General features: G+C 42.6%; 1 protein-coding gene across 1 annotated transcript; it reads left to right on the top strand.

Moving 5' to 3' along the window:
• Positions 1-39,393: 39,393 nt before the first annotated feature.
• On the top strand, positions 39,394-44,075 carry LOC112200505 (urea-proton symporter DUR3). The gene is made up of 9 exons (XM_024341543.2): positions 39,394-39,739; positions 40,987-41,094; positions 41,200-41,295; positions 41,410-41,492; positions 41,607-41,827; positions 41,926-42,188; positions 42,293-42,531; positions 42,742-43,391; positions 43,585-44,075. The coding sequence occupies exons 1-9, from the start codon at positions 39,554-39,556 to the stop codon at positions 43,866-43,868; spliced, it is 2,130 nt and encodes a 709-aa protein (XP_024197311.1). The 5' UTR covers positions 39,394-39,553; the 3' UTR covers positions 43,869-44,075.
• Positions 44,076-72,089: the final 28,014 nt, after the last annotated feature.

Genomic DNA, 72,089 nt, shown 5'->3' on the forward strand with positions numbered 1-72,089 from the left:
ATCGTTTGATGCCAGAGATTGAGGGTAACTATATTAATCACACAAAATAAAACAAAACAAAACAAAACTAACTCTAAAAAAAACGTCACACACAAAAAGAAAAGAGAGAAAGATGGAGGGACAGATAGGGGATAGAAGAAGGCACTACAATCCTCAAAATGAAACTGATTTGGGGTTTTGGGTTTTTAACGAAAATAAACAGAAAATAAAGAAAAGAACACAATTTTGAATTTAGGGTTTTGAAAGATAATGATGAAGATGTTAGGAACTCGGAAATCCACCACCAAATTATGCTTGAGACAAATTTATCATCCTAGTTTCAATTACTAAGTCGTGAAAAAGGTTTCAATCAAGAACCAACCATGAACGCATGCATAAGTTCTTATTACTTCCCTAGATTACTTAAGCAAGATGAACGCACCATTACTAAGCCTTTAGAATAAACAATCAAGGTATAGAACGCTATCCTATCAACAATTTATTCTAAGCATTAATCACATATGGAAGTTTGATTGAACAAGTATGCAAAACTAGTGTGGAACGCCTACCTAGCATGCAATCCTTTTTATTTGGTTTCACCTATTGTCCTATAGGTTTTACTACCATTGAAACAAGCATTATTAACCGTTTAGGAGATTAAAATACCTATTTCTAGCCCCACTCACATGATCATAATATTTTATGTGCGCATTCATAAAACATAAACATGCAAGAGTTATCTGTAAACCAAAACCAAATAAACAATTTCACCACAAAGCAATCACGAAACTAGGAATCAAAATATTGTCAAAAACATATCTTAGGGGCTTCAAACCTCGCCCTTAACAAAAGTAGATTAGCCACACATTGTCTCAAAATTCACAACTAGAAACATATAAGTTTGAATTACAAGAAAATAAAAACCGTAAAGGGCAGAAGATGAGAGCCACAAATTCACTTTTAGGCAGCCTTGAATGCAAGAAACCCCCTCAAGATGGTACACGGCAAGGCTTGATGAGATGGATGGTGATGTGCACGGTTTTTCCTTCTTGAAGAACTTGGGAATTTCTGAGACTTTGTGTGCTAGGGTTTGGGAGCAGAAGATGGCGCTGTAGGGTTCTGGTTTTCAACGTGCTCAGAGCCTTTATATATGTAGAATACACAGCCCAAGTTTCCTTTTCCAATTCTGCTTTGAAAGCCTCCCCTAGTTACTTGAGGATTACTCAAATTGGTGCACAATTAAATGATTTTCAAGCCTTAATAATCTTCCCAAAATCTTGAGGAATCATTCTAGGACTCTCCTTCATATTTGCAGCAGCAATAACCTTCCAAAAATGCCCTGGAAATCCGTCCAAAGAAGAATTCTGCAAAACAGTCCTGTTTTGACTAGGATTCAATTTCTGACTCTGAAGCTTCCTTCTTGGACAAGGAACGACTTCTTCTTGACAATTTTCTGGATGGTTCTTGACTCCCATGTGCTCTATGACATCATATCTTCTAGATTGATCAACAAACTTCTGGAAAACTCCAAGAAAATCGCCGGAAGAGATCTCCCAAAAAGCTTCGTGAAAAGCTGACAGTTTCTGCCTTATCGGGAAGCATACTTCGACTTTGATTTCCTACTGCCTCGTTGACATTTTTGACCAGTTATTTGGCTATAGTTGAAGTATAACATCATCTCCTCAAGTATCGCTGGCTCTTTCTGCAAAGGTGCATCTAGAAGAATGGAAGAATGTCTCCTCAAAATCGTTCCCAGAAAGCTGATTCTGAAACTGCAGTTTTCTCCTTTGCAGCAACTATTTTGCACAATGAATTCCGTGGACTTCCCTTGTAATTTATGGCCAAAAGGTTGATTAAACTTGGTCCTCTGCATCAGTACTTCATTATCCATGGCTCCATTGCTCCCTTTAAGCTTCTATTTCTCTTGAATCACTTCACGAACTACCTAAAAAGAAAACAAAGTTAAAACTGACTTTTTAAAGGAAATAGCTAAGAAAAGTGTAAAGGTTTCACATTATATTTATCGCATTTTATGCTCCTATCACATGGTGGTGCTGGCCCTAGTGGTCATGGAAATAAGGTGCAAAAGGCAACTAAGAACCTTAAGTCAAAAAGTAAATAGTTGGCAATGAACCATGCTATAGGTGTGGAGTTATTGGGCATTGATACAAGAACTGTCAGGCAAGCAACAGAGTAGCAGCCACAAGAGGTATAGGGAGTCTAAAGAACAAGAGGATCAGTATATGGAAGAAGGAGGCCATGACCAAGACGCCAACCTTACAATTACAGACTTCAATGGCAATAAGGAACTTGCTCAGTCAATGGATGCTCCTGATTTTGACTGATTTGCTTTATTTATTAATTTTATTTTCCAAAGATAGTTGTGAAGGCATAATGCCTTAGTTTTTTAAATTAGACTATTGGTTGGTCTTAAAGTTTATTTAAATAATAGTTTGATGAATTAGATTTGTGAACAAGACCTCGATTTGATTATCGTTGGCTTATTAATAAATTTCAGATTTTATTCTGAATCATTGAATTTATTCAATTTTATTTATTACACATATATACATGGTTCAAAATAGCACTATAAAGATGTAAATCAATACATCTAGAAAAATCAAGAAAAATTATTAGAATGAAAAGATTTTCATTCTACCTAAATTGAAATACTCTAAAGAATATGAGATATATTTTTTTTCGAATTATTTAATAATACCTCCCATTTACTTGTAGGGAAACTTGAGTGCTTAGTTGATAGTGGGACTACCCACACCATATTAAGGAATATGCAATTATTCATTGAATTAATAGCCTATAATTCCTCTATGACTACGATGATTGGATCATCACAAGTAATAAAAGGGCGAGGAACTGCCAAATTTTTTCTGCCTAACGGCACAATGTTTAAAGTCACAGACGCTCTGTATGCACCAAGAGCTAATCGAATGTCACGCCCCAAATTTTGAATAATTAAATTCAAATCCGAAACGCGAAAACTTAACAACTACAAGAAAACACTTAGAAGATTTTTCATTTAAACTAAATAACAAATAAACCAAGCTCACCGATGTCAATACCGACTCATTCTTTAGAGTCACATATAACATTACAAAGATTTTACAAATTAAACTGAACAACAATTCAATAAGTAAACACACCCACCACTCTCACTACATAGCGGAAGACTAAAACCAAAGTACCCTTCAACGTCCAAGCTACAGAAAGTACGCCACAACTTCGACGACGATTAATTGATATTCTAACCTGCACAAAAACCCTACATCATGGAATGGTGCACCGGGTTGAAACAACAAACCCGGTAAGTTTTTGCAAGCTCGCATGAGTAAACCTAAATAACCCCAAAACAAATGCTTAAACCTTCTCAGCCTAGCAAAATCAAAATGCAACTATCACAATAAAAACATCAAGTTCATATCCTTCAATATCATGCTCACTTAAGTTAACCCAAACTAAAACCCACATGCTTAGACTCTCGACTCATGCATCTAATTTCCCACAACTTCAATTTTATAATTAAACTCCGGTAACATTTTAAACATTTTAAAATACAACAATCTACCAGATCATCCTTCATTTGTCTCAATGACACAACTACGAGATCACACTCATTTTTCACTCACTACATATCACAAACCACAACTGTACTCACAATAAGAATTAAGCAAAATCAATAATTTCTGCATAGAAACTTAGTTTAGGAGACATTAAAACAATCAATAAAAATCATAGTAATCCCTGCACAGAAAATTAGTTCAGGAGATCACCTAAAATCACACAATTCAAACCATAGTAATCCCTACATATAGTTTAGTTCAGGAGATTACATTTAAATGAAACAATAGAAATGAAAAAGGAACATAAATAGGGAAGTCAACCAACTCATGTGGATAATGACGAAAACCTTTCAACTCAAACTCACACCAAAATCACGAGGAATCCACCAATTCAATTTAAGGAAGCAGCACACACCAATCCCGAGGAAAACCTTTCAACTCAAGGAAAAGAAACACACACCATGATTCCTTAAAAACCAACATTCTTTTCCCAAAAGAAACAACACAAGTCACCCAGTGACAAAATCATAGGAAATGTTAACCTAACAAATCAATATGAAATCTGGTCCAACCTAGACACATTGGCAAACAGACTAGAGCTCTAACTGATCGTAACCACTCACCTGGCCAAAGGCGTAATTCCTTATATATTGCCTGAGGTCACGACCTGGGACGCCGGATCCTTAGGCCAACCTGACCCTTAGATCAAAACATTTAAATGAGTCACACTGGACCCAAAATGTGTCAAATCACCAAAAAGGAGAAATCACAACCTGTGACTCTCAAATCTTCAAACACTTTTCAAAACAATAGAAAATATCATTTCTCATGACATATTGTTTCCCGAAAAGTCATACCCCAAATTGAACTCACTCACAAATATTGCTTGCATCACAACAATTCCACCAATACATATATATGTATTTCTGCAGACAATAAATGCTCAAAATAATAATCCAAATAAAGTCACCATTATTTCTTCATCCAATGCCACACCATCCAGATATATATTTCACGTAAATATATATATATATATATATATATATATATATATATATACATGGTCATCCACAGAAGAATTCCATTAATTCCAACTATAGTTCACAATCACAAAACATCAAGAAACTCATTTTATACTTAAAACTCATTTTCCATACATGTGAACCATAGTCCTATGAACCATAGTCAATCGAGTTCATATCATCTAAAACAAATATTCATTTCCGAAAATGATTTACAATTTATCAAACAATTCCGAATAATAAGGTAAATTTCGTTCATAAATGAACAACGTGAGATTTACTCACCTCTAAATCCCTCTGCTTCTTCTCTTACAGTAGAGATAATGTATCGAATATGCTTCGTCAATCACCTAAGTAATATACGTCATAAATTTGTACATGAATCGAAAAACGATTAAAGTTCGAACCCCAGTTGAGCTAAAATCCCGAAAGTAATGCCAATCAAGGCGAAACTTCATCCAAGACCACCCGAGGTCTCTGAAATACTTCTACGATCAAATGTCAAAGTTACAAGTCAATTGGACATTCAGATCCTCACGGATCGAGAACTGAGAGAACCGAAAACACTAATACCCTAACATGCTCATACAATCTCCAAAAATTATAAACCATATATCGAAATGCTCGTATCGACAAGTAGATTGAAATTAGAAACAAAAACTGTCCCTGAGGTGGCCGGAAGCCACCGAAAAATGCCACCACAGAAAGTGGTAGAGCCGCCTCCGACCTTCAAATTGGGAGGCGAGACCTATGCCAAACTCTTCCTCTGAACATTTACATCAACATTCATAACTAGCACAAAGTTTGAATGAAAGCCATTTGGCCGGAATTTACCTTGAAAGATCGGAAAATCGATGAACCCCATAATCCCAATCTTCAAAATTCGACCATTGTTGAGATCAAAAATTTCACAAACCCAAAATGCAAATATGGGTCTAATGCAACAATGAAAGAGTCCAACAGCTTTCAAATTTGGTTAGCTTGATTATCTCCAGAATATGATAATTGTACAGGTTGGTTGTGGCCAAAGAGGGTAGAGTCCTAGTTGCTTTCAAATAGTGCATAACAGAAACTCTATCTTTAAATTAAAAAAAGAAAAGAAAGGAAGCAACATAACAAATCATGCATGCATCACGTGGAGGGGTACTCAAGGCATCAAATTTCAAATTCAGAATCTAGGATGATCTTCATTCAAGACCAAGTCAAGATTTATCCAAGATTTGAATGAACAAAAGACACCAGAAACTTTCAGCATGCATGGAAGATAGAAGTTGCTACTGCTATAATCGTTTCAATTCAAATTGACAAAAATATTTAAATAATTAATCATGTGGTACAAAAAAATATAGAAAAAAATAAACATTAAAAAACAAGTGATTTTTTTTTTTTGAGAATAAAAACAAATGATATTTTTTTGCACAGCTAAAATAGAAGAAAAAGAAAAACAAAAAACAGAATAGTTCATGGCATTTTCGTATTGATTAGACATTAAATTTTAAAACTCAAGTTTGATTAAGAAATGTATATTTAGTTAAGATTTATAGAGTGATTAAATCATTGAAATGACTAAATTTTTTATTTTAAAGATAATAATACAAATTATATGAATGACGTTATTTGAGGAAGTTTAGTGAGATTTAGTGAGTAAATTTAGTATTTAAAAATTTGATAAGAGGTGTGTTGGTATACACATACCTCCTAAGCACAAGTATCGGAAGCACAAGACTCGTATCGCTTATACACCAGCAAGATAAACTCCTAGCTGGGGGTTCCGATACCCCTCCGGGCGATATCAGAATCCCAAGCGTCCCACAAACCTGCTACATTAAGGTCATCTCCAACAACCTAAAGAGGTAACTGTTTACTATCGCTTTCCATTATCATTATCTTACTCGATACTGACTTAGGCATCGGAGCATCGAAGGCTAGCACACCCGGTCTTCCCTCTGACCTTTGTCTGTTTTGTAGATAATAGAGACCGATAACAATAGTAGCAGATCGATATAACCTGTGTTCAGTTGGACCAGACAGCTCTCGAGACCACTGAAACATTTGGCGCTAGAAGGACTCCCCTCGCTGCTTACTGGCAGGACAACACATTGATGGCTACCAGCAATCCCGACACCGACAGCGACGATCCACCTCTCGAGAAAACGACCCGCGAGGTCCAGCGTACTCTCGAGTTTCAGAGCCCTAACACCGAGGCGGGATTAGTCATGACCACCGATCCAACCACAGCGCTACAGATAGCAATGCGCGACCTCATGGAGACACGCGCACAGGTCGAGGCCGAACATACGGCTGCCATGGCTGCCCGCCGAGAGGTCGAAAACATGAACAACCAGAATCACACCCTACGAGAAGCACTCCAGCGGCGAGTCACTCCTGACGACGTCTTAGACAAGGCCCATCAGCAGGAGACCTCGATACCGACCATTGGCGGTTTCCCTACACCGGGACAGGCTCTCACTGCAGACCCCGCCACCGGCCTCGCTGGCACCTTCATGCCCCCAAACCTCACGTTGGGGAGCCTCAGCAGTCCCACGCACAACAACACCGGCGCAGATCCTCAGGTGGTATACCTGAATTCACCTCTTTTTCCAGGCCACCTTGGTGCCGCACCAATTCCCCAGCCAACTGCTAATATGGCGGGAACCTCGGGTGCAAACACTGCTACGACCGCCACCATACCTCCACCCGATCCCAACACCTGGCTATTGCTCTAAATGAACGAAGCCATCGCCTCCTTACAGGTGCAAGTGGAGAGTGCCGAAAGCAGAGTCGGGTGGCAACCGATCACAACTGGTTTCCAGGGAAAGACAGGACTCTTCACCCCCCGCATACAAGCTGAGAAGCGTGCACTAGAAGCCAAGCCCCTCAAGATTGAAAAATATAATGGGACCCGAGATCCATACCACCATCTAAAGGTCTTCCAATCCATACTCCATGGAACCCGATACACCAACGCCATGGCCTGCCACACGTTCGAGGAAACTTTGACGGACGAGGCCCTGGGTTGGTTCCTCAACCTACCCACCAACTCCGTTGATAGTTTCCAGGAACTAGGAGACAAGTTCCTGCGATGATTCATCCTGTGCGGCAGTGGATATCGCACAACTCTAGACCTATTTCGGCTCAAGCAACAACAGAAAGATCGATTGAGAGACTTTGTGTGCCGATGGCAGAAATAGGCCACTCAATGCCGCTCACTCGACCCTGTCCTAGCAGCATCGACATTTAAGCAAGCACTCCAGCCTGGATACTTCTTGTTGCAGATCAACACCAATCCTCCTGTAACATACGATGACCGCCTCGATGCCGCTACCGCCTTCGCTCAAGCCGAGTATGACACCTTTGGCTGCGATACCAACTCTAATGCATACCCAATCACTGCACCTCAAGTGAACAATCCCGATACCAGAAACAAAGACCCCAACCGAGACAAAGCTACCCAGCCAAATGACAGGGCCCTATGAGAGCGACAAGGCTATAGCGATAAGAGAGACAAGCAATGCGGCAACAGGCCCGATAAGCCAAAATACAACTCATCGAGCAGTCGACATCGTAATGCACCATACAGCGGCACCCGACACAGGGATGACCAGTGATTCGCGGCACCCTGATACGAGATTTATACCACACTCACTGCCTCTTATGAGGACATCTGGAACAATCACAAGGACATCATTCCGCGCCCACCAAAGTGCAAGTCAGGCCAATACAAACCGCGAGATAATAGTAAGTACTGCACATATCACGAGGAATCCGGCCACCCCACCAATATCTGTTGGGCACTGAAAAATGCCATCGAGCACCTCATTCAGAGCAACCAACTCTCACAATATCGCACTCCTACTACTGGCGCTAACTTCATCAAAGTCTGCGGCCAGATCTTAATGATACATAGCGGCGCCCCGCAAACACCTGAGACCCACCATGCCCAGAAGCGCCAATGCCCTCGGGGCCAAGAGATATTAGGACTCAGCCATGGCTGCCACACCCCGAGGTCGAATGGAACTCGATAGCTTTTTACCGAAGCGAGGACACCATCCAAAAGCACCACAACTGTTACACCCCATATCTGATATACCCTTGTTATTCAGTTGCATGGAATTCCTTATGGTTACCGTTCGCGGTTATAATTTTAACGTTTAGGGGGTGGTTTAAAATTGACTTTTTGTGAGTTATTAATTTGAGAAAATTTCCTTCATGAAAGTTGTAGAGGGCGTTAAACCGAGCGCGTGCATATGTGGTACGTAAAAATCGGAGTTCGTATGCAAAAGTTATGAGTGAATTAAGAAAATTACTGTTCATGGTAACTTTTGGATAAAAATAGAAACTTACCGGGGTAGGTTTCCAAAACCGGAAACCCACCCCCCCCATTCTCTTTCTCTCTCCCCGACTCTCCCTTCCTCTCTCGGCCGATTCGCTCCCCCTCCGAGTTCTTCCTCTTCCGGCCGCCTCCGGACGTAATCCAGCCAACCCCAAGCTCGGTTTCCTCCCCCGGTCACGTCTGTAGAAGCATCTTTGGACGATTTGGCCGGAAAAGCTCGGATCGAACGAATTTCCTCCCCGGTTGCAGTTTTGGATTTTGGCCGATTCCCGGCCATTCCGGCCACCTCCGACCCCCATCTCACCGTCGAAGGTTCGGTTTTCATCACTGATCATTTCCCCTATGGCCTTGTATCACGATTTGTTGTGTAGAGGTCGAATCGACGAATTGAAATTCTTAGGTTCTTGAAGTTTTCTGGTTTTGTTTTCATTGTTTGATTTCGGCCATTTGGAGTTAAAATTGATCAATGTTGTAGTTGAGAAGTTGATTGGGTCTGTTGAGATGATGTTTTTGCCGGAATTTGGTGGTCATCGGAGAAGGTCGCCGCCGGCGCGTGGTCCCCACGTGCCGCCACTGTAGGTAGCGCGTGGAGGCGCGTACAGTAGGGTTTTAGACGTCATTTTAATCCCCTGTACCAGTGAATGATTGTAGAACGTAATGCATGAAGTTTGGTGGAAGTTGGAGGATTTACAAATTGAGTTTAAATGATTAATTATTGATTATCGTGAATTCGATCGCCGAATTCCTTTTGAATTCACTCTAGGTATAGCATCAATGACAGATTATTGTTGGAGCATTAAGGATGGATGTTGTAGAGAGTTGAGGAGTCGGATTTTAGGAAGAGGGATGTTTTGAATTTCCAATTATAAGTATCGTAAAGTTAAAGTTCCGTCCTGTGAATTATATATTTATGATTGTTCTTCGTACAGGACGAGAGGAGTCTCCATACGAGGAGAATCACGAGCGACGTCAGGATTGACCGCTTATTGTGAGTGGACCTTTGATTTTAATTGATGCATGCAAATTAAATTCCGCAAGTTTTAAGTTATTGATTTAACAACTATTTATCGAGCATTTTATTTTGGTTTGGATTATTGAATGTTTTATTGGTTTGAACTTTTGAATTAAGATTCGTTATGCTCGATTTGAGGATTTTGTTTTATGCGGATTCGGAAATTTATACTATTGATTTTATATTTATACTCAGCTCTTGGAGCTTTTTAAGAGATTTACGAAATAAGAATTCGAAGAAGCAAAACTTTATACTTCTTTATACCCTACTTATATTGGAACTTGAGATGATCTTGGCGTGCGGGGTCACGTCTTTATACACTTGGATTCTTATTTCGTGAGATAAGTGGGGAAATTATACAGATTTACTGGCTTTGGACGATCTCCTTCCTCACCATACGCGGGTCATGTGAATAGGTCTCCTCCTCACTTACTTTGTGTTTGTGAGTGGCAGTGAGGTAGCTTTCTCCTCCTCACGTGGGTGGTAGTCGAGGTGATATTCTCCTCCTCACACAATCTATGTGTGAATGGAAGTTGAGGTTATTAGTTCTCCTCCTCGCACAATCTATGTGCGAATGGCAGTCGAGGGTAGGTAGAGCCTGAGGGGCTCCATTCCCGTATGGTGAACCCATTTTCCCCATATTCTTTGTTGTTGTTCTTGACTAGCGGGGCTAGTCGGTCTTTTCTTAATTATTGCATGCATCGGGAGTTTTATTGAGATAATTGTGGAAAAGTATAAAACCCTTTTTCTTTCAATTACTTATTTTTGTCCACTCACGCTAACGTTTTGATATACTTTTCCCTGGGCCCTTCGGTTTCAAATGCCCAGATTGCAGTGTTGTTGCTCGGTGTACGAGTGTGAGCCATAGTGACCGCACCTGCTTCCGCCATCACTTTCTGTAGGTTACCTGGTTAACCTACTGTATTCCTTGTCTATTTATATTCCTAGAATGCTCTGATTACTAAGGGATATGTGACCCAACTTATATGTATTATATTCGAGGTCGATGACCTAACTTTGGTGATTGTAGTAAATTGTATCTTTCGGAGTTTATGTTTGATGTGGATAGTTTTGAGTTGGGTTGTTTAAATTTGGGAGCAGGGTGGCTCCAGGAGTTGTGGTTGGATTTTTTTGAAGTGAATTATTAGCTTTCAACAGGATTTTGGGTTACCCATTTTTAAGGGAGGTTATGCCGAAAATTTTGGTAAATCTCCTTTAGAGGTGGGTCCCGCAGGGCCACTTCGGATTCCAGGGTGGAATTCGGGGCGGGTCTTGTCAGTTGGTATCAGAGCACTAGGTTTCTAGATTCTGTTGACTTCCTTACTTCCTTACTACTTTATATGCCTAATGACGCCTGGTACCTCCCGAGTGATGGCCCGACCGCGGCGGATCCCCATCGTGTGCTCTTCGGTACTAGTGTGTTATTATGCATGTAAAGTAGATATCTTGTTGTACTGATCCTTGAACTTCTTAAATACTTTCTTCAGGTACTATGGCTCGAAATCGCCGAGCACGTGAGAGAACTCCGGTTGGGGAAGATGAGCCGATACCTAGGGGGTTTGCTGATTCTTTTGGACAGTTCTTTCGGCAGATTGCCGCAGCACTCCCCGGGTCACGTACTGACTATACTGTGGAGCGTGCTAAGAGGCACCGGGCTCAGACTTTTGCTTCTGCCGCCTCACCTGTTGAGGCTCAGCGGTGGATTGACAGGATGGAGAGAGTTTTCTCCCAAATGGATCTTCCAGAGGATAGGAAAGTGGATTTGGCAGTACAGTTTCTTGAGGATACCGCCTGGCATTGGTGGATTGATGTTACGAATGACCCTGCAAATGTTGGCCCCATGACATGGGATATGTTCAAGACCCATTTCTATGGACGGTACTTTAGTGATGCCCACCTTAATCGGATGCAAGACCAGTTCTTGAGCTTAGTGAAGAGAGATGATCAGTCAGTGTTGGAGTTTGAGCAGGAGGTTCTCTCCTTAGCCCACCATGTGCCGGATTTGGTTCGCACCGAGCAAAGCAAGATTCGTAGATTTGTTTTGGGACTTGGAGGCAAGTTTAAGGACAAGATGTTAGGCACACCGTATCGGAGCTTTGCTGAGGCAGTATCTTATGCCATGGACATTGTGTCAGACTCACCTGCTGGATTTCACCCTAGGGATCCTGGTGGCCCTAGCCAGGGTCCATCTAAGAGGGCTACTTCCACATCTGGTTCTGGTTCTTCAGTTGGTAGTGGAAAGAGCAGTGGTTCCAGTTCGAGAACCCGTACTAGATTCAGGGCACGTGACAGGAGATTCTCTCGGGGTCAGTCTAGTGGACGACAGTTTGGACAGTTTGAGAGGTCCAGGAGTTATCATGGTGGTTCGAGTGGGGCTTCTGCTAGCCAGCCAGCCCAGTATGGGCAGTATCAGACAGCTGGATGTTTTATTTGTGGTCAGCAGGATCACTTCAGGAGGGACTGTCCCCTTGCGACTCAGGGAGCTAGATCTACCCCCACTCAGACTGTTGGTCAGTCCTCTGCTGGTGGTTCTACTAGCAGCGCCCGCACTAGCTCGGTAGGCCGAGCTAGTTCTCAGCAGGGCAGGGCTCAGCGAGGTCGTCCTGTGACACATGCTAGACTGCACGCCATGACCCAGCAGGAGGGCCGTGATTCACCCAAAGTTATCGTTGGTACGTTATTTATCTTTCATCAACCTGCTTTAACCTTAATTGATCCTGGTGCGACGCACTCTTTTATGTCCAGTAGATTCACATGTTTTGCAAATGTGCCATCATCACTCCTTATTGGTGAGTGGTATGTTTCTTTACCTGCGGGAAGGGCACTTAAGATAGAGTGGGTTTTTAATGGTTGTGGTGTAATGGTTGACAGTTTTTGCCTAGAGGCCAACCTAATTCCTCTAGACCTTGTGGAGTTTGATGTAATTCTGGGGATGGACTTTTTGGAGACACATGGTGCATTGGTTGATTGTTTCCGTAAAGAAGTAGTGTTTCGAAGTCCAGGAAAACCGGAAATCACCTTCCGTGGTGAGAGAAACATTCTCTCCTCTTGCCTGATTTCGGCCATTACGGCTGAAAAGCTTATGAATAAAGGTTGTCAGGCTTATTTAGCACACATTGTGGATACAAAGAGGGCGGTGTTGAACATTGAGGATATTCCTGTGGTCAGGAAGTTTCCGGATGTGTTTCCTGATGAACTACCTGGTTTACCTCCAGAAAGGGAAATAGATTTTACCATTGAGTTGCTCCCTGGTACTGCACCTATATATCAGGCACCTTATAGAATGGCCCCAGCTGAGTTAAAGGAGTTGAAGACCCAGTTACAGGAGTTGTTGGATAAAGGTTTCATTCGGCCAAGTGTGTCCCCTTGGGGTGCGCCGGTGCTTTTTGTTAAGAAGAAGGATGGCACTTTGAGGTTGTGTATTGATTATAGAAAATTGAATAAGGTCACAGTGAAGAACAAGTATCCATTACCACGGATTGATGATTTATTTGACCAATTGCGGGGTGCCAAAGTCTTTTCTAAGATTGATTTGAGGACAGGTTATCACCAGCTACGGATAAGAGAGTCCGATGTACCCAAGACCGCATTCCGATCACGTTATGGTCACTACGAATTTGTGGTGATGCCTTTTGGATTAACCAATGCTCCTGCAGCCTTTATGGATCTCATGAATCGAGTATTCCGCCCATACTTGGACCGTTTTGTAATTGTGTTCATTGATGACATTCTGGTTTACTCCAAGAGTGAGGAGCTTCATATTAAGCAATTGAGGCTTGTACTTCGGACTTTGAGGGAGGCTAGACTGTATGCTAAGTTGAGTAAGTGTGAATTCTGGCTTAACAGCATAGGATTCTTGGGTCATGTGGTATCAGCTGAAGGTATTAGTGTGGATCCTCAAAAGGTGGAAGCGGTTTTGAATTGGGGAAGACCCACCACAGTGACGGAGATTCGTAGTTTCTTGGGTTTAGCCGGTTATTATCGGCGGTTCGTGCAGGATTTCTCTAAGCTTGCAGCCCCCCTCACTAAATTGACCAGGAAAAGTGCTAAATTTGTTTGGTCGGATGAGTGTGAGCAAAGTTTCCAAGAACTCAAAAGACGTTTAACTTGTGCCCCAGTTTTAGTATTGCCTGATGATAGCGGGGAGTATGTGATTTACAGCGATGCCTCAAGACAAGGTTTAGGTTGTGTGTTGATGCAGCATGGAAATGTGATTGCTTACGCATCTAGGCAGTTGAAACCTCACGAAATGAACTACCCGACTCATGACCTTGAGCTTGCTGCTGTAGTTTTGGCACTTAAGCTATGGAGACACTACCTTTATGGAGCCCGATGCCAGATTTTTACGGATCACAAAAGTCTCCAATATCTACTTGACCAAAGGGACTTAAATTTGAGGCAAAGGAGGTGGTTAGAGTTGATTAAGGATTATGATTGCACTATCGAGTACCATCCAGGAAGGGCCAATGTGGTAGCGGATGCACTTAGTCGAAAGCCCTCTAGCTCTTTAGCCCATTTGAAGACAGTTCGAGTCCCTTTACTTTTTGAATTGCGATCTACAGGAGTTAATTTGGCGATTGAAGAAGGGTCTGGAGCATTGTTAGCTAGCTTCCATGTGAGGCCGAATCTCATTGATAGGGTGCGGGAGGCACAAGATGAAGATGAATATTTAAGACAATTAAAAGAAGCAGTGAGTGATGGTACTAGAACGGACTTTATTCTTAGAAGAGATGGAGCCTTGATGTTTGAGAATAGAATGTGTGTACCTAACCTTCATGATCTTAAACGGGAAATTTTGGAGGAGGCTCATAGTTCTGCTTACGCTATGCATCCTGGCGGGACAAAAATGTATCGAACTTTGAAACCATACTATTGGTGGAGAAATATGAAAAGGGAAATTGCAAAGTATGTGAGTAGGTGCTTGATATGCCAACAGGTAAAAGCAGAAAGACAGAAACCTTCAGGATTGCTACAGCCGTTGCCTATTCCGGAGTGGAAGTGGGAGCACATCACCATGGATTTTATTTCAGGTCTTCCACGAACTCGCGATGGTCATGATAGTATTTGGGTGATTGTGGATCGACTCACCAAGTCTGCTCATTTCTTACCTGTTAACAAGACTTATGGGATGAACAAGCTGGCGAAACTTTATGTGAATGAAATCGTGAAACTTCATGGACCACCCGTTTCCATTGTCTCTGATCGAGATCCTCGTTTCACCTCAAAATTTTGGAAGAGTCTGCATGAGGCTTTAGGTACTGGATTAAGTTTTAGCACGGCATTTCATCCACAGACTGATGGGCAATCTGAGAGAACTATCCAAACCTTGGAAGACATGTTGAGATCATGTGTTATGCAATTCAAAGGAAGTTGGGATAGCCATCTGGCATTGATTGAGTTTGCTTACAATAATAGCTATCATTCCAGTATTGACATGGCTCCTTACGAAGCTCTCTATGGAAGACAGTGCCGTACTCCTTTATGTTGGAATGAAGTGGGAGAAAGAAAGCTCATAGGTCCAGAGATTGTACGGATTACCACCGAAAAGGTTAAGTTGATCCAGGAGAAACTCAGGACTGCTCAGAGTCGACAAAAGAGTTATGCGGATAACCGCAGGAAAGACTTGGAATTTCAAGAGGGTGATTGGGTATTCTTGAAATTGTCCCCTTGGAAGGGTGTAGTAAGATTTGGAAAGCGAGGGAAGCTTAGTCCCCGATTTATTGGACCTTTTATGATTAAAGATCGAGTTGGCCCAGTTGCATACAGACTGATTCTACCTCCGAGGTTATCAAAGATTCATGATGTCTTCCACGTGTCCCTGCTCCGCAAGTATATTGCTGATCCCTCCCATGTTTTAGAAGAACAGCCCATTCGTTTGAAGGAGGACCTTACTTATGAGGAGAAACCGATCCAGATACTCGACAGGAGAGAGCAGGTCCTTAGAAACAAGACGATACCTTTAGTTAAAGTATTGTGGAGTAATCATTTGGTGGAAGAAGCCACTTGGGAACCGGAAGATTTAATGAGACGACAGTACCCCCATCTGTTCTGACAGGTACGTAAATTTCGAGGGCGAAATTTTTGTTAGGGGGGGTGAATTGTTACACCCCATATCTGATATACCCTTGTTATTCAGTTGCATGGAATTCCTTATGGTTACCATTCGCGGTTATAATTTTAACGTTTAGGGGGTGGTTTAAAATTGACTTTTTGTGAGTTATTAATTTGAGAAAATTTCCTTCATGAAAGTTGTAGAGGGCGTTAAACCGAGCGCGTGCATATGTGGTACGTAAAAATCGGAGTTCGTATGCAAAAGTTATGAGTGAATTAAGAAAATTACTGTTCATGGTAACTTTTGGATAAAAATAGAAACTTACCAGGGTAGGTTTCCAAAACCGGAAACCCACCCCCCCCCATTCTCTTTCTCTCTCCCCGACTCTCCCTTCCTCTCTCGGCCGATTCGCTCCCCCTCCGAGTTCTTCCTCTTCCGGCCGCCTCCGGACGTAATCCGGCCAACCCCAAGCTCGGTTTCCTCCCCCGGTCACGTCTGTGGAAGCATCTTTGGACGATTTGGCCGGAAAAGCTCGGATCGAACGAATTTCCTCCCCGGTTGCAGTTTTGGATTTTGGCCGATTCCCGGCCATTCCGGCCACCTCCGGCCCCCATCTCACCGTCGAAGGTTCGGTTTTCATCACTGATCATTTCCCCTATGGCCTTGTATCACGATTTGTTGTGTAGAGGTCGAATCGACGAATTGAAATTCTTAGGTTCTTGAAGTTTTCTGGTTTTGTTTTCATTGTTTGATTTCGGCCATTTGGAGTTAAAATTGATCAATGTTGTAGTTGAGAAGTTGATTGGGTCTGTTGAGATGATGTTGTTGCCGGAATTTGGTGGTCATCGGAGAAGGTCGCCGCCGGCGCGTGGTCCCCACGTGCCGCCACTGTAGGTAGCGCGTGGAGGCGCGTACAGTAGGGTTTTAGACGTCATTTTAATCCCCTGTACCAGTGAATGATTGTAGAACGTAATGCATGAAGTTTGGTGGAAGTTGGAGGATTTACAAATTGAGTTTAAATGATTAATTATTGATTATCGTGAATTCGATCGCCGAATTCCTTTTGAATTCACTCTAGGTATAGCATCAATGACAGATTATTGTTGGAGCATTAAGGATGGATGTTGTAGAGAGTTGAGGAGTCGGATTTTAGGAAGAGGGATGTTTTGAATTTCCAATTATAAGTATCGTAAAGTTAAAGTTCCGTCCTGTGAATTATATATTTATGATTGTTCTTCGTACAGGACGAGAGGAGTCTCCATACGAGGAGAATCACGAGCGACGTCAGGATTGACCGCTTATTGTGAGTGGACCTTTGATTTTAATTGATGCATGCAAATTAAATTCCGCAAGTTTTTAGTTATTGATTTAACAACTATTTATCGAGCATTTTATTTTGGTTTGGATTATTGAATGTTTTATTGGTTTGAACTTTTGAATTAAGATTCGTTATGCTCGATTTGAGGATTTTGTTTTATGCGGATTCGGAAATTTATACTATTGATTTTATATTTATACTCAGCTCTTGGAGCTTTTTAAGAGATTTACGAAATAAGAATTCGAAGAAGCAAAACTTTATACTTCTTTATACCCTACTTATATTGGAACTTGAGATGATCTTGGCGTGCGGGGTCACGTCTTTATACACTTGGATTCTTATTTCGTGAGATAAGTGGGGAAATTATACAGATTTACTGGCTTTGGACGATCTCCTTCCTCACCATACGCGGGTCATGTGAATAGGTCTCCTCCTCACTTACTTTGTGTTTGTGAGTGGCAGTGAGGTAGCTTTCTCCTCCTCACGTGGGTGGTAGTCGAGGTGATATTCTCCTCCTCACACAATCTATGTGTGAATGGAAGTTGAGGTTATTAGTTCTCCTCCTCGCACAATCTATGTGCGAATGGCAGTCGAGGGTAGGTAGAGCCTGAGGGGCTCCATTCCCGTATGGTGAACCCATTTTCCCCATATTCTTTGTTGTTGTTCTTGACTAGCGGGGCTAGTCGGTCTTTTCTTAATTATTGCATGCATCGGGAGTTTTATTGAGATAATTGTGGAAAAGTATAAAACCCTTTTTCTTTCAATTACTTATTTTTGTCCACTCACGCTAACGTTTTGATATACTTTTCCCTGGGCCCTTCGGTTTCAAATGCCCAGATTGCAGTGTTGTTGCTCGGTGTACGAGTGTGAGCCATAGTGACCGCACCTGCTTCCGCCATCACTTTCTGTAGGTTACCTGGTTAACCTACTGTATTCCTTGTCTATTTATATTCCTAGAATGCTCTGATTACTAAGGGATATGTGACCCAACTTATATGTATTATATTCGAGGTCGATGACCTAACTTTGGTGATTGTAGTAAATTGTATCTTTCGGAGTTTATGTTTGATGTGGATAGTTTTGAGTTGGGTTGTTTAAATTTGGGAGCAGGGTGGCTCCAGGAGTTGTGGTTGGATTTTTTTGAAGTGAATTATTAGCTTTCAACAGGATTTTGGGTTACCCATTTTTAAGGGAGGTTATGCCGAAAATTTTGGTAAATCTCCTTTAGAGGTGGGTCCCGCAGGGCCACTTCGGATTCCAGGGTGGAATTCGGGGCGGGTCTTGTCAACAACAACCCACTCTTAATCACCATGGTCATCGACCACTATCGCTGCCACAGCGTCTTGGTCAATAGAGGCGCAGCGGTCAGCGTCATGTTCGGTAGCTGCTACGAAGGCCTCAACTGAGATAGGAAGAAACTCACCCCCGATCGTGAACCACTAATCAGCTTCTCAGGAGAAATTACGCAACCCTTGGGATCCAATAATTTGCGGATCACACTGGGTGGCGGCAGCACTATCTCTACCATGACAGCACATTTCATCATCGTTGACTGCCCATCCTCCTACAATGTCATCCTAGGGCGTGACGCCATATGGGGACTCCAGTGCTTTGTGGCAAGACACATGTTAATGATGAAGATACCCACCCCAGGTGGCATCCTCACTGTCAGAGGCGATCAAGAGCTTGCGAGACAATGCAACTCCTTGACTGTCGGAAGGGGGCACGGCCGGCAAGAGATACTCCTAACCTCCGACCTACCCTCCCTATCCGATAAGCCCAATGATCCAAGGGAAGACCCTGACACTATAGATGATCATGATACAAGCAGCAAAAGGAAGGACGATAAGCGATGCTTTGGAAGACCTGCTATCGGTCTCCATTTTCGATGCACACCCATAACGAAAAGTTAAGATCGGGTCCAAGATGGACCCACAGTTCCAGGCAGAGTTCATCGCCTTCCTCAAGTCCTGACATGAGGTGTTTGCATGGTCGTATGCCGATATGCCAAGAATCTCGCCAGAGCTGTTGACCCACAAACTCACCATCTCACCAGACGTTCCCCTAGTCCGCCAAAAACGAGGGGCCTTCACTAAAGAGAAATACAAAGCGATCCAGGCAGAGGTCAAGAAACTCCAGGACATCGGATTTGTCTGAGAAGTCTCCTACCCGACATGGCTTTTGACACGCTAAAAGTAAGCGCGCAATTTAACCCTGTAAAATGTCATCGTTAGTATATGGTAAATAGGGATCGTTCTATCCTAGGATTGAGGGTACACCTGTAATTGTGTAAACAAATAAAGAATTAAAATAATAAAGTATTATTTACAAAAATGAAATAAAGAATAGAAATATATATACAAATTAACGTAAAGAAGGGGGATTTTAGAATTATAGAATCAAAAGTTAAAATAAAGAAAACGTAAAAACATATATACAAGGGTGGAACGTAAGGAACAAAGATCAAAACCACAATCATATACATGAAATCCAATTACAATTCCTATAGTTGATTTTCTACGTCATGAGATAGAAGTTGACCATGTGAAACGTTAATAAGCAAACAATTTCCCATATTTTACTTTCCTTGAATAATTGATCTAAGTGAAAGCACATAAATCAATCCTATTGAACATGCAATCATAGTCTAGAAAGATAGCTAATCAAGAACACATTCAATGCATGAAGAACAAAGAAAGGATGTCAACCAAAGTGCACAACGTAGTATGAAAAAGTTCATTTATTTGCAATCCTCCTTAATTAATTTAGACTTTTGTCCAAAGCCTTCACTACTTAAATCTAGCTCCAATTACATGCATATATCCCAAGTTGGCCACCAAAGAACATATACATATAAAAGTTTTATATAATCCAAAATCAATAAAGCAATCTCACATAAGCAACATACAAATCAACATATAAAAATCACAACTTTATTTCAACACATAAAAAGGGGCTTTAAACTTTGCCCTTAACGTCATGTTAACTAGAATTCATAGTTTTACAAAATCAAACAAAGAAAAAAAGAGAAAGGGTATAATACACCTTGAAAGATGAATGATAAAGCCTTGAGATGAAGAACTTGAAGATCCTTGAAAGCAAGCAATCTTCTAGGGACAACACAAGGGTGGATGGCGGCTAGGAAATTGATGTATTGCATGGCTTCTCTTTCTCCTAGCTTGAAAATATAGAACAAGAAGACTAGAGAATGAAAGGAAATGAAACTAAGAACTAGAGAATGGAGAGGAGATGGAGAGACAAAGAAGATGAAATGGATGAAGGAATGTGTTGTTACTTCTTTATAGCCTCTATATATAGGCTATCAAGCCATAGTGTTTGGCCTTAAACAAATCATGATGGGTTAGGTTTGAGCACTTAAACACTAATGGAATTTGTTAGGTTTAAGCACTTAAACACTAATGGAATTTGTTAGGTTTAAGGCACTTTCTGCTCCTTTCTTCTATCAATTAATTCTCCACCAAGACTTCATAATGGGCCTCCGATTTCTTCATATCAAATGTTCCTATATGAGTGTAGATCATCCTGGTATAATTTCAGAGATTTTGGAATAGTGATTGGGCCGGAAACGCTGCTGGACTCCTAACAGGTCCAGTTTTCCAGTTTTGCTTCTGCAGAAAATTGGACTGACTGTTTGAAGGCTTTCCACTCAAAACTAACTCTGGCACTCTTCATAACAAATGACTCTTGGGATGTCTAGAATGGATCGGAAGAGTTTCAGCTCATTTGGAGTTCATTTGGTCAGGCGGCCGCTCCTTCTTCCTTACTTCGCTTGGTTTCTTCTAGCTGGAGTAGGAAAATGTGTAAAGTAGACCTTTTTAGTGCATTTCCAATTTTCTCCATCATTTCTAGATAATTATGGACCTAACACTCATTTCTTCTTCATCTACTCCAATGTACCTAAAAATAGAAATTCAGTTAAAAAATGATTCGGTTAAGGAATTGACTACTAAAATATCACATTAAAATGCTCCTATCAGCTTTCTAATGTTGTAATGGTAAATAAGCCCAACGGAAAATAGCGCATGTGTGTCGATTACACCAACAAGGCTTGCCCGAAGGACAGTTTTCCCCTCCCACGAATCGACCAGCTAGTTGACTCCACCATAGGCCACAAGCTCCTCTGTTTTATGGATGCCTTCTCTAGCTACAACCAAATCGCCATGGAACCCTCCGATCAGGAGCACACATCCTTCACCACCGATAAGGGTTTATACTGTTACAAGCTAATGCCGTTTGGTCTAAAGAACACCGGGGCCACATACCAGAGATTGGTCAACGCCATGTTTGCAGACCATATCGGTAAGATCATGCAAGTATATGTTGACAATATGCTCTTCAAAAGCGTCACCATTGAAGATCACATTCAAAACCTGGGTATTGTCTTCGACATCTTACTCCAATATGGCATGCAACTCAACCCAGACAAGTACTTGTTTGGCGTACTAGGAGGAAAGTTTCTGGGTTTCGTAGTCAGCGAGAGGGGCATCGAGGCCAACCCCGAGAAGGTACAGGAAATTCTCGATATGGCACCACCAAAAACCAGGAATGAGGTCCAGTCCCTCACCGAGAAGGTTGTCACTCTCGCTTGATTCATATCGCATTTAACAGACAAGTGCGCCCCATTCTTCAAGCTCCTTAAAGCTCACCATACCGAGACGATCAATTGGGGACCTAAGCACGACAAGGCTTTCCAAGGCCTCTGCGATTATCTGGCGTCAGTACCCACTCTCTCAAAACCTATCCCAGGAAAGGTCCTATATATCTACCTCGCTGTATCAATCACTACGGTCAGTGCTGTCCTGGTCAGACAAGAGGACAGCAATGAGTTACCAGTCTACTACACAAACAAAGGTTCAACTATGCCTAGTCCAGGTACTCCAATATTGAGAAGTTCGTCCTCACACTCCTTATGGCCGCCCGGCAATTACGGCAATACTTCCAAGCGCACACGATACATGTCTTGACCAACCAACCCCTGAAACAAGTTCTCCAGAAACTGAAATCTTCAGGGAGATTGGTAAAGTGGTCCATCACTGCGAGTTCGACATTCACTATACGCCATGTACGGCCATCAAAGGGCAAGCCGCTGCCGACTTCATTGCCTAGTTCATACCCTTAGAAGATACCGCGCCCTCAGACGAGACTGTCTCGGAACCCAATACCACTCCCCTATGGACTCTCCACGTGGATGGATCCTCCAACAGTAAGCTCAGTGATGCTGGGGTGGTCTTGACTGACCCGGAAGGGAACACATACAAGTACGCACTACAATTCAAGTTCAAAGCCTCAAACAACGCAGCCGAGTACGAGGCCCTGATCACTGGCATCCAGCTGGCCAAAGAGTTAGGCGTCACAAGACTGGCAATCTTTAGTGATTCCCAACTCGTCGTCAACCAGGTCGGTGGCGATTTCCATGCCAAAGAGCCGCATCTATCCCACTACCAATCTCTTGCCAAGACTTTGCTCCAGCGATGTCTCCCCAACTATACAATCGCCCTGATCCCTAGGGCACAGAACAACAAGGCAGACGCAGTCGTGAGGTTGGCAACATTGCCCCCAAACACCGATACGGGCAACCTCAAATTGGAAACCCTAGACAAACCAAGCATCGATAAACCATTCTCAGAAATATTCTTAACCAAGAGCGAGCATCTGCCTTCATGGATGGACCCATTTATTGACTACCTTTCTAAGGGTATTGAGCCCCAAGACAAGATTATCGCCACAGGCTCCGCAGAAGAGCAACGCTGTACACGGTAGGAGAAGACAAACTATACAGGAAGGGCAAGTCCTTCCCCCTGCTAAAGTGCATCTCCCTCGAAGAAGGACAACGCGTCCTACTCTCACTGCATAGTGGAATCTGCGGCAATCATGCGGATGCAAGGAAACTGGCATTCAAGGCTTTGCGTATAGGGTACTATTGGCCTACCATTGAACAAGACGCGAAACGTATCGCTAGCGCCTGCCTTAAATGCCACCAGTTCGCCAACTCCCCTCTCGCACCATCAGTACCACTCTCGATCATCATCACCCCTTGGGCATACTGCCAGTGGGGCCTCGACTTCATCGGCAAGTTCCCAACAGCACCGGAACAGCTCAAATTTGCCATCGTTGCAGCGGGCTACAACACCAAGTAGGTTGAGGCCGAGGCTTTAGCCACGATCACGGCTACCAAAGTCGTTAACTTCCTGTGGAAGAACATATACTGCCACTTAGGAATCCCCGAGACCATCATCACCGACAACGGTGCCTAGTTCGATAACGATACTCTCAAGGAATTCGTTGGCCAGTATGGCATGCAGATCCGATATGCCTCCCTCGCTCACCCATAGACAAACTGCCAAGTTGAAGCTATCAATAAGATAATCAAGCAGAACTTGAAAAAGAGGCTCGACAATGACAAGGGCTTGTGGGCCGAAAAACTCCCCGAGGTGCTCTAGGCGATAAGAACAACCCCGACAGAGGCAAATGGCGAATCCTCTTTCTACTTATCCTTCGGCACCGAGGCCGTGATCCCTGTCAAACAAGAGGTGCGTAGTGAGAGAGTCGCATTCTTTGACCTACTCACCAACTTGGAGGGGTTGAACCTTGACTCGGACCTCCTGGAAGAGCGACGCGAGCGTGCCCACCTCAGGAATATCAACAACAAATAGCGTATCGCTGCCTACTACAATGCCAGGGTCCTGCCTCGCCTCCTCTCCGTCGGGGACTGGGTGATGAAAGAAAAGATGCCAACCCCAACAGGGCTTAAGGCCACCTGGGAAAGGCCGTACAAAATCGTCAAAGCCGTCGGACCCGCCACCTTCTACTTGAGGGGAGCAGATGGCGTCACACTCCCACACCCGTGGAACGCCCAGCATCACCAATACTACCCCAAGTAGGGCAAGGGTTCCAGGCTCGCTTCCGCAGCACTATCGCAACCCCCTCCATGCCTGTAAGCGTCAATGTTATCTCCTTTACCTTTTCTTGTCATGTATTTTGCAGCTGCCTACACACAGTATTATATTTTATGATATTACATATACCTTGAGAGTACAATGTTCCTCATCACCACACCCACTTATCAACAGAATGTTAACGCTTATCGCCTTGAGAGCACAACGTTCCTCATCACCACACCCACTTATCAACAGAATGTTAACGCTTATCGCCTTTCGACCTCTAATTGGTCATATTTCTCTCGATATTATCGCCATAGGCCTTGCGATGGCCACCATAAAACAACAGGCAAGGGCATGCTGTACAGCAATCCCAATTTATTGCCTACGCGATATGCCAATGAATGAACGAATGAATTTTAATGCGATATCGCCCACGGCCAGTCTCGCTGAAACATTGAAGTGTTGTCCCTCGCGAACCCTTGCATTGCCAGGTGCGATCCAATGAATGAATGAATAAATAAATGTTACACGATACGCCAACGTCTGTGAATGAATGTTAATGTGATATCGCCTACGGCCGGTCTTGCTGAAACAGCAAAGTGCTGTCCCTCGCGTACCCTTACGTTGCCAGGTGTGATCCAATGAATGAATGAATAAATGAATGTTACGCGATACACCAACGTCTGTGAATAAATGTTAATGTGATATTGCTCACGACCGGTCTCGTTGACATAGCGAAATGCTGTCCCTCGCGAACCCTTGCACTGCCAGTCGCGATCCAATGAATGAATGAACAAATGAATGTTATGCGATACGCCAACGTCTGTGAATGAATGTTAATATGATATCGCTCACGGCTGGTCTCGCTGACACAGCGAAATGCTGTCCCTCGCGAACCCTTGCACTACCAGTCGCGATCCAATGAATGAATGAATAAATGAATGTTACGCGATACGCCAACGTTTGTGAATGAATGTTAATGTGATATCGCCCATGGCCGGTCTCGCTGAAACAGCAAAGTGCTGTCCCTCGTGAACCCTTGTGTTGCCAGGTGCGATCCAATCGATGAATGAATAAATGAATGTTACGCAATAAGCCGTCGTCTGTGAATGAATGTTAATGCGATATCGCTAACGACCGTTCTCGCTGACACAGCGAAATGCTGTCCCTCGCGAACCCTTGCGCTGCTAGTCGCTATCCAATGAACGAATGAATGAATGATACACAATACGCCAATGAATGAATGAATAATGCGCGATACGCCAACGAATGAATTTTAATGAGATATCGCCCAAGGCCGGTCTCGCTGACACAGCGAAATGCTGTCCCTCGCGAACCCTTGCGCTCGCTGCCAGTGGTGATCCAATGAATAAATGGATGACTGAATGAATGATACGCGATACGCCAACGAACGAGTTTTAATGCGACATCGCCCACGACCGGTCTCGCTAACACAGCGAAATGCTGCCCCTCACAAACCCTTGTGCTGCCAGTGGCGATCCAAAGAATGAATAAATGTTGCCTGATACGCCAACGAATGAACAAACACTACGCGCTACACCAATGAATGAATGCATCAATGTTACGCGATACGCCAACGAACGAAGGAATGAATGCCACGTTATACTTCGCCATGAATCAACTTATTAAATCATGGGTGATACATCGCCACGAATAGTTACAACTATATGACACATCGCGATTCACGAGCCCCCTTAACACGGCAAAGACACATGATGTAAGGCAACAATGGCAAAGGTCAACGCGATACCGCGTCAAACAATATTATATCGTGTATCGCCACGCCAGTCGCCCTCGCCTCCGGCACCAATATTATACTGCCTCGAAATTTGGCGTCTACACTCACACTCGCACTCAGCGATGGCAATACACAATACCAAGCTCACAAATAAAAGGCGATACATACTCCAAAACAAAATATTCATTAAAAAGGGGCTTTGCGGCCAATAGCGATACATCAATTGCTACTTCGCACAAGTACGATGCACGACAACATATTACATATTCAAACAAATGTGATACAGATGCCACTATCCTCGCTTGCGCTCCCGAATCCATTACAGGATGGCTCCGATGAAGTCTGATTCTCTGGAATTGAAGGAGCCTCAGAAGAAGATCACTGAATTGGAGGATTGATAGGCTGGCCGGATTCCAGTGAAAAAGACTGGGGGCAGTTGCACCGCACCACTCTCCGCCATATCGCCACTCGGTCTCTATCATTGTAGCCCGGCGACCCCTCCAGTGATCTTGGTCCTTGGGTTTTTCATTTGGATAAGTTTTCAGTTACGCAGGGGCACAAATTGCGCAATCCCCAAGCGGGTGATGAAGCCGAGTCCTTGTGAGATTAGGCTATAAAGCCCATAATCCAAAATGAGATTAAGCTATAAAGCCCAGAAATCTAGAAACGCATATGGCCTACAGAGAAGAGAAGATTTCAGAAGCAAGAGTACAATGAAAAACAAAGAAAACGCCATGTTGAAAATATGATCCACCCTTCTCCTTACCTGCCTATTTATAGGGGACGCCATCACCACCAACTGACTCCAGACGACCAATTGTTGCGTCGCCTTAATGACCTGCATTAATGACAAGGTAACCAATCGACAAAGTAATAAATATATTCAACGCATGGGGGACTATCGCCCAACATTATCAATTCCCCATAAATTTCACATGTTCCAATACCAAGCGGACATCCCAAAAGTCGGACCACTAGGTCAATTGTCCCAACACAATCTAACGCATTTACAAGAAAAGGAAAAACCTATCGCTAGCAAAAGCGAAGAAATACAAAGGCTAGGTCTTGCCCTCGACACTATGTGTCTGCTCCCCTACCTGACCTTGCCCCTCCACTCCATCTCGCTCTCCAGCAGTCTCGCCTTGTACCTCGCCCCTGATTTCTGCGAGGGCCTCCTGCTCACCAACAACACCCTCCACCTCGAGATCACCAGCTTGTCCTGATACCCGCTCCTGCACAGCCTGCTCTCGGGATCACAATCCCAGAACTCTGGCCACCACTTGCTGCATTAGCTTGCGATCTCGCCGCTTTCTTTGCCTGCATGTCACGTACCATTTTCTCCTGGTCAATCCACCCAGCACCAATACCATCTTGAATCGAGTGCAAGACCCCATCCGAGAAGGCTTTGTTAATTTTCTCTTGAAAGTGATCCATCCGGAGATAGAGATTCACCGCCTTATCCGCACCATCTCGCCTAGCCTTGGCGAGCTTGTCCCGATGCGTCTCAGCAACAGTGCACAGGCGGATGCATTCTTCGGCGAAGTCACTCTATCGTGCCCGCTACTCATCTAACTCTTTCCTCAGCCGCTCCATCTTTGCGTCCCTCTTGCCTGCTTCCAGCTCCATATCCCATAAACGGTCTACCTCCCTTTACAGATTCCCAACCTACCCCTCCATATCCACCACGCCATCCGGATAGGGAGCCAAACTCTCCAAGGCAGGGGCACGAAGCTCCAACTCGGCATCGCGTTCTCGAACATGCCTTTCCCAATCTTGCATATGCTCTTCGGCCTCGGCCACCCGAGCCCTAACTTGCTCCAGCAACCTCAGGCCATCCTTTGCTCGTTGCAACTTCCCAGTCAAATCGAGGTTCGCCTCCCTCAATGGAGCGATAGCATCCCCAGCCTGTTGACTACGAGCCTTCTCTATAGCGAGTGCTTGTTCCAGCTCCATCCTCCTTACGATCCCTTCATCGATTACCCGCCTCACATCCTCGCACTCCACCTGACCTTGGTCCACCGCGCTCTGAAGCTCACGCGCCCGCTCCTTCTAGTCTTCTACCTCCCCTTGCAACCGAGCTATCTCCCGATCCAACTGAGCCACCAACTCGCCCGAGGCGTGGTAATTTAGGTTCACAGCCTGCATCACACAACATTGTCAACTTGTCTACGTGAAAACAAAAAAGAGAGAAACAAACTCATAACGATACATACCCTCATCAACCTCTCCTGAGCTTCCCGATATCCCAGCCGCGGGTCTTCAACGCTCACACGACCGTGATCGCGATGATAGTTTCGTAAGTCAGCAACCATGTGAAGGATGGCACCATCGGTAATTCCAATCTCGCCCAGGGTACGTGCGAGACCCCCAGCAACCTCATCACAAGAACCCTGCGAACCCCCACTCGTAGACCTCGAGCGCGATACATTCTTGACCTCTTACTACCACGAGTGTTAATGTCGACACCAACCGAGGGACTCCCAAGAAGAAGCTGTGAGGCCGTCCTGTTCCTCGACCCGACCCCATCCTTACGGGCACAAGTGTATGACACTCGGACTCCATCCCTCTTGCCATCTTAGGTCCCCATCTCGGTAACTTGAGCAACCCCGATTATTCCGTCCCCAGACTCAGGTTGGACCTCAGGTACCTCATCTGTCAAACTTGTCTCGCCAACGGCTTGGCTCGTCACCTCTGCCTCTCTGCTATCCACAGTGATGACTTCCTGCGAGACAGGATTGCCAATTTCATCACCAAAAATGGTCTCCAACTGTTCCAGCATAGCATCCTACACCAGGCGAGCAGGAGCACTGGTATCGCTCTGACATCGCTCCACCTCCTCTAGCAAATCCTCGACAGAAATCTCCACCTCTGCTATGAGTTCCGAGACCCGAGCCACGTCACCAAGACCCTCCCCTCCTATTGGGACTCGGGCGGACTGCCCCGTCACTGCCTAAGTCTTGGGGGACTGACGCTCACCACCAAGCACTTGTGGACACACATTCGCCTCACCAGCTTGCGTGGGGGCCCCTGGACATTTAGAGTCAGTTCCCGAGCAATGCCATTTGCATACCCCTTAACACCAACTTCTTCCTCGGCCCGTTGATTGAAATACTCCAGCACATCATCGGGAAACCTCAGATACATCTCATCAGGCAGTGACATGCTAACTCGGTGATCAGTCACACGCACTTTATCTGGCAGGTCAACATCCACCAGCCTCGCCGTCTGCTATTCCCGCAACAATCCCTGAATAATTGTATTGGGATCGACGTCAGCATATGGGGCGTCACTTTTGCTAGGGGCCTCATTCGACATTTCTGCTGCAAAATAAACACAATGTCAGCAAGCATAACACACAACATACCACACCATACCAAACAAACAGAGAATCCCTCACCCGGAAACCTCCCCAATTCAAATCTCTCGTATATCTGGAGCCTACACAAACGATAGAACCCCCTCGCCCTCTTGGGAAACGCACCCATCACCCTCACCACACGCTTCCACTCCAGCATGGTCAACTCCACCTCCTGCCTCACTACGATGCAAAAAAACGCCATTAGTACACACCAAAGACAAGAAAATCCACCAACAAAGGCAATCACGATACTCACAAATGGGTTGGAACCAGCTCGGGGCTTGGTGCACCATATCCGGATTTTGTCACCGGCCACCTACTAAGCACGGCCTCCCCCACCACCACACATAGATATTCGATGGCAAGTCCTCGATAACAGTACGGCCGCGTGCCCTAAAATTCACACAGCCGTTATCGCCGGCTTTAGTCGAGTACTGCATCTTGAACAAGGAGTTGAAATCACCGATACTGGGACACAACAACTTGCTTAGCTTCCATAGCAGCAATACCCCCATTATTTGCCTAAGTGCATTAGGAGACAGTTGCCGCACCGATACGTTCAGGCAAGACAGCAGATACTGCAACTTCTCCGGTATCGGGAAACTCAACCCACATCTGAGCTGATACTCATAAAAGCACGCCCATCCTAACTGAGGATGGATGAACATTTCACCATCCCTCAAGGGACGTGACAAAACGTTGTCCAGAATTGCCCAAGTGGTCCTCATCTCGGCAATTTGCTCCTCCGTCATACTCGGAACAAGTTGATCAATGGGCGTAGAGCCAAGGAGCAACCGCCCCCGTGGCGAACGCATGATCTCCAATACTTCAACACCCTCTGCTTCAGGCACATTAGCCACCACGGGTTGCTCAACCCTACTCAGCTCTACGAGACGAACCCTCTCCACTTCCTTGGGAACTCCCCACGATACTCCCGCGGGGAGCTCTCCCACCACCTCCTCCGGAATCGCCCTCACCAACTCCCGAGAACCACTTCCACAGCGAATGCCAGAGGCACCTTCTCCCCCGCCGCGAGACTCACCAACACCGCCGCGAGCAGTCCCTTCCCCTCCACGAGAGGAGCCTTCTAGCCTACCACGACTACGGTTCTCACACGCTATACTCCGAGCGATATAGATCCCTGATCAGTCGTTCTCCCTTGATCTCGCCTTCCCCAAGACTCCTTCGCAAAATTCAAATCTTCCAGAGTTATCCAAAGCAACCAAATGAGACTTAGAGCGACCCACAATTCAACCCCCCACAATCTCACCGGACCTAAGGCAAAACGCGCTAGTAAATCGCTCTCCCGGAGCACGGCCCTCACAAGGTACACGCACACCAATACCTTCACATAAACCCAGAAAAGGTCAAGAGACGGCGTACCTGTTCACTCCTCCGATTGATATACAGAGGCAACGACGACCACTCCACAACCAGTTATAAGCTCTCCACACAGCTACGACCCAAGCCTAACCCAGTTTTCTCTGAAGCTCCAACACTAACGCAGGAACATGAACCATCTCCACCTCTCTCCCCTGTCCTTATATAAGGACCTCGAGAACACCAGGACCGTTGGATGTGCAAGGATGACAACCCCAGATCTCACCACGTGTCCGACATCCCTAAGTGTTACAGAGGTCGTACGCTGTCACCTCGGCTACTCACCACTATGCCATTATTACACGGTACGGATCCCAGTACACCGGTCTTCCCGCACATGAAAACAAGTAAGCTCACCATGTCACCGGGGCATAGCCTATGAGCAAAAACGCATGCAACCCCACCACCGATTCGCGATAGCGGCACCATATCGAATGCCAAAACAACTCACTCACCCCAGCCAAGACTCCTCTTAAGTAGGGACTTGGGGATTAGGGGGGTAATGGTTGTACGGAAGCCACGTGGCATAAACTCGCCTTGAACTTCCGATACTTTTACCAGCAACAAACTCCCCACCCAAGAGAACTCTTGACCGGGGACTTGGGAGACTTGTTGGTATACACATACATCCTAAGCACAAGTATCGGAAGCACAAGACTCGTATCGCCTATACACCAGCGAGATAAGCTCCTAGTTGGGGGTTCCGATACCCATCGAGGCGATATCGAGATCCCAAGCGTCCCACACCAAAAGAAATGGAACCAAGCTCCCACAAACCTACTTCATTAAGGTCATCTCCAACAACCTAAAGAGGTAACTGTTTACTATCGCTTCCATTATCATTATCTTACTCGATACTGACTTAGGCATCGAAGCGTCGAAGGCCGGCACACCCGGTCTTTCGAGACCACTAACGATAGAGACCAATAACGATAGTAGCAGACCGATATAACCCGTGTTCAGTTGGACCGGACAGCTCTTGAGACCACTGAAACAAGGTGTAAAAAGTATAGAGGTCAAGTGAGTAAATTTGGAGGTTTCAATAGAAAAACTCTTAATATAATTTTTTTTTTTATCACAAATTTTTTGGTGGCCTGTTGATGTATGCATGTAATTGAGGTTTAGTGACCAAGTAATACCTTTCAGTGACTATATTTGACTCCTTTAGTGATAAATTTTGGTCACTAAACACAATTAGTGACTAAAATTGCTAGTTTTTGTGACAACTCCATTGGTCACTAATGTCAGATCTTGTTGTAGTGAGAAAGCGGGAACTTTTATTAAAAACTTACTCGGAGATCTTGAAAACTTGATACATGTCCATGTTGATGCAAACGTGTAGGATCGCAGGAGGTATGCTCAAAGTATTCCTAGGGTAGGGTTCTAGGGTATCACGTTAAGAAGGAAAAAGTAGAGGAAACTTGGCTTCTGATTTAAGGTTAGGGCTTGTGCTGATAACGTGTTTAAGGAAAAGAGGATTGGGAGAATAGTTGTGTCTTTTATTGATAATAAAAGCCCCTATATATAGGGAGTACAAGTCCATAATTTTTGTGTACAAGGAATCATATTCTAAACAGAACTAGGAATCTAGAACATTCTCTCCTATTACAACTATAGAAATTAAGTAATCATAGTTTGACATGGCAAACTAAAAGTCAATATCCTTCAACATATACATGTTCCATTTTAGAAATGGGTCCTTGACCCAAAGCACCAAAATTGGACAAAATTATCTCACTTATCCCAACAACAGACCAGTAACAAATTTGTATTCCCACTAACCCAAATCAAATAAAAATGACAAATATGCCCTCAGCTTAATTAAGAAACTATAACCACTGCCACCCCTTCATCTCTCTCTCTCTCTCTCATCCAGCGCTCTCTCTCTCCTCCAACGCTGTCTCTCTCTCCTCTGGTGTTGTCTCTCTCTCCTCCGACACTGTCTTTCTCTTATCCGCGCCGTCGTCGAGGTTCGGAGGGTATAAAATGGTCGAAAAACGACTGGATAACCTGGAGGCGATTCTCGATGATGCTTCCGGCCTTTGCTCCAGTCGTTTTACAGAACCACCCGCCGCTCTAATCTTTTTGCAGAATCACCACTCATCGTTGCTGCTCCAATTGGCCTCGTCGACGATGCAGAACCACCAGTCGCCATCATTTTGCAGAACTAGATTCGGCGGAGGTGCAACCCAGAAGCCGGCGATCGTCATGATGTGGCGCCATGAATCGTGCACCGGCAGCCACTTCATGCAGCTCAGAGTCGCGCAGCTCTGATAAGTCAGCTTCAAGACTATTTCGGTCCCGAATCTGCAATCGGAAGGAGAAGGGGAGGTGGGTGCCCAGATCATTTTCTGGGTGCCCAAATCAGATTTTTTTTATTTTATTTTTTAAAGTAATGGGGCAGACGGAAAGGGAAAAAAAATGTTTTGAATGTCTATTGGAGGGCAATTGACGTTTTGAATTGATATAATTTCTTCATTTTTTTCTTTAATCAAAATTATATTTGTTTAAATTTATGAAGATTAGTTCTCATTCTGATAATCGAAAGTTCTATTGGGGGACAATAAACGTCTATTAGGGGCAATAGAGGTTTATTGTCCTCTATTGGGGGGCAATAAACGTATATTAAGGGGCAATAGACTATTGGGAGCAATAGACCTCTATTGCCCCTCTATTGGGGGGCAATTGAGGTTTTTACAAAATTCTTGTGGCCGGGGATCGGTGACCGGATTTCGGCGACAGATGACCGGACTCTGGTGAAAGTTGGCGGGATTCTCTATTTACAATGTAGCCTCTCTAAAATTATACATTTATAATAGAATTGTGATATTTAATATGTATGAGTAATTAACTAGTACTGTAGTAGGTTATTAAACTAATGTTTTTATCTATATGTAATTATAATTGTGCTGTATATTGATAATGTAAATGTGATTTACTTTTTTTTTTTTGGCTGGAACCCAGCTGAATTGTCATTGTTTCACAAGATATAGATCACTCAACCTTGACTAACTTAACGTTGACTAACTAGCGTACAAGTTGAATTGTCAATGGTGTAAAAGTTGAATCGTCATTGTTCCACAATATATAGATCACTTAACTTGACTAACCTAACCTTGACTAAATGGCATACAAGTTGAATTGTCATTGTTCCACACTAAATGGTACAAGTTGAATTCGGACAATGCATATGAAAGCATTGTTTTAGTAATACTAGTCTTAGTGGCGGAGCCAGGATTTTAGTTGAAGTGGGGCACTTATAAAATATAATAATACTTATTTTTGTTAGCAAGAACAATGAATTATGGAATCGCTATGTCTACAACAAGAACATGAATATTTAGTTCAGTTCTCAACGTGAATTAAAACAAAATTTTAAGGTCTGCAGAGCATAGAGGGCAAGTTGTAACCTAATTGAAGAATCCCCATGCACTTAATTTGCAGAGCCCTGCAATTATGTGGCATCAATTGTTCTTAGCTAGCTTTGCTGTTCCTAATACTTCATAAAAGATATTCTTTAAAAAAAAAAATTCATAAAAAAATAAAAAATAAATCAGCTAATAACTATATTAAATGCTTTAAAAATAATTCAAAAGTAGAATAAAAGTAGTGTTAATATCCAAAAGATAAAATATAATATGTGAACACAAATATTCAGATGAAGAGAAATAAATAAAACCCACCACAGCAACCAGTACTAATTGAACCCAACACCTAAATATTCTGGACCATATCAACATCCACTACGCTAGAGTAACCACACGCTAAATCAATCAAACCAATATGTATATATACGTAACCAGATACTTCAGACTAAATTTCGGGACCCACTAGGCCCCACTGTGGCTCCGCCCCTGACTAGTCTTACCCAATGTTTTAAATTTCGGTTTCAGTTTCGGTTAAAAATAAAGAGATCATATTAATTGCATTTATAAAATGATATTTTTGAATGAAACTTTTACTTTGGCTAAACTAACCTATAATAAACTTATTTACAATGTAGCCTCTCTAAAATTATACATTAATAATATAATTATGATATTTAATATGTACGAGTAATTAACTAGTACTAAATTAGTGTTTTATATATATGTAATTGTAATTGTGTTGTATATTGATAATGTGAATGTGATTTACTTTTGTTTTTTTATGGCTAGAACCCAGTAGGAGGCTTGACCATCACGCATTTTTCACTAATAATTAGAAAAATACAACTGAGGGGACTTAATACCAAAACTCCGTGAATGAAAATGAACAAGTACAACAAAAGCAATATAAAGTATTAAGAATAAGTGTTACTACGATGTGGTTCGATCCATATGATTTAACTGTTTCTATTTAGTATCATACAATACTGCTCCCAAGTACATTAATTTTGGAAATGATTTATTTTAGTAGCCACAACTAAGTGCTGATTACTAATAGGAATTCAAACGAAAACTAAAAGATCCGAAACTAACGAAAAGTAGCCATTTCAGTCCTTGCTAAAGAGAGTAAGTGATGATCAAAACATCATGCCCATTGTTGCCAATACACTTTTTTACTACAAATTCATTCACACTAGAGTTAGAAAACAAGCACATTAACTTCACAAGCTCCAAATCACTGAGAAAGCACCAAACTTTGCAGCTCACTAATCCAAATTAGCTAACAAAGCAATGATTATTTGAACAAAAGACTCAAAATTCAAAACTTTAGAAACCAAAAAAAAAAAAAATTAATAAAAAATCTTACTTTTTTGGATAAGGAGTCTCTGGAAGGCGTCTTGGTGTAGGTGACCGAACCACGGCGCATGCATGAGCTGCTGGCTTTCCGATCCTGAATTACCAGACTGAAAATTAGAGATCAAAGCTTGAATTTTGAGAAATTGAGAGCTGGATTTTGGTGGGCTTAAGATGAGGGACTGGACGAGAGGGATGATCTCGATGAGGTCTTGGAAGAGGACACGGTCAAGGTTGGCGTTGGCGTTGGCGTTGGCGTTAGCGTTGGTGGCGGAGGAGGACTGAGTCAGGTGGTGGTGAGTCGGAGACGAGTTGGATTCCCATTTCGGGTCAGCGAAATGGGTTGGGTTGTCCTGCAAATCCAGGAAATGCTGCATCGTCTTTGTTGCCTAGTAATAGTATAGCTTGAAATTCAAGATAAGTGGGAAGAAGAGAATCGGAGAGTAGTAGAGGAGTGTGTGACCGTGACTTTTTTTCAAAACCGCTTCATTTCCGGAATTATTATTCAACCCAATATTTGTCATAAATATCACATTACTGTGTGTAGTGTATACTACTATAGTTGCCAACTAACACAATTTAAATGTGAATTTTACACTCGTGTTTCCTTTCGGGTTTGAATTTAAATGTCAATTGGACCAATTTTCTTTGGCCGGCCAGACCCATTCTCATTGACTACTCAGACCGGTTCATTTTTAATCTTAGCATCTTACTTGTAACTCGCCCTATGTATGTCTGACCAAGTTCTTAATCAAGTCGTGTACTCAGTCTCGATCCTTTTGATGTTTGTAGGCTGTAAGTGACAACATTATTCCAAAATAACTATTGTATTTTCCTCATTTTCATTCAACACAAAATATCGTTGTCTAGGGTTTCTCTCTGCAAACCCTAGTGCTACGTGGTAGGCGGCAGCTGCAACAACATGATCAGAGCTTGCCCGTCGCGTAGGGTGTTGACAACCTATTGTATGGGTACTACTCTGGCGTCACGGCTTGGGTGATCAGAGGGTCAAGGTGGTGGTAGGTTGATTGAGTCTTGTCGTGTTGAAATTGAGCACGGGCTTTTGGCGCGTCTCGGGGAGGTAGTGATCTTTCGGTTTATTTAGGTAGCAGCGACAAAGGCAGCGGTCTTGAAAGTAGAGGAGAGAACGTCTTTCTTTGCATAAGAAGCAGCAGTGACATCTTGGCATCGGCATGTTTGGTGGGTGGGATGGCCACCATGGCATCTCGACTATAGAGGCCACCGGACTGATTTGGTGGTTGTAGGTGGGCCCAGTGACCTCGCTATAGGTCTAGTTCTTGCTAGCCCAGGTTTGCAGGGGGAGCGAAGTGGGCTGGGCTTTTGGTTCTAACCCATTATCCTCCTCTCTATGACTTGGGCTGGGTTTGGGTGGGTTTGTTTTGGGTTGACCCCGACATTGCCCAGGGTTAAAGTTTTTTGATGTGTTGGAAGCGGAGATGTACACCATGAAGGTCTTAGGCATCAAAACTTGTCAAGATAATAGCTTTGTTCTAGGGTTGTGTAAGAGTGGGATAGGGGTTTTTTCTATCCTACATTTGATTTCTAGTTTTGCATTTTCTGTTTTAGATTGTATTTATTTTGAATAATTGAGGATCAAAAGGTAATATGAGGGATCTTCGAATCCCTCAAGCTTGATCTAGTAAGGTCTTGTATGATTTTTTTATCGCAGGAATATATCTTTCTCTTTCCTAAAAAAAAAAATACCTCAAGTTATTTTTGCTTGAGAAAATGAATTACAAAGAAACCTTGATCGACTTTAGATCGGTTGTAGTAGAGGTTATTCTTTGTTTTCAAAGTATAATGTCTGGGTTTTTTATAAGATAATGAATGATGTATTTTTTTTTTTTAAAATGAAAATAAGGGATGAGGCGATATTAGCTCATCGGAAGTAGACGATTTAGGGAGCAAGTCCCACCCTCAAACCCGAAGGTGAAGTGTCTACCACACTCTGGGAGCCCACCGCCTGTCAAGATAATGAATGATGGATCATTTTACTTCCATTCAATTTTTTTTTTGTTTTCAAATTTCAAATACAATGTACTCTTCTATGTATAAATGTTTCCTCTAAGGCTCTAACGGTCTAACCCATAACAATCTCCTTGAAAACCAGGAAAAGAAGAGTGAATGAGAGTCATTCCTTTTTTTTCTTTTATGGGTGCTGTAGAGTAATTAAAGATAAATTAAAGGAGATAGCTAAAATTTAGCATGACAGATGGACTGTCCCAAACAAAAATGAAAAGGAGATGCCAAAACCTAGAAGATTTGTGTTGGCATTTGATGAAGTGACAGTACAGTTACTAAAGCTTCACTAGTACCTCCTTCATGAGTCTTCAATGCTCGGAAATGTCCTTTTATTGTTATCAACCCTCATGGGTCAGTTAGCTTTCTCTACATGCTTTATATAAACTACATCATCCAGACACCCACCCTCTTTGTATTCTCAATCTCTTCTATTTCTTCATACTTAAGACGTGTCTGGGTTTTTCACTGAACATGTAAAGCAGGTGATACTGAAGAACTTGGTTTAGGTTCTTCTGGACTGATAGAGAGGTGACTCATATATCTCCCGAGTAATTTTGTTGGGATTTGGGAAAATGGTGAAATCTGAGTCTGGAATTACTTTTACCTGGTTCATTGAAGTCAATGAATTGGCAGAAGAATCATGGTTTTGATCTGATGTGCTTGCTTACCTAAACATAATTATACCACCTAAAACTATAATTATAACCCCAACTGTATTTGACACACACATATCATCTAATTCCCCAAATTCAACTATTTTCCATGTCATGCGTATGTGAGTTTCTTTGATTGGGTTTGTCACACAATTAAGTCTGTACAAGTTCAATACTTAATGCATCTTTGCTTCTGTGTTCAGATGTTAGACCAAAAACAAAAAAATTCCTAGTTCAGATGTTCTTGGATGCCTTTCATCCTAAATTCTTATGATTATAGGCCTCTATAGGACACTCCTATTGCAAAATCCAGATTTTTGGGTATTAATGTTCAGTAAAATCTGCAGTTTCTCTGGTGAGTTTATTTGCTTCTTGTTTTTCCTTCTTTCTAAATTACACCTGTATTATGTGGATTCTGAGATGAAACAAGTGTTTAAATGAAGGAAAGAGCTTCATAAGCGCTCAAAGTTTGTATATTTAATTGATCTAAAGCATTATGCTTTTGTTCATAAGTATCTGGATTGTTTTGGCAAGAACAGTCTTAAATGAAGGTCCTATCTCATTTTTCAATTGAAGGAAATCAACCTCCTCCATACGAATATGCAGCTTCTAGGTACTTGATGCTTCACCGTTCCAAAACGCAAAAAGGTTTTTTTGTTGTATTCATTTGATTGGAAAAAAAAAAATCAAAATTTCATATTTTCTCTATGAAAATATGAGTAAAAAACTTTGTTGTCGGTGGCATACAAATTTTCATTGAAATTTTGGAGAAATTTAGGACAAAATTTCGGTGTGAATTTTTAAATATATTTTATGTTTGTAGATATTTCGAAAATTAAGAATTTCGATGAAATGTACGGAAAATTTCAAAAAATTTCGAGAAACTCCTAACAAAAATGATATAGCATATGAATTTCTTTTCAGTACTTTTGAATTACGGAAATTTTGATAATTTTAGAGAAATTTGAAACTTTGCAAGTAACTCAACGCATGGAAATACGCAATCACAAGTCCAATAATTGTTCTTAATTTCTATAGCTACTTGCATGCTTACTTACTAGTCTGGCTGCCCAAATTAGATTCGTCCCGTTTGTTCTCTCTCTGGTCTGAAGTATCTCCTTCTACCCTCTTAGACAAAAGAATCTAATCAATAAATTCGAACGGACAGTTTGAAAGTGAGTGGAGCACGGGACCCACGGGTCCGCACGTGGTTCCGCCAAACCCATATACAAAACCCATACAAAACACGTGCTTCACGCTTGGCACTGCTTAAAAAGAAACTTAAGCGACCTCACCCGTCTGCATTTCTGTTCCCATCAGCTCATTATTGACATTTGCAGCTATTTTTGTCTTCCATGTAAAAACAGAAGCATCGATACAAAATATATATATTACTGATATAACTGGAGGCCGTGAAGCTGCAAGCTTGCTAGCCTTAACTTGATGGCAAGCTCCGGGTCACGGTGTCCACCGTTCGACTTTTCCAGCAAGTACTACGACGTTGTGTCTGGAGATGGCTGTAGGAGGCAAAGCAGCTTCTTTGAAGGGAAAGCAGTGCTCAGTCAGAGCGTTGGATATTCTGTTATTCTTGGCTTTGGAGCCTTCTTTGCTATCTTCACATCTTTCCTGGTATGTATATGTATATGGCCCCTATTTCTTTCATCTTCTATCTTTTGATGAATACAACTTTGTCAATGATGTTTGGTTAAAATTTTCAGTTGAACTAAAGTCCACAACTAACAATTTTTGGAGTTGACTTCAGGGTAAAGAAAATAAAATTTACCAGCAAGTCAACTTTTGTGTGCTTTAGCTCTTAAAAAACAATAGTAAGAAAACAAACGAAAATAAAACTTTACCCTTAGATAAATCCCAGTTATTTTGGAATAGCAGGTCCTTTCTATTAACATTTTTGATTGTATATCGATCTCACAACAGAATCTTAATCCTTGTGTTACAATAAGTCGTTGTCATGAACCTCTCTATTCATTGCCAATAGGGAAAAACATCACCAATGGTCACTGAGTTATGACTTATTCGATACTTAACTCACTGTATTTTCAACAATATCACTTAACTCACTCAGTTTTACATCCGTCTTTCACTTAAGTCACTGTCGTTAATTTTGCCGTTAAAAGCTAATAAAATTGAGGGTATATTTGTCTAAACACTAAAAAAATGCATTTCTAACTCTTTTTTTTAAAAAGACAATTTTTTTTTTCAAATTATATTTAAGTTAAAAAAAATCATTTTTTATTAGAAATCTCAGAAATTTAAAAAATTGAGGGTATATTTGTCTAAACACTAAAAAAATGCATTTCTAATTTTTTTTTTTAAAAAGACAAATTTTTTTCAAATTATATGTAAGTTAAAAAAAATCATTTTTTATTAGAAATTTCAGAAATTTAAAAAAATTGAAAAAAAGTCTAATAAATGTAGTTTTTTTTTAAGTTAAAAATGATTTTTAAGTGTTTTGACAAATATACCCTCAATTTTAACGGCTTCTAACAGTTGAATTAACGGCAGTGAGTTAAGTGGAAGACGGATATAAAACTGAGTGAGTTAAGTGATATTGTTGAAAATACAGTAAGTTAAGTGTCAAATAAGTCATAACTCAGTGACCTTTAGTGATATTTCCCCATAGATTTTTTGTTGGATGATATAACTTTCTACACTCGATTTTTGTGTTCTGCAAAATGAGTATACATATTTACATACGATTATACTGGTTTATAAGAGGACCAACTAGCCCTATTGTCAAGACTCAAGAGGCTATGTGAAACTTGAAACATTTTCACTACCGTATGAATAGCAGGACATGAAAAGACTCTAGTCAATGTTAAATTTATATCATTTTCATTATTGTATCTGTGAATCAGGTATGGCTGGAGAAGCGGTATGTTGGTTCGAAGTACACATCCGAATGGTTCAACACTGCCGGAAGAAATGTTAAAACGGGGCTTCTAGCTAGTGTGATTGTATCTCAGGTACAGTCCCTGTGATTAATGCAGCCATTTGCAATTTTTCTATGGAAAAGGGTAATTTTGGTGGACTTATTGAGCTTCCTATGTTTTCAAAATTTTATTTTACAGTGGACATGGGCAGCTACAATTTTGCAAAGTTCAAATGTTGCTTGGCAGTATGGAGTAAGTGGACCTTTCTGGTATGCTAGTGGAGCGACTATTCAGGCACGTCCAAGCTGATCTTTACACTGCTGATTGTTAGAGTCAGTTCATTAGATTAATAAAATGACCTCTAATACCATGGATAAATAAGGATTGTTTGATTTGGGTAAAAAATAGGTACTCTTGTTTGGTATAATGGCTATAGAGATCAAGAGAAAGGCTCCTCATGCTCACACTGTATGCGAAATTGTAAAAGCTCGGTATGTTTGGTTCAATTAAAAGAACTGATTTAATGCATCAAGTTTCAAACCTCACAGGATTTGTGTCCAAAAGCTCATAGATAATCAATTGTAATCATCAATATTTCTCTTCAGCTGGGGCACGGCCACACACGTAGTCTTCCTCAGTTTCTGCTTTTTGACAAATATTATTGTAACGGCAATGCTGCTGCTCGGTGGTTCTGCCATTGTAAATGTACTTACCGGAGTAAATATCTATGCTGCTTGCTTCCTGATACCTCTTGGAGTAGTTGTCTACACTTTAGCTGGAGGTCTAAAAGCCATATTCTTGGCAAGCTATATACATTCTGTTATAGGTAATCATTAACATCTCCCTTCTAAGTTATTTTGATGCATTTCTCTTTATCTATTCATGTCAGTCTGACATATTTGTTCTTCATGTATTTGGTTTCAGTTCACGTGGTCCTAGTCATATTTGTTTACCTTGTATATATGGCAAGCAATGAGCTCGGTAGCCCCAGAGTTATGTACGACCGTCTGGTAGAGGTAGCAAGTAAATCAAGAATCTGTCAGGAGCCAATTTCTCACCATGGGCAGTCTTGTGGTCCTGTTGGTGGGAATTACAAAGGGTCGTACCTAACAATGCTGAGTTCCAGAGGGCTAGTGTTCGGGATTATCAACATTGTTGGAAACTTTGGCACTGTTTTTGTTGACAATGTAAGTTCATACAATTTTAAGACCAACTAAGAAGACATAATTTCACATGTTTAAGTTCAGAAATTTTGTTTATCACACTTCAAGTAACCCCCTGGAAACTTCAGGGATATTGGGTAAGCGCCATAGCTGCACGGGCGTCATCAACTCACAAGGGGTACTTGTTAGGTGGGCTTGTCTGGTTTGCAGTCCCATTCTCTCTAGGAACTTCACTAGGTCTGGGAGCACTGGCACTTGACTTACCAATAACAGAAAGTGAAGCAAGTCGTGGTCTTGTTCCTCCTGCAACAGCTGTAGCTTTGATGGGAAAAGGAGGAGCAGTTCTTCTTCTTACTATGCTCTTCATGTGAGTTTTAGCTTATATATATTTAATATTTTGTTGCAAAGAAATTCATAGACATAATGTCTAGGAACTTGATGTCAAGTACTTCAGCAGTAGCATACTATGCTATAGACCGTAGAAATGTTTTGGTTAAAACAGAATTACATACATTTTGGTGAAGATCTTTTGAATACTTGAGGTTTTGATCTTCCAACTATCTTATATTTTGAACAGGGCAGTGACATCTGCTGGTTCTTCAGAGCTTATAGCAGTATCCTCATTATGTACATATGATATCTACCGCACATACATAAATCCAGATGCAACTGGAAAGACAATCCTCAAGGTCTCTATGGCTGTCATCTTTGGTTTCGGATGCTTTATGGGGTTGTTAGCAGCGATACTAAACAAGGCAGGAGTTTCATTGGATTGGATATATCTGGCAATGGGAGTGCTCATTGGCTCTGCAGTGCTTCCCATTGCTTTTATGCTTCTATGGAGAAAGGCAAATGCAATTGGAGCAATTCTAGGAGCAACCATTGGTTGTCTTCTTGGGATCATCACTTGGCTATCGGTTGCGAAAATTGAATATGGCCGAGTGAATCTTGACACAACAGGTAGGAATGCACCAATGCTTGCTGGAAACCTTGTCTCTATACTTACTGGTGGTGCTATACATGCTATCTGTAGCTTTGTGTCACCACAAAACTACGACTGGGGCACAACCAAGCAGATCACATTGGTTGAGGAGGAAAAGAGTGAGCTGCCAGCCGAAGAGTACAAGGAGGAGAAATTATTGAGAGCAAAAGCATGGATAGTGAAATGGGGTGTTGGATTTACTTTTGTGATTGTTTTGTTGTGGCCTCTTCTAAGTCTTCCGGCAGGTAATTCCAATAATGATTCTAACACTCCTTAAGTAGCCACAATAAGAATCAAAATTGATTATTTCTTATATTGTGAATGGGTGCATGAGATTTTAGTATAGTGGGCAGTGATTCCAATAATGATTCTAACACTCCTTAAGTGGCCACAATAAGAAGTAAAATTGATTATTTCTTATATTGTCAATGGGTGCAGGGGATTTTAGCATAGGGTACTTCACATTCTGGGCAGTGATTGCAATAGCATGGGGTACAATTGGTTCTATTGTCATCATTGCTTTTCCGGTATTCGAGAGCTGGGAAACGATCCAGAGTGTCCTTCGGTGCATGTTTACAAATGACAGGCTCATGGAAAACGTTGAAGAAATGAACTTGAGGATGCGCGCAATCATGTTGGCTATACCAGAAGCAGAGAGAATTTACTTGCTTGAGAAGGAGAAGGCTAAGAAGAAAGAACCAATAGAGCAACTGCAACCATAAGAGTTGGTCAGTGATTGCGATGTAGGACGATATTTTAGCCAATTTTAACAAAAAATCTCGAAAAAAAAGAAGCGTCTTCACATTAAGAAGAATAATTTGAATAATGAAAATTGGTATTAAAATAGGCTTTTTAATGATGGAATTAATCATAAATTATTATTTTGGATATATCGGCATTCTCGAGCAAAATCTTAGTTGAGATTTCAATTATATATTTGCATAATATTTTTTAGTATCTACGATTCTATTTCTGATTTTTATTTAATGAGGTTTAATTAGGTTTTCTAGTTTTAGTCTATAAAAAATTATTCTTTTTGTTTTCTAGTTGTAGTAGGTTTATGCTATGTGCCCTATATATAAGGCACCTCTTAGATTGTAATTTTCATTCAAGTTATCCATAAAAAACCAAATATTAGAGAAGTTTCTCTATCTTTTTTACGGCTGTGCCCGTAATTGCTAGTGGATTCTAGCTCATTTCATATGGCTTTCGACACTTGATGGAGTCTCTTACTATCGTGTTCACGCTTTCCGCATCATTGCAATAAACCTAAAATATAAGAATTCTAAAACAAATGTAAAACTAGCCTAAAAATATTAAATCCCGAATCGGATAATTAAAACGACATATTTTGGCCTAAATCCGTTAGGGCTCACTAAAGTGAGTCTTGAAGATCTCGTCGTTCCTATTTTGGAAAGGTATCATGCGTCTCAAACGGACATTCTGGCCAAAAATTGATCAAATCTGATTCACAATCAAAACCTTGTTGTAAATGATAATGACTATTCATGCAATAGGTATTGCTTAATGTATGCGATTGACATACTTGTAATGTGCAATTGACAGACTCGTAATGTATGCGATTGACAGACTCGTAATGTGCGAGTGATTAGTATAAGTATTATGTATTGTCTTTTGTATACATGATGTAACCCTATATAAACCTCATGATGAGATGAATACAATACAATACAATTTTTCCAATTCTCTACAACACGTTATCAGCACGATACTCTAACCCAAGCCCTAGCAAGAAAAAACCCCTCTACCGCAGCCTCCCTGCAGTCCCTGCTGCCTCCCTACAGCCCCCACTGCCCCTGCAACATCGTCGCACGCCTGCTGCCCCTGCAACACAGCAGTACGCTCGTTCCTGTGCATATCAGCCTATTTGCACACCCCAAAACCTCTTGATCGGGACATCAGATCAAAATCTTTCCTCCATCAAAGTTGTTCGTCTTTGCCTCTTCTATCTGACCTCCAAATTTCAGCCTTATTGGAGTCGTTTTGAGACCTGTACACTATTCGAAGTGGGAGTTGTTCAGAAGCGAATCTGCTCCGAATTTCAACAAGTAAGTTTTAAAGATTAAAGTTCCTACTTTCTTGTCTTTTAAATTCCTTTTATTTTTTGCAGAATGTTGGAATATATGTTGCCAAATGGTTTTGAGTATTTAACAAAGCAGAATTGTGGGGATTCACGCTTAACGAACTAAGAGTGTTCATAATTAAACGAACTAAGAGCGTTCGTATGAACTAAGAGTGTTCATAATGCTTGGACTAAGAGCATCCGTAAGCATCAAATTGTGACCATATTAAAACATTATTGTTTGGTCTAATCCAAATATTCTTGGAAATTGATTTCTTGGTAGCATTAAGGCTCGGAAATCTTATATTAGTTGTCGTGGAAGTTTTTACTCCGAAACTAATCTATTCTCCTTTGTCTTTGAATGTCGAATGCAAATGTGCAAAAACTCGACTTCACTAAACCAGATTCAAATGACATTTGTTATCACCGATGGGTGAATGACATCAAGAATCACCTCACTACTAATGAGATTCTATGGAGAAGAGCTCACAGACTAAAGATTAATTGAGAAAAATCCTCTCAACCTTCCCCGTCTCAGCGTTAATGATTGCCAAGCAATAGGCTTGTGTGCAATGCTAGATGGATTACGAGGTTTCATCAACTTATGTCAGTTACTGAGAAAGCTAACAACATACTCGTGAAAAACTATAATTCAAAAGCCCATTGGAATTAAGAGCGTTCACGAAGCGAATTATAATAGCGCACCTAAAGAAGGGCGCAAGGAGCGGAACCCTAAAAAGTTAGGGGCCAACGAAATAGACGTGTGGGTTCATACAACCGCCCTACAAAGGAAGGAAAACCGCGAGATTGATAAGTGGACACGTGGCAACATTGGCCAATGTGGGAGAGGCAAAACAGGTGCCACCGATAGTGGTGGTGTCGCCACCAACATCCATGGAGGATGTCCAAATGCACAAGGTGCATCTCAATTAATGGGTGAGGTAATGCTATAGATGTGGATCTTTAAAGCATTGGTTTAAGCACTAGAATGCGAGTGGAAAACAAAGCTGCACAATACAAGTGTATAAAGATATGAGAGAGCATGAGGCTCATCTCGCAGTTGAAGGAGATGATGGAAATGACAATGATGTCAATCTCATCATTACAGACTTCAAATCTGGCGAGGAAAACAACCATGTTGATGCCTCAGATTTTGATTAAATATTCTTTTATTTTTCCAAGAATTATGTAATGGCAATTATGCCTTAATTAATAAATGACAATTTTGTATTAACTCTTTCTCAAGTGGCGCATCCAATGAAGTATGATGTCTAGGAAAGTAACTGAGATTAGTGGTACTTAAGAGAGCCTCGCTCCACCGACATCTCTCTCTACTTCCCTGGTCATATTTGATTGGAGTTACCAAACGGATTGAATGACTACAATCTGTCTAAGTTTGACTTTTATTTTTGGATTAGACTTTGGTTAAGAAACTTTGATGTAATCATTGGCTATTAATAAAGTGTCGATTTTTTTACTTAATGTCTTGGACATACCTTAATTCGAACTTTATTTGAAAGATATAAGAGACAATGGTTTTCATGTGGCAACACATTGTGAGAATGGACAAGAGTTCCTTTGCATCACCTCTAATGACTACAGGCATAAACGAGTATTAGAAACTTATGTGTCGCTCTAGTGGGTTGTATGCAACTACTATTCGAGTCATTGAATCCAGCCATGTCATGAGAAATGATTTATGGGATTCTGACACATATAGGCTTTGGCATGACCGTTTGGGACACCCAAGTTGTGATATGATGATCCGTCTATTAAAGACTTCACACAGACATCCATTCTTCAAAATGAAGAGAAGTAAGAACCAAAAATCGGTTCGAGGAGAAGCACATACGTCTCATGGCACCAAGATTGTGCATGACCGGCCACTTAGGGCAGGTGTCGTCTATCCCCTACGGCAACAACATGGCTTTGACGCCATGGACTCCTCTTTGACTCCTTTTTCTACTTCTAAAGTCAATTGTGACTTCGTGGCTCAACCAAATTCTTATTTGGTTGCTTCTAAAGCCCATCTTTCGTTTTCCAAAGCCTGCTCTTTAGCAAAATTAGGATCGAGACCATCCTATGCAAAGGGCACTAAGGAAATAATTCCATTCTTACAAAGAATCTAAGGGAATTATGTGGATTGAATCAACCAACTTGCGGACCGTATAGATGTTTTATGGTGTTTGTTAATACGCAAACACGCTAGTCACGTGTTGTGCCATTATCCACTCATAATGCTGCTTATACTACACTCCTAGCACATAACATATAGCTACGGGCTCACTACCTAGATCATCCCCTTCAGTCAATTTGACTTGATAATGCTAGAGAGTTTACATCGAAAATTTTCGATGACTATTGGATATCATTGGGTATTGATATCAAGTATCATATTCCCATGTACACATCCAATTGGTCTCGCGGAAAAGCCACCATTAAAAGACTACGATGGTAGCCCGGACTTTGGTAGTGCGCACCAATATTTCCGCTTGGGTTATGCAATATCGCATGCAGCTATGCTAATTCGTCTACGACTCATAGCAGCCACTCAACTTTTATTTTCTTTACAGCTAGTGACTGGGTTCGAGTCTAATATCTCGTACTTATGCATATTTGAGTGTGCGATTTATGTGCCAATTGAGCCGCCACAGCGCATCAACATCAGTCATTGCAACAAATGCATATATATATATATATATATTTGTGTTGGACATGCGTCTACAACTATAAGTCCGCTATGTAGAACCCTTGACAGGCTATCTTTTTTTTTCGCTGGATTTGCGGGTTGTCACTTTGATGAGACAATCTTCCCGTCGTTAGGGGGAGATTAGAACATCAACGTTCAACAGAAACGACAAGAATTGTCGTGGTCTGTCCCCACTATGTCTCATCTTGATCCCCTAAAAGTGATGAGATCACATATACCTGTTGCAAACATGCCTGCAAGAATTGATGTCCCCACAAGAGGACATGGTGCCACCCAGAGAAGATGGGTACGGCACCACCACCATGGATTGTGGTATGGTGACACCACAAGATGGCATAATGGCGTCATAGGCTATGGGTTCCGCTAGAGAGCGTAGGAGACCCATAGGTTCGATGGATTCTCGCCCTAAGAAGAGAGTGAGTTTGGCACAACTTGATCCATTGATCATTGATACTCAAAATCCGTCTCATGAGAATATTTTGGATTGTGGTTATGTCCAAGAGACATCGTTTGGGACGCCTCAATGTTAGAATCAATTCCTGAGAATATAGAGATCTCTACGAACTACACTAGTGTACATGAGGTTGTGGAATTGTTGAGACCAATGACATCGAACCTTACTCCGTTGAAGAATGCCAATGTATAGAAAATTGGCCTAAATGGAAAGATGTGATCCAGGTTGAATTGGATTCACTAACGAAGAGGAAGGATTTTGGGCCTGAGATGCCAACACCTCCTAACATAAAACCTATTGACATTAACAGGTCTTCGTTAGATAGCGTGATGAGAAAAAGATATGATAATCTCGCCTTATGGCGCAAGGCTTCTCACCAAACGCCCTAGAATCTACTACGAGAAAATATATTCTCTCGTAATGGATGTCATTGCACTCCACTACCTTATCAGTTTGGTAGTTTCCAAATAACTGAACATGTATCTTACGGATGTGGTCACTACGTATATTTATGGGGATCTAGATACGGAATATAATGAAGGTTCTTGTGAACTTTATTTACCTAAGTCAAGTGGCTCTAGACCATGGAGCGCGTTTGCAACGAGGTTAAAACGCTCACTAAAGTGACTACTTGATTGGGAAGGGATATGATGAACTATGCCCACGCGTTTCCATGACAAGTTCCGGATTTGCAATTGTCGTGGTTTATGTTGATAAACATAATTGGAAACCTTAAGAGTTAAGGGAAACCGCTGAACACCTGAAATCCGAGTTTGAGATGAAGGACCTTGGGAGAACACAGTTTTGTCTTGATTTAGAACTTGTATACCGTGTCAATAAATGCTTGGCATTTTGATAAAGTCAAAAATGCACTCCCATGGTCGTCCGTAGTCTTGGCCCTAAAAGGGATCCGTTTCGTCCCAGGGATGATGACGAAGACGTGTTAATAGCAGAAGTGCTTACTTATGTACAATAGGCGCATTATTGTACTTCGCACAATACAAGACCGGACACCTCAATTGTTATGAACTTGTTGGCTAGATATAGCCCCGCGCCAACGCAACGCCATTGGACTGGTACAAAGGCAATCTTTCGTTACTTAAAATGTACGAAAGATATGGGCTTGTTCTATCCCTACAGAGGGAAAAGAAATGACAGGAATTTGGGATAGGACCCCTTAATGAAAAACGCCAATTTCCGTAATGTAGCCGTCGACGCCACTATCCATGGTGGCCGGCGTCCTACTCCTCCTCCCCACCATCAAAATGACAACGATCTCTTGATGGGTTTTGCTGATGCAGGGTATCTCTCTGACCCTCAAAAAGGTCGCTCTCAAACAAGTTATGTCTTTACCATAGGAAGCACTGTGATATCTTGGAGGTCTACAAAGCAGACCCTTGTTGCTACTTCCTCAAATCATGCAAAGATTATCGCTCTACATGAAGCCGTGCGAGAATGCATATGGCTAAGGTCTGTAGTTAGACACATTCGAGGAATTTGTGGTTTGAAGTCTACCACAGATGAACCTACATGCATTTATGAAGATAATGCAGCTTGTATTGAGCAAATGATGTTAGGTTTCATCAAGGGTAACAACACCAAGCATATATCGCCTAAGTTTTTTTTACAATCAGCAACAACAAACACTTCTAAATATTGAAGTGAATCAAATCCGTTTAGAGGTTAATGTAGCGGACTTGTTTACCAAGTCGTTACCTAAATCCACCATCGAGAAACATGTGAAGAGCATCGAATTAAGAAAGATATCCGAACTCCCATAATTGTAGAACTCAGGGGGAGACCTTGACATCAGGGGGAGGTATGATGTCTACATGTTCGATCTCGAAGAGTGAAGGACGTGTTGTGCTCTTTTTGCCCTTCAACCAGGGTTATTTTTGTCCCAAAGGGTTTTTGTTACTTGGCAAGGTTTTTAGTGAGGCAACAATCAAAGCGTCATCACTGAGTTTGAGCGGCACAAGGGGGAGTGTGGAAGGATGTCGACTACTCCACATTCACGCGCGTTGTGCTCTTTTTCTCCTTCGACCATGGTTGTTTTTTCCCACATGGTTTTTATTACTTGGTGTTAATGTTTAAAGTTCAGCAATAGCTAAACCTTTGTTAACGCTGGTCCGATGGCCGGACCGATACTTGTGATGTTATCCGAGCTTACGCTACCTGTCAAATACAATACAAAGGGCGTCAGAGGGAGACCGCATTGGGCGGTCTTCTCTTCTCTGATGCCTAAGTTAGTCAATGTATTTATGTTGACAAAGTAACAGTAGGTAAGTATTGAATGCGTAAGTAATGAGGAGAGAAGAGAGAACCTTTTATAGGTGAAGAAGGAGCTGATCTTCTTCATGTTTTCGATGTGGGACTGATGTGTTTCAGTCCCCAGCTTTGGAGCTTCTGATGCTGTCTTGGTGCGGCACGTGGCGACGCATTGGCGGTGATCTAGGGGTAAGCCGGGGCTCGGGCGGTAGCCTGCCTGGCTGTGTTCCCGTAGGTCACTCCCTTGGCAGGAGTTGGTACCGCTGGCGGTAACATGAGTGTGGCTCATTATAGCTAATTATGCTTGCAAATGGCTATGTAAGTACAAGTCCCCCAAGTCCCCAGTCAAGGAGGGCAATCTTGGTTGGGGAGTTGCCTAGCGGTTCGAAGCGTTGCTTCTGCCAGTCTTGCCAAAAGCATAATTAGCGTCAGTGCGTTGTCAACCATGGACTTACTGAGCAAACGCTTTAAACCCTTTCGGGTGGGCCCCTGCTAGGCCCCCTAGGGAGTCTCCCACTCCCCGGCTAAGATAGACCTCCGTTTGGCCGGTGTATTGTTTGTTAAGGGGAGCTGCGTTGAGCAGAGGGTGTTGGGTAGCGAAGCCAATCTTTGATCAAGTGGCGGGGGTCAACATGCCTGATCAGGGCCGTCAAAGACTGTGTTGACGTATCCCCCTGCCTGTCCCGGAGGACCATGTTTTGACTGTAACGCCGCGTTGCGTTCTTTGTCACAGTGAGGCGTGGCCTCAGGGATCGCTGTTGGCGAAATTCACTCCGCAGAAGATAAGTGACCTGCAATGTTACATGGGCCTGCCTGGCGGTAGCTTGGCAATTGTTGTTGCGGTCAGCGGTGACGAGGGAGAAGTTCTGCTAGCTGAGTTGCGCTTAGCGGAGACTATCTCGCCTGCAAGATGGAGAGAGAAGTTCCGTTGGCGAAGTTTCACTTAGCAGAGACTTGCTTGCAAGATGAAAAGAGAGGAGTTCCGCTAGCGGTGTTGTGCTTAGCAGAGACTAGCTTGCAAGATGAAAAGAGAGGAGTTCCGCTAGTGGTGTTGAGCTTAGCGGAGACTATCTCGCTTGCAAGATAGAGAAAAGTTCCGCTAGTGGTGTTGCACTTAGCGGAGACTATCTCGCCTACAAGATGACAAGAGAGAAGTTCCGCTAGAGGAGTTTCGCTTAGCGGAGACTTGCTTGCAAGATGAAAAGAGAGGAGTTCCGCTAGCGGTGTTGCACTTAGCGGAGACTATCTCGCATGCAAGATGGAGAGAAGTTACGCTAGCGGTGTTGCGCTTAGTGGAGACTATCTCGCTTGCAAGATGAAGAGAGAAGTTCCGCTAGAGGTGTTACGCTTAGCGGAGACTATCTCGCTTGCAAGATGACAATAGAGAAGTTCCACTAGCGGTGTTACACTTAGTGGAGACTATCTCGCTTGCAAGATGAAAAGAGAGAAGTTCCGCTAGCGGTGTTACGCCTACGGAGACTATCTCGCTTGCAAGATAACAAGAGAGAATTCCGCTAGCGGTGTTACGCTTAGCGGAGACTATCTCGGTTGCAAGATGACAAGAGAGAAGTTCCGCTAGCGGTGTTACACTTAGTGGAGACTATCTCGCTTGCAATAGGATGAGAGAAGTTCTGCAGCGATGTTACGCTTAGTGGAGACTATCTCACTTGTAAGATGAAAAGAGAGAAGTTCCACTAGCGGTGTTACGCCTGCGGACACTATCTCGCTTGCAAGATGACAAGAGAGAATTCCGCTAGCGGTGTTATGCTTAGCGGAGACTATCTCGCTTGCAAGATGACAAGAGAGAAGTTCCGCTAGCGGTGTTACGCTTAGCCGAGACTATCTCGCTTGCAAGATGACAAGAGAGAAGTTTCGCTAGACGTGTTACGCCTAGCGGAGACTATCTCGCTTGTAAGATGACAAGAGAGAAGTTCCGCTAGACGTGTTACGCCTAGCGGAGACTATCTCGCTTGCAAGATGAAAACAGAGTTCCGCTAGCGGTGTTAAGCTTAGCGGAGACTATCTAGCTTGCAAGATGAAAAGAGAGAAGTTCCGCTAGTAGTGTTACGCTTAGCGGAGACTATCTCGCTTGCAAGATGAAAAGAGAGAAGTTTTGCTAGCACACGTGGTCATCATGGATTGGTTTAGCGTGTGCCATTAATGCGAGTAATTATTGATTTTATAACCGAGGCGACTCCTCGGATAATCCGGAGAGTAAGTGCGTTTGTGGGGCGCGTGTACGATTGTGGTGCGATGTCGTTTTGTAGCGGACGGCCTAGATTAGTTTGATGTTGACATAAAAGAGAGGAAAACCTGGAAGCTTGACACTTTGTACCTTTTACCTAGTGTCGTCGTCTTCCAAACTCGCCCTGAGTTCCAAGAAGGAGATTGCTATGATTTTGTGAAGCTATCGATCTGCGAAGCGCAGAGATCCCCTAAGGTGAAGACAAGCACTTTCGATCGCACCAAAGCTTTCGTCCTTGAAGTTGGTACCCCTAATAGCATCCCTGTTCCATTGGATTTCTGTGTCTTTTTTTTTTTTTGTTAGTTTCTGGGTTTCCGATTTGGGGTGTTGCTTGTTCTGCCCTGGTGTGTGTTGAGGGTGTAGAAGGAGTTTTGGAGATGGGTTTTGGTGTTTGATAGAGGGTTGGGGTTTAGAGATTTGCCAGATGGTTGAATCTGGGTTGAGTATATGGGTGTTGCTTGCTTTTGTTTTGGCATTTTCTGGGCTATTGTTCTTGATATTCATGGATGCAAGTGATGAAGGGATAGCCTAGATCTTGTGCGAACTGACTGGTTTGGGTTTTAGGGTTTTGGGATGGCTAGCGTCGTAGATATCTCGAGCGGTGAGGATTCCGGGTCTAACGAGTCGCTCAACACGGCGGATAGGGTGTTTATTGACTCATTACGTCCATCTGCCCCTGCAGGAACCTCACCATCCGAACCGCTAGACATTGTGCCACTACAGACCATACCCTGGGAAGTTGCCATGGGTCGTGCTGGTCGTCCTGAGAGTTCTCGGGCAAGAGAAGATGCCGCTGCTAGTAAAAGGCGGGAGGACCGGCTGGCGAGCAATAGCCGGAGGACCGCCACCTCCTACTTAGTCTGAGGTTTACCGTGCTTGCTTTCTGGCTTCCCATACTCGAGCGGATGGTACCATCATCACGCCGAGTCCTACTGCTCGTGGGTCTGACCAGATGAGCCGTTAGTCCGAGCAACAATAGCCGCCTGACCATGAGACTGCCGATGATGCTCCGCAACATTGATGCAGATAGTGCCATGGCCTGATGTGGTGCCGCTGAGGCCTTTTGTCTTATCTTCTCCTTTGTTGCTTTTTTGTTTGTGCCATTGAGGCTTCTTGTATATCTGACAATATTCTTGGGTGGGGAGTCCCGACCCTCAATATATGTAGCTTGTTTTTTGCTTTTGAATTTTCTAAGTGTTGGATACTGTGTTGTTTGCATGTTGTTATACCGCCAGAGTTTTGACTTGTGCTTCTGTTAATCGATGAAACATTAAAGGAATTAAAATTGTTCCCAAGTGCATGATGTAGCAGACGTGGTCTGCCAAATGTTGTTGGCGTTGCCAGTTAATTCTTGTGCTGGAAGTGGGCGACAATGGTTTGAATAATTCCACGTTTCATTGATAGTTGACAGATCAGCATGTTACAAAAGCGGGGTTGTACCCTTTGGGTAGCTTCCCTTAGCTAAATATTGAGCAAAAATTTAGCTAAGTCAAGATGCGCTTGGGTAGCGGTATGACTATTTGTAGTAATACCGAAGGTGTTCGGTATTCCAAGGGTGGGTCGTTGTGACGTCATCCTTGTCCATTAAGTAGAAAGTGCCGAGGCTAGCGACTTCCACAATTTTGTATGGACCTTCCCAAGTTGGCCGTTGGCGGTGGAATTACTTCCTTCATTACCCAGTCCCCTAGTTGGAGGTTCCGGGCTTTGACCCTGGCGTTGTAGAAACGCGATACCCATTGTTTGTTTTGCAAATTGTGCAGATGGACCTTGTGTCGTCTCTTTTCTAGGAGGTCCCTGTCGAGATTGACGCCCTCGCCGTTGGTCTCTGGGCAGTAGCCTTCAACCCTAGCGGTAGGTTGAGTTACCTCAATGGGTAGGACGGCCTCAGTTCCAAACATCATGCAAAATGGCGTTTCACCAGTGGCGGAAGTTGGGGTAGTCCTGATGGCCCACAGAACTTCCGGGAGCTTCTCCGCCCATAAACCCTTGGCGTAGTCGAGTTTCTTTTTCAGAAGCTTCTTGATTATCTTGTTTGCTGCTTCGACCTGGCAGTTGGTTTGGGGGTGAGCGACAGATGCAAAACTCATCTTGGTGCCCAGGTTAGTGGTGAAAGATATGAATTCCTTGTTGTTGAACTGTGTGCCATTGTCTGTGATGATTGTGTGAGGAACACCATAGCGGCAATAGATGTTCTTCCAGAGGAAGTGAGTTACCTTGGCGGTAGTTATTGCCTTTAGTTGTTCCACCTCTATCCACTTGCTATTGTAGTCAATGGCGACGATGATGTATTTGAACTGGCCTTTGGCGGTTTGGAATTTTCCCAACAAGTCTAGGCCCCACGTGGAGTGAATCCATGGGCCAATGATGATTGACAGTGGTTCCACTAGGGCATGTGGGAGATCAACAAATTGTTGACATTTGTGGCAGGATCTTGATATCCTCCTAGCGTCGTCACCGAGCGTAGGCCATAAGTAGCCTTGTCGCATTTTGCGATTGGCCAAAGATCTGGAGCCCGAGTGGTTGCCACATTCCCCGCCGTGTATCATCGCCAGAACGACCTTTCCCTCCGCTGGGGTTAGACACCGGAGGTTGGGGTGGGTGAATCCCTGGCGGTAAAGCCTACCATTCTGGATGTTGTATCGGGTTGCTCTCCGCTTGAGCTGTCGTGCTGCGACTTTGTCCTCTGGCAATGTCCCATTGTGCTTGTATTCGATGATCTCGTCCATCCAACTGGGACTGGCCTCAATGTTGAAGATCTCCGCTAGGGTTTTTGTGATGCTCGGCTTGTCAAGGCACTCCACCCTTGTGTCTGCTGGACTTTGGTGTGGCTAAGCGGTTGCTAGTCTCGCCAGTGAATCCGCCTTAGCATTCTTTTCCCTGGGGATCTGTGTGATGGTGTAGAATTTGAATTTTTTGAGGTGCGTCTTGACGTAACCCAAGTATGCTGCCAACTGTTGGTCCTCGGCCTGGAAACTGCTGTTGACTTGGTTAACGACTAACTGGGAGTCACTGAATTTGTTGACATTATCGGCCCCCAAGTCAATGGCAAGGAGTACGCCGGCGATGAGCGCTTCATATTCCGCCATGTTGTTTGAGTCTTTGAAGTTGAATTTTAACGCGTATTCCACGTTCAGTTCCCCTGGCCCTATGAGGATAACTCCGGCGCCACTGGCCTTTGCACAAGCAGAGCCGTCCATGTGTAGGTTCCAATCTGACTTCTGGGGGGCTGGCTCCTCAGCGGTTACCATTTCCGTGCTGGGCTCCGCCTGTCGCTCGGTGAGCTCGGCAATGAAGTCTGCCACCGCCTGCCCTTTCATGGCAGTTCTTGGTTTGTAGTCAATGTCGAACTCGCTGAGCTCGATGGCCCACTTGCTAAGGCGTCCCGAGTGTTCAGGGTTCTGCATGACCTGCCTCAGGGGTTGATTTGTTAGGACATGAATTGTGTGGGCTTAAAAATACTGGCGGAGGTGTCTAGCGGCGACAATGAGTGCAAGAGCAAGCTGTTCCAGGGGTGGATACCTGATTTCTGCCCCGTTCATGCCTCTGCCGGCGTAGAATACAGGGAGCTCATCCTGGCCGTCCCGCAGGACAATGGCACAGCTTACCGCTGACTGTGATACCGCTAGGTATATGTACAATGTCTCCCCTGGCACAGGAATGGAAAGGAGCGGAATTGCCACCAAGTACTCTTTGAGGCCCTGGAACGCTGCCTCACAGTCTGGGTTCCAGTCGATAACCTTCTTGTGGGTTGTCTTTAGGACTTTGAAAAATGGGAGACATATATCAGTGAGTCTGGAGATAAATCGAGAAAGGGCGGTTAGTTTGCCCTGTAGGCTCTGAACGTGCTTCTTCCACTCTGGAGTCTTCAGGTTGAGGATGGCTTGCACTTTGTTAGGGTTGGCCTCTATGCCCCACTCACTGACTATGTAACCTAGAAATTTGCTGGCGGTGACGCCGAAGAAGCACTTTTCTGGGTTAAGGCGCATACCGTAGGCCAAGAGAATGGCGAATATGATTCTGAGGTTTGCCACGTGTCCGCTGGCCTTTATGCTCTTTACCAACATATCGTCCACGTAGACCTCGATGATTTTGCCTAGATGCTCAACGACCATGGCATTCATCAACTGCTGGTAAGTTGCACAGGCGTTCTTCAAGCCGAATGGCATGACATTGTAGCAGTACAGACCCTTGTCGGTGGTGAAGGAGGCTGGTCACCTGGGTGCATCTTAATCTGATTGTAGCCGGAGAAAGCATCCATCATGCTGAGTAGCTCGTGTCCAGAGGTTGCATCGACCAGTTGGTCTATGCGGGGTAGCGGGAAGCTGTCCTTGGGGCATGCCTTGTTGAGGCCCTTGAAGTCTCCACACATCCGCCACTTCCCGCTGGGTTTTTTGACCATGACCAGGTTGGAAATCCACTGAGGGTAATTTACCTAGCGGATGAATCTAATGCTCTGGAGCTTGGCGACCTCCTCCCCTATTGCACGGTATTTCTCCTCATTAAAAGACCTTCGCCGCTGCTTGACAGGGTAGGTGGATGGCTTGATACTCAATTAGTGTGTGATGATCTCGGTGGAGATGCTTGGCATGTCAGTGTAGGACCATGCAAAGACGGCGGCGTTGTCACGTAGAAACTGGGTGAGCTCAGTCGCTACCTTTGGGTCTAGCTGGGCGCCGATGTGGACTGTCCGCTCGTGGTGCTCGTTGGAGATGCTGATAACCCGCAGAGATGTTTCTGGGTTGACAGGCTCTTTTTTGACGTACTTCTTCTCATCATCCCTGGGATCCTCAAAGATATTTGGTGCCGCTGCATGGTCTTCCACTGTTAGGATTTCATGACTGCGCGCTGACCGTGCCACAGTTGTGGAGTAGCACTCTCGTACCAGCTGTTGACTTCCCTTCACACAGCCTGTTCCGTTGGGAGTGGGGAACTTCATGAGAAGCATGTATCCGGCGATGATGCACTTGAGTTTGTGAAGTGCCGGTCGACCAATGATGGCATTATAGGAACTGAAGCAGTCCACAATGATGAACTCTGTATGGATTTCAGCCGTACGTGGATTGGCGCCGATAGCCAGTCACATGTAGTCCTAACCCAATGGCTGTGTGACGTCACCGGAGAAGCTAAGCAATGGCTCATGATCCTGTAATAGTTTTCTGTTCCGCCGAAGTTTGTCTTAGCACCCGTTGAAGATGACATTTACAGCGGTCCCGCTGTCGACAAGTATCCTTCCCACTGACCATTTATCGAGTATGGCGTCGATCAAGAATGGATCATCGTGTGGCAGATGTACTCAGCGCTCCTCCTCCTCTGAGAAAGTAATGGGCTCCCAACCAGACTTTGGGAGTTTAGCGGACCTCTCATAGCGGATGTTGCACACCTCCTTGGGGTGGTTATCACGTGCATAGCGCTTCTTTGCCCTGTGAGACATGTTGGTGATTGGAGCGCCACCGTCGATGGTGTTAATGAGGCCCAAGGGCTCAATGTTGGCGATCACGAGTGGTGGTTGGTGCACCTTGAATTGTTCCATCTTACCGTCTCGGTACAAGGTCTCAATGGCCGTTTTGAGGGCGTTGTAATTGTTGGTATTGTGCCCGCTGTCCTCGTGGTACTTGCACCACTTGCCAGTGTTTCTGGGCTTTCCCACCCTTGGGTATTTTCTTGGGGGTGGTGGCGGAATCTGGTCCTTGCATTGGTCGTATATCTCCTCGTATGAGGTCGTGAGGACCGTGAACACTGTGTACAGCTGGGATGACTCTGTCTGCTTATTACGGTTGTCCCCATGAGATGAGCGGTTGCCCTTATTGTAGTGTTTGTCCTTCTGCCACTTGCTCTGGTAATTGCCTTGTTGCCACTCTATCTTCTTATCAGTTGGCGGTGCAGCAGAGGTTTTGGTAGCAGTTTGGTGATGGCTGGTTGAGGGTTGGGTGGACTTTACAGGTGTTGGTGGTGGTGGGGGGTTTCTCCATATGTGAGGAATTCTGCTTGTGCATGGATGACAACCTCTCTCATGACGTGGTCGTAAGCGACATTTGGATGATTGTAATTGAGGTGATAGAGAAACGGCCCCTTGAGGAGTCCCTACTTAAAAGCTGCCAGTGCCATTGTCTTATCAAGATCGTGGCACTGGGATGTAGCCGCTCCCCACCTGGTGACGAACGCCTTCAATGTTTCCTCCGCCCCTTGCTTGAGAGGAATAACTGAGTTGTACTGTGGTGTCCGGCCGCCAATAGGATGAACCGAGAGAGGAAAGCATTTGATAGGGCATGGAATGAGTCAATGGATCCTGGCAAGCACTCGAAAAACCAACTCAGCGCCTCACTATCCAGCGTTTCACTGAACAGGTGGCAAAGGGTGGCATCATCGAACCCTTTGTAATTGGTGACTTTTGTGAATGTGTCCATATGGACGAATGGGTCAGTCTTACCGCTGTAATGTGACATCTTTAGTGTCTTTGCATGTGCTGGGCGGATGGCATGCAGGATCCTGGCGGTGAATGGTCCTGGCCTGGACGCAAAGAGTGGGTTTTGTATTGGCTCCGGGGCGCCTGCTTCTGACCGGATTAGCCTTTGCTCTAGTTGCTGCATCCTTTATAGGTTAGGGCAGTTGTGTCAGCGGTGGACCCCTCCTGGAGATTCCACTGAGCCAGCTCCTGCCGCCTGGCAGGTATATTTCCCTCGGTTCTTGTTCTGGTTGAGCAGTTGGTGTGAAGCTGCGACTCTGCTTCCTGCTTCAACATTATTCAGGGCGGAGGCGGTGGACCCATCCCCAATAGCTCTAGTGGGTCCAGCGGTACCTGCATCTGTATGATTGGTCTGGGTATCAATCCGATGAAGTTGGGTTGACTGCGCCTAGTGCTCCGCAATTGCTCGCTTTGAGCTGGGTTGGCGTTTGCGTCCAGGGCCCTCTTCAGCTCGTCAAATTTGGACATCAGCGTGGCCACCTGCTTCTGGGCCTCGGCCTTTTCTCTACGCTCCTATTCGCACTCTCTATTTGCTTTGTGAAGGTCCACCAGTGCCAGCTCATACATAGCGGCGAGGTCCTACCCCGGTGGACGGCTGCCGCTCGGTTGAGCCTCCGCTGAAGTGTGGGTTGGCGGAGCCTGGGGAGTGGCCTGGGGTTCCCCGCTGGGGTTGCCCGGTGTGCTGAATAGTGAACGGTTAACTTTAACAACTAGATTAACGTTGATCATAGGGTTGGTGGGATGGGGGTCGGCGGATTAGTCCGCTTGCTGCTCGGCGTTTCCCCCGCTACCGTTAGTCATGGTAGATGTGGAGGGATGGCCTTTTGTTCAAGGATTCCCACAGACGGCGCCAATGTTAATGTTTAAAGTTCAGCGGTAGCTAAACCTTTGTTAACGCTGGTCCGATGGGCGGACCGATACTTGTGATGTTATCTGAGCTTCCGCTACCTGTCAAATACAATACAAAGGGCGTCAGAGGGAGACCGCGTTGGGCGGTCTTCTCTTCTCCGTTGCGTAAGTTAGTCAATGTATTTATGTTGACAAAGTAACAGTAGGTAAGTATTGAATGCGTAATTAATGAGGAGAGAAGAGAGAACCTTTTATAGGTGAAGAAGGAGCTGATCTTCTTCATGTTTTCGATGTGGGACGGATGTGCTTCAGTCCCTAGCTTTGGAGCTTCTGATGCTGTCTTCGGACAGTGCGTGGCAGCACGTCAGCGGTGATCTGGGGGTAAGCCGGGGCTCGGGCGGTAGCCTGCCTGGCTATGTTCCCATAGGTCACTCCCTTGGCGGGAGTTGGTACCGCTGGCGGTAGCATGAGCGTGGCTCATTATAGCTAATTATGCTTGCAAATGGCTATGTAAGTACACTTGGCAAGGTTTTTGACGAGGCAACTTAGAAGCGCATAGCAGAGGCAACACTATTGACATGGAATATCCAAGGGGGAGTGTTGTAAATGATAATGACTATTCATGCAATAGGTATTTCTTAATGTATGCGATTGACATACTTGTAATGTGCGATTGACATACTTGTAATGTGCGATTAACAGAATCGTAATGTATGCGATTGACAGACTCGTAATGTGCGAGTGATTAGTATAGCTATTATGTATTTCTTTTTGTATACATGATGTAACCCTATATAAACCTCATGGTGAGATGAATACAATACAATACAATTTTTCCAATTCTCAACAACAAACTTGACTTTTTGTACAAGTAACCCGAAAGGTCCAAAACCAAATCTTCTTTAATATTCCAGCGGCTAATAATCTCATTACGCGTGAGTTACCTATTTTCCAATCACTCTTCTTGATTCTACGCCGCTTCTTTATTTTTTTATTTTTCCGGCTAAACCAGGCCCATTCTCGTCCTACATCATTTTCCTCCACTATGAAAGAACTCGCCATTGAGTTCCTCTTGAATAAAAGACAATAATAAGTAGACAAGAAACCTGTTAAAAAATTAGACACTTGAACCTGTGAATCCATGGCCTGATCTTTTACAAATTCTGATGGCATAATCATGAAGCCAACACCATAGATGAGTCTATCATATGCACTTTGGCGTTCATAGGCAACCTTAGTAGATTCTTCTTGGTTCTTAAAGTTGCATTCTTGAATAACATCTGGTTCTGAATGGTTTATTTCAGGCTCCAAGACTTCTTCATTATTAATAACAATGTCTACATAAGCAATTTCATCTTTAACCTCTTCTTGGTCTTCATCCAAGAATTCTTGTGGAGCTTGTTCCATTAGAAATTCTTCTGGCTTTTCTTCAATTAAACTATTAATCTCAATAGGCAAAGAAAACTCTTTGGACTTTAAGTTCTTCTCAAAAGTTGTAGGACGGTAATTCTTGATAGAAAAATCTCTAGGCAAAAATTTTTTGTTAAGAAAACCTTTCATCTTCCGCCATGTTCGAACATGCTCTTTTCCTTGCCTCTGATGAGAACTCTGCAATTGATCCCACCAATAAGCAGCATCTTTTTTAGCTTTCGAGAAACCATCTTAGCTTGCTTGTGTTTTGGAACCTCCATGATCTCAAAGAATCTATCCACTTCAACTTGCCAATCCAAAAAATCCTCCACGCTCATGTGACCAGAAAAGCAAGGAATATTAGCCTTGGTCATGAGATCCTCGAAATCATGATTAATATCACCTCCACCACCACGTGGAGCTCTAGCACGTTGTCCTTCCTAGCCTCTGTTACAGTTGTTGTTGTTGTTGTTTCTTCCTTCCAACAACCCACGAAATTCTGCCATTTGAGTGTTCATGGCAGCAATCTGAGCATTCATCTGAACAGTAAGGGCATCCAAATCCGCTCTTATAATTGGGGAAGTACGTTCGTCACCCATGGATAATCGAGGTAAATAAGAGAGACAGGAAAGACCTGCTCTGATACCAAGAAGAGTGATGGGCCTGGTTTAGCCGGAAAAATAGAAAATTAAAAAAGCGGCGTAGAATCAAGAAGAGTGATTGGAAAATAGGTAACTCACGCATAATGAGATTATTAGCCGCTGGAATATTCAAGAAGATTTGATTTTGGACCTTTCGGGTTACTTGTACAAAAAGGCAGGTTTTGATTGTGAATTAGATTTGATCAATTTTTGGCCAGAAAGTCTGTTTGAGACGCATGATACATTTCCAGAATGGGAACGACAAGATATTCAGGACTCTAGTGAGCTCTAACGGATTTAGGCCAAAACATGTCGTTTTAATTATCCGATTCGGGATTTTATATTTTTAGGCTAGTTTTAGATTTCTTTTAGAATTTTTTTATTTTAGGTTTATTGCAATGATGCGGGAAGCGTGAGCACGATAGTAAGAGGCTCCGTCAAGCGTCGAAAGCCATATGAGATGAGCTAGAATCCACTAGCAATTACGAGCACAGCCGTAAGAAAGATAGAGAAACTTCTCTAATATTTGGTTTTTTATTGATAACTTGAATGAAAATTACAATCTAAGAGGTGCCTTATATATAGGGCACATAACATAAACCTAATACAACTAGAAAACAAAAAGAATAATTTATTATAGACTAAAACTAGAAAACCTAATTAAACCTCATTAAATAAAAATCAGAAATAGAATCCTAGATACTAAAGAATATTACGCAAATATATAATTGGAATCCCAACCAAGATTTTGCTCAAGAATCCCGATATATCCAAAATAATAATTTATGATTAATTCCATCATTAAGAAGCCTATTTGAATACCAATTTTCAATATTTAAATTATTCTTCTTAATGTGAAGACGCTTATTTCTTTTCAAGATTTTTTGTTGAAATTGGCTAAAATATAGTCCTACATCAGATCTTTATGTACTTTCCTATTCATATAGTGGATTGTTCACCAGCATAGTGCCCACAGTTGTTTACCGCTTTGGAGGGTTTTACTGCGTCAACAGATCTTGTGCTATGTGTGATGATTTTACTTTGAATGGTTTGGCTAATTGAGTAAAGCATAACATCATCAAACTTATTGAGATTAATCTGCAGTTTCAATTAAGATTCAAGTTATATTGCTATCCTGTATCAGGATGCGGACTGGCCTGCACTCCTAAGACTGATTCCTAAGTTGTTGACATATTAATAAGTTCTGTTAGTTGGGAAACACATATCCATTACGTAATTACAAACCGTCTAAGTGACTACTTGATTGGGAAGGGATATATCAATAATGAAATATGCAAATGCATGTTCATTAAAAGGACAAGTTCCGTCAAGCTTTCACGCTCATGCCTCAGCGGCAACCTCGAGCTTTCACACTCTTGCCTCAGCGGCATCCCCGAGCTTTCACGCTCTTGCCTCAGCGGAAACCCCTGAGCTTTCATGCTCATGCCTCAGCGGTTCCCGAGCTTTCACGCTCATGCCTCAGCGGTTCCCGAGCTTTCACGCTCATGCCTCAGCGGCAACCCTGAGCTTTCACGCTCATGCCTCAGCGGCAACCTTGAGCTTTCAAGCTCTTACCTCAGCGGCACCGCCGAGATTTCACGCTCAGGCCTTAATGGCAACCCCGAGCTTTCACGCTCTTGCCTTAGCGGCACCGCCGAACTTTCACGCTCATGCCTCAGCGACAACCTCGAGCTTTCACACTCATGCCTCAGCGGCAACCCCGAGCTTTCGCTCACGCCTTCGTGGCACCCCCGAGCTTCCGCTCACGCCTTCGCAGAAATCACGAGCTTCCACTCACGCTTTCGCAGCAATCACGAGCTTCCGCTCACGCTTTCGCGGCAATCACCAGCTTCCGCTCACACCTTTGCGGCACCCCCGAGCTTTCCGCTCACGCCTTCCCAGCACACTCTAGCTTTTACGCTCTTGCCTTCCGGCATTCCTAAGTTTTACACTCACATACCCTCGACATAATACACATTAACAGAACATTGAATTCTTCTACCATTTGTCGTTTGCAACAAATCAAATTCTTTTCGCGTTCCATTAATACGAGCGAAAACCAAACAAACACAAGCGTTCGCGCATTCATCATTCAATAAATTACAAACGCTTGCCTTCATGGTACTCGTGCAACTTACAACTCACTAGTGTAACCCCGTCAAACTAGACCTCGTTCATTTCCTTGCGCGCGTCACACATTTTTCATATGCAATCCATATGCTCACACGACCATATGCGCTCTCGAGTCTATACGTCATAACCGATCATACTCGGCGCCATCCACATGTATACATCAACATGTATCACGCACCTTGGACATTCGTATATGTCAACGCATATCAATGCAACTCACATTTGTAGGTTAATGAGTATCTACAAGTGCGTTCTTTTGTCTTGGTTGTGCAGGCTAACTAGTCCCTTCTTGCTTACGGAGTTCGGGGACTTGTAGGGGTTGGGCACCGCCTGGACGGTACTTATGCTTGATGACTTCATGTTTATAACTCTCCAACCAAGAAGCTCCTCTTACTTGGGGACTTCGGGGACTTGTAGATACCTCTACTAGCAAGGCTATTTTCTATGTCACCAAGCATAAGTATCACCCTCTTAGGGGGGCCCACAAGCCACGGTGAGGCCTAACCGCGACATGCATCATGAAGCCGGATGTCCAAGCTATGCCACGGTAGTTGGAAGCTGCCAATACCTCGCTGGGAAGCAACCTTCCCGACCTTGCCAAGTTACCTTCACAAGCATGTTTTCTAAAGACTAGAATAGTGGGTTTAGCATCCCACATGGAAGAAAATGTAAAGTGGAGGGGTTCCCTTACCTATAAAAGGGACCCCTCCTCACACTTAGAATCCATCCCATTACACACTTTGTAATCCCCTTTGGGCCGCAAGCCCCAAACACACATAGTACAATATTCAAGTGGACGTAGTCTCTTGCTAAGGCGGGAGACGAACCACTATATATCGTGTGTCCCTCTCTCTCTCTCTTCTCTCTCATTCTCTACGTTAATTAGACCGCTCAGTCACTTACATTAACAGATTTAAAGACAAGTTCAGTCCTAATCACTGGACAAGCATGCACTTGTATGCAAAACATACCTGATTGATGAGAGTTTTGCATGAAGCTTGAAGCATTCCATTCTTCTAAGGATCCAAGAGTAGAAAGCTATTACATGAAAACATGACTCTTGGTTGTTGCGCTTTGGAAATGCCAATAAAATAAACATTGCACTAACAATCTCCCCCTTTGGCATTTCCTACGGAAAACAACATATACATTTAACCATACACAATAGTTGATCCTATACTACCATGACCAAAGAAATATGAAATTCCAAGTTGTAATCTGCACACAAGAAACATAACACCCATGAAGAACATGTATGGTTGAAGTAGTGTAAGCATAAGCATATGAAAGATTAAACTTCCAATCTCTACCCCTTTTTGCCTGGAAAGGACAAAGGGACCAAAGCATATTGTGCATAAGATTTCACTCCCCCTAAATTCAATACTCATGTATTGGTAGCAGCGGAAACAAACATTAATCAGGGGGCTAGGAATAAAATATCAAAATGATCCTGCAATAGAATTGAAACTTCAAACACTCTTGAATATCAGTATGTGATGACAAATTTCAAAAGATCAAGAAGAATAGTGTATATGTTTGAACTAAGGTAACCTGCACTTGGTAGCAAACACAATTGAGGTTAGCAGAGATGATGCATGAGATAGACCATTACCACACACAGAACAATCAATTGCAGAGCTTTTCCAAGATAACATCAACATGAACACTTCTCAAGAGCATCAACCAGTAGATTTGAAAGACAATAGGTCTCAGTAACTAAACACTATTTATTTCAAAACCAAATTGAGTTAGGGTACTGAAAGTGCTATGTTGAAAAGTGAACCCAAATTGTTAGAGGATTTAGAGAGAGTATCACGAACAGGCACAATATACATAAATTTTTTTTTTTGTGTAAATATAAATGGAGACAAGATCTTGGAGGGTACTTGGAGCTTTGAGCAACTGATATACCTTTTTGTTTTGATGCTACCCTCTTGTTTTTTTTATTTTTTTATTTTATTGAACACAAAGATCATAAGTCAAACCATCCCTGTTTCGACCTGAAACACACTAGCTTTATAAGGCAGGTGTCCCATCTACATTTGGTGGTAGACTGGATGTCTCCTTAAAGAACAAATGGTGCCATTTCAACAGTAAAAACTCTGTCTGCATACCTCACTCAACATCTAGGTGTGCAAGTGCAAGAGACAAAGCAAAGATTCAATTCTTGTTAGCACAATAGGAGTGAAAAGAATATGATTTAATTCTGGACATTTAAACATTCAAAAACGGCAAGAACAGATCACTGCAGGAGAAGGCCAAGTGCTGTAACTAAATCTCAGTTCATGAGTTGCTCTTAAGGTGATAATGTACTACAATGCACATATTAGGATTGCAACAGAACACGCTTCCTAAAATAGGATTGACATAAACCTGGAATCCTAAATGCAGAAATTGCAACAAATATGCAGATAGTCAAGTAACTCGAAACTAAATGAGGACAACAGTAATCAAATCTCTATACTACATGCAAACACACAGCTGCTACAAGCTCAAGTTAAAAACTGGGAACCAACTTAGATCACAAATTCTAATGAATCGCTGGAGATTGTCAATACATACTTGACACAAGGACATTGAAAGCTGGCATTCATTTAGCACGAACTCAAGTGCAAGAGAACTTCTTTTAGCACCATTTAAAACACCACATGATATGTTCATATTATTAACCTTACCTCTCAACTTACCACATGATAGATTGGATTAATCTGATTTACACATTCAGTAACACCAATGTGAAATTTTTCAAGGCATTGAGTTGTTGATGCCAAAGTTCCAGACCAATTTTTTTTTGTTTTAAACTTTGGGAACCTAGCTTTCTTTGGAAATTAAGCATTCAAACATTCATCGATTAATCCTGCAACTCAACACTCTCAAATAGAAATACCCGTGAGGCATGGTATGGTATGATATAAAATCAAAGCATACACTCTGGTTTTTCCCTTTTTTTTTTTTTTGAATAAAGACTATACAAAAACAAACATAAAAAGAGAAAAGAACATCTCATAGAAAACTGAAAAAATAAACACAAAGCTACTAAGACCTTAGGATTGAAAAGAACATTCAGTCCTAACAAACCAGAACACACTAGCGATAGGAAAAACTAATGTAAATAGAACGACACTACTCCCCCTATATATGTGCTTATGATGAAAAATCAAGCTATTGGCATCCAAGAATATATTTTTTTCAAGCACATATTGGAAAAGTTCACTTACCTGTACGTGGAAGCTTAGATAGATGAGGTTCTTTTCGTATGCAGACTTGCTACATCTTGGGCACATGTGAGAATGGAACTAAAACAAGTCTTGCTATCTCGTTTACTTCTTTCAAAAGAACTTTCAGCTTTTCTTAAAGATATTCTTTCTTTTTGTTCATGAGTGGATTCTTGTCATCCAAGAATTCTTCCTTAGTTGATTGCACCTCGGTCTTATATGTCCTCGCTTTCCACAATGATGACACACGGGCACAAAATTCTTCAACATTGGTTTAGGTTCTTCAAGCATAGGGAAAGTAGATTGTGATGAGGAATGATCAAAGCCTTTTACAAACTTGGTGACATGCTCTCCTTTGAATGAACTTTCAGCATCATATCCCAGGCCATGTTTATCTCCAAATTTTTTACCAATCATTAGAATATTTTCTAACTTTTCATCACTTGAAGACTTGCATCCAGCCTTTGTTTTCATTTGCTCAAGCTCATATAACAGACAAGCCTTTTTAGTTTTAAGCTCCTCAACTTTGTCACATCTTTTTTGGTACTTTTGTTGAAGAGATTAAAAGTCCTCCACAAGAGACTTTCTTACTGCATCACCTGCCTCCAATTGGGATTGAAATCCAGCTTCAGTCCTATTGATATTAATCTTCAAGTTGTCATCACTTCATTATCAACTCTAAATTTCTTTTCTTCAATTCTTTGAAAGCCTCAGACAACATGATATATTGTTGCATTACTTCCTCAAGATCAAATTCTTCAGACTCATCACCAGTAGTCGTTAATCCTACCAAGGCCACCACTGTAGAATCATTATCAAGCACAGAGTCATCATCACTGTCACTCCAAGTAACATTCATTGCTTTATTCCATTTATTCTTAGACTTCTTCAAGGTATTTGCACACTCAAATGCAATGTGACCAAACCTTTCACATGCAAAACACTTTGGAGCATTATTAGTTCTTTTTTCAGGTGCTCTTAAAAACCTTAAAACCTTATTACCCGGCTTTTCTCTTACTCTTGTATTCTTAGAGCTTGAGTCAAACCTTGCTTCATTTCTTTTGGATTTCCTATCCTTGAGAAATTTTCTGAATTTCCTTGTGACAAGATCAATTTCATCTTCATCGACATCCTCTTCATCTATTCAGCAGACATGGTTATTGGCAAGAACTTATTGAATCGATTGTTTGGGCTCATAATAAATTAAAAGCTGCTCCTGCTAGTCAGCCTAGAGCCTTGAGTATTGTCCAAGGACGTGCTGTAGGAGTAACCATTACATTCTGGGTGGAATTGCCACAACATGGGCATTCTTCTTAGCAAGAATTATTGCAGTAGGATAATGGCTAGGAGGATTTGAAAGGCATTATGGCATTAAGATTTCCAAGGTTTAGCCAAGGCTTAGCTCAGGACCCCACTACTCGTCGTATTTGGTTTGGTATTGCTACCGCAAATGACTTCGAGAGTCATGATGATATTACTGAGGAACGTCTTTATCAGAATATTTTTGCTTCTCATTTCGGGCAATTAGCAATAATTTTTCTGTGGACTTCCAGAAATCTATTTCTTGTAGCTTGGCAAGGAAATTTTGAGACATGGGTACAGGATCCTTTATATGTAAGACCTATTGCTCATGCAATCTGGGATCCTCATTTTGGACCAAAAAAAAGTGGTATTTTCTAGGAACAACATAATGGAGGCAGTCAATCAATATAGACTGATCTGAAATCTGATTCAAATCCAATATAGCACCAACCCACATAAGAAATGTACTGAATCAATTCTTTTTAATGAATAGATCCGATTGCAACTTCAAATATGGAATTCAAAGGGATCAAATAGAAAATGATACTCTAAATCATAGAACTATAATGAAATATACGATCAACCAACATTTATCAAATTTGAAAAAGAGTCAAAAGAAATGGTTCGATCCTCTTATTTTTATTTCTCGAACCGAGAGATCCATGAATCGGGATCCTAATGCATATAGATACAAATGGTCCAATGGGAGCAAGAAGTTACAGGAACATTTGGAACATTTCATTTCTGAGCAGAAGAGCCATTTTCATTTTCAAGTAGTCGAACGATTACGTATTAATCAATATTCAATTGATTGGTCTGAGGTTATTGACAAAAAAGATTTGTCTAAGTCACTTCTAATCTGTGTCCATATTTGTCAATATGTTTAAGAATATGAGATGCAAGAGAGATTCTAGAGAGAATTAGTGTGTCTATTTTTGATAATAAGAGCCCTATATATAGGGATTACAAAGTACATAGTCTTGAAGTACAAGGATTCTTATTTTAACTCAAATTGGGAATTCTCTCCTATTACAACTATAGAAAGTAAACCTAGTTTGACAAGGCACACTAAAGTCAACATTCTTCAACACCCCCTTGTGCCGCTCAAACTTGGTGATGACGCTTCAAACATTGCCTCGTTATAAACCTTGCTCGAGTGAAAAAAAACTCTGTGGGACAAAAACAACCTCGAGGAGGAGAAAAAGAGTACAACACGTCATTCACTCTTTGAGATCAAACATGTAGACATCATACCTCCCTCTGATGTCGACATCTCCTCCTGATTATTCTAATCGTAGGAGTTCGGATAATTTTCTCAATCCGATACTTTGAACATGTTTCTCGAAGGTGGATTTAGGTAACGACTTAATAAATAATTCCGCTACATTATCCTTTGATCTGATTTGATTTATTTCAATCTTTAGAAGTATTTGTTGTTGCTGATTATAAAAGAACTTAGGCGATATATGCTTGGTGTTGTTAGTTTTGATGAATCCTAACTTCATTTGTTTAATACAAGCTGCATTATATATCCTCATAAATGCATGTAGGATCATCCGTGGTAGACTTCAAACCACAAGTTTCTCGAATATGTCTAATTATATAGACCTTAGCCATATACATTCATGCACAGCTTCATATAGAGCAATAATTAGATATCGTAGTGCTTTCCATGGTAAAAACAAAACCAGTTTGGGTGCGACCTTTGTGAGGGTTATAGAGGTACCTTGCATCAGCAAAACCCATCAAAGCATCACCATCGTTTTGATGTAAGGGAGGTGGGCACCAGCTATTCTTGGTGGCAGTGGCGGTGCCGTGTACAGCGGCCTTCGGTCCAATGGGGTCCAATCTCATTCTTCTGTCATTCCTCTTCTCTATGTAGGATAAAACAAGCTCATATCAATAGTACCCTTTAAGTATCGAAAGATTGTCTTTACACCAGTCTAATGGAGGCATGTTAGCGCAGACCTATGTCTAGCTAACAAGTTCACTGCGAATGAGATGTCCGATCTTGTACATTGTGCTAAGTACAATAACGTGCCTATTGCACTTAGCTAGTGCACTTCAACCTCTAAAACGTCTTCGTCCTCATCCTTTGGATGAAACGGATCCTTTCTAGGTTCAAGACTACGGCCAGTCATGGGAGTACTCACAGGCTTTACTTTATCATCATTAAAGCGCCTTAATATTTTCGTAGTATATGTTGACTGATGGATCAAAATCCCATCACTACGGTGCTCGAGTTCTAATCCGAGACAAAACCATGTTTTCCCAAGATCTTTCATCTCAAATTCGGATTTCAAGTAGTTAGCAGTTTCATTTAACTCATCTAGAGTTCCAATTTGGTTCATGTCATTAACATAAATTGCTATAATTGCAAATCCGGAACTTATCCTTTTAATAAACAGGCATGTGCATATTTCATTGTTGATATATCCCTTCTCAATCAAGTAGTCACTTAGACGGTTTGTAATTACATAATGGATATGTATGTGTTTCCCAACTAAAGGAACTTATTAATATGTTAACAACTTAGGAGTGCAGGCCAGTTCGCATCTTGATACAGGATAACAATATAATTAACTTGAATCCTAATTGAAACTAAAGATCAATCTCAGTAAGTTTGACGATGTTATGCTTTACTCAATTAGCAAAACCATTCAAAGTAAAATCATCACACATAGCACAAGATCTGTTGACGCAGTAAAACCCTCCAAAGAGGTAAACAACTGCGGGCACTATGCTGGTGAACAATCCACTATATGGATAGGAAAGTACATAAAGATCTTACACAACTCATCTACTAGAACCAATCTAGTGGGCAGCGTGTCTCCTCATCTTTGCTACTTCTAAATCTGTGAACTTGTTTTCCTTTGTCAATCTTGAGATGGCATAACTCTCACCTCGATTGTCAATCACCTCAAGGCACAAATCATGCATGAACCACCAACACATATGAAGCATAAAAACAGAAAACTTTTTGACAGAAAAAGTTTGAGATTTGATAATTCTTGAAGGGCTAGACAAGGAACAGCTCATGAAAAATTCTCAACAACCATTTTGGCACGTACAATACTTTCTTGAGGATGAAAGATCAGAAAGCTCTTTATAAACGTAGCAGTGATATCTTTTCTGTTTTGGTGTATCTGCCCTGACAACATGAAAAAAAC

This window comes from Rosa chinensis, chromosome 4 (genome assembly GCF_002994745.2).
Source record: "Rosa chinensis cultivar Old Blush chromosome 4, RchiOBHm-V2, whole genome shotgun sequence".
Classification (NCBI taxonomy): domain Eukaryota; kingdom Viridiplantae; phylum Streptophyta; class Magnoliopsida; order Rosales; family Rosaceae; genus Rosa; species Rosa chinensis.

What these genes read in the sequence shown, in the direction of transcription:
- LOC112200505 (XM_024341543.2), top strand. Translation starts at nt 39,554, where the DNA reads ATGGCAAGCTCCGGGTCACGGTGTCCACCGTTCGACTTTTCCAGCAAG. An exon ending in TGCGAAATTGTAAAAGCTCG is followed by an intron (nt 41,493 to 41,606) that starts GTATGTTTGGTT and finishes ATTTCTCTTCAG; the next exon opens with CTGGGGCACGGCCACACACG. An exon ending in CTATATACATTCTGTTATAG is followed by an intron (nt 41,828 to 41,925) that starts GTAATCATTAAC and finishes ATTTGGTTTCAG; the next exon opens with TTCACGTGGTCCTAGTCATA.